General features: G+C 42.9%; 1 protein-coding gene across 1 annotated transcript; it reads right to left on the bottom strand.

Moving 5' to 3' along the window:
* Nucleotides 1–37,149: 37,149 nt before the first annotated feature.
* LOC134601884 (histidine N-acetyltransferase-like) lies at nucleotides 37,150–43,811 on the bottom strand. The gene is made up of 4 exons (XM_063446389.1): nucleotides 43,629–43,811; nucleotides 43,274–43,498; nucleotides 37,524–37,863; nucleotides 37,150–37,442 (listed from the first exon to the last, which is right to left on the bottom strand). Exons 1-4 carry the CDS (start codon nucleotides 43,809–43,811, stop codon nucleotides 37,150–37,152), a joined length of 1,041 nt encoding a protein of 346 aa, XP_063302459.1.
* Between the last annotated feature and the right edge of the window lie 28,278 nt (nucleotides 43,812–72,089).

Raw genomic sequence — 72,089 nt, 5'->3', positions numbered from 1 at the left:
CATCTTCTGTGATATTTTCTTTAAGATAATTATTAATGGTTGCCTGTATCTTAAGTTGTACCTCTGAGCATTCTAAAAGTGACTCACTCAATTATCATAGCATGATCTGACCATGCAGTGGGTAAAATAGTAGTATTTTCTAAAAGATGTAAATGTCTATGAGACATTAATAATAGATCTATCTATCCTCTGGTAAGATTGTCTAGCATATTAATAGAAAGTGTAATCCCTCGTAGTTGCGTGTTGTATATGCCAACAGTCAGTCAGTTGATGGTTGTGTAATAAGGTTCCTTATTATTTATATTTTAATAAAATATTTTAAAAGACAAAACTTTATTGCATTTATTGTATTATTATTATTGTTGTATAGAGGAACTTTTACTAACTATATAATATTATGGCTAAAATATCTGTACGGTTAGCCCTGCTAAAGGCTACGCTTTAAGAAGTAATCGGGGTAAATAGTGGGACCAGCTGTGGCTACAGTAATATTTTGGGAATTGTCCACTTTTTACTAATGAGAGGTCTTTTGCGCACACCCTTTTTGCAGTGGTTATCTGCTCTGATGAGAAACACACAATGATCCATCTTAGTCCAATAACTGTTTCTTCTGGGTCAATGCTCTGTTTCCCAGCCTTTTACGAGCCATCCTGCTCTGTTCCTTTTCCGTGTTCCAGGCAGTTCATGCACAGCTGGGACACGCAATGTGAGTTTTGTAACCGGCTTTGGAAGGAATTCCCAAACATACTTGCATTCCTAATGGATCTTTCATTACAAATACGCATTGTGGGGCACTAACATCATCCACACCTGGAAATGCTGCAAAGGTAAGTGGGGGCTTTACTCACCTCTGCAGCACTCCTCACCCCAATACATTTTTAGGTAGCATTTTTTGAGATGACTGAGAAAAAGTCACTTTGAGATGATTGACAGCTGTACCTTAAAGGTGGGAGTTTTTGAAGAACAGGCGGGATGTTTTACACGTTGGCTGGATAGTAGTGTTTTGTTTTTTACAACCTAAGTAAATAAATTATGGATTTTTTTTTTATTACAGTTTCCAAATTTCACTAATAGTAACTGTAATTGTCATGTGTGACAAGTTCACAGACATCTATACATTTATTTTATTGCTTTATAAGATAAGAGTGAGCAAATCATTATAAACATTTATTAACAGTCCAAAGTATAAAGTACAAATAACAAGACATAAAACAATCCTAGAAACTAACATTACTTAACCCCTTAAGGACTGAGCCAAATGTACACTTGTGAACAAAAGTTTGCATACCCTGTCGGAAAATATGACTGATCATGCCAAAAAAAACATTTTTTGAAGGACAGTGATCATATGAAGCCATTTATTATCAAATTCACCTCATCACACTGGACATGTTGCCTGGGAGCAGTTAACTATATTCTCTTAGACTTAGTACTACAGTCCTGCAAGCTGTTTTAATTCCCCCCCCCCCCCCCCCCCCGGTTGTTTTCATATAATATGGGTTATACTGAGAGCCTTAGACATTACAAGTAGGTCTCATTACAGTTATCTAGCCCTCATATGTGTGGGTATGTTTGCAGTTTTGAACTGTTGATTATTTGCAAGACTACTTTTTAATCCTGTTGGCTCTATTTAGATAATTCCACAGACGCTAGCTGTGGCCTATAGAGCTTTGCAACTAAGTCTGCTCCCAGCCTTAAGACCAGTGTTTCTATTCAATACTTTACTTAGCAACTTGGAGCTAAGCTTATCTGCTGTCTATAGCTATCAGAATTGACCTTCCATGATTAAAGTATAATATCTGTAGCTATCTTAAGACAAATCTAAAAAGTACTCCATTGACCAAGACAGTTTGAGGTGAGCCATTGTGGCGAGATTTTTTACCCAATTCGGGTATTTGACCACCTATTTTGTTATTTTTGCTAAAGACTCTTTACAGTCCTATCATTAATTGATTTGGTAATCCCATCTTTCCTACTCCAGTACTTACTATAGACCTCTGGATCTGGTATCCAGATGGTCTAAGTAAATTCTTTCACTATTATCAAATAGTTGTTTGTCTCCTTTTTAAATCATAATGATAATAGAAATCACCCAAATGGCACTGATCAAAAGTTTACATACCCTTGAATGTATGACCTTGTTACTGTCACAACTACTAAATGACCCAACAAGCAGAACTATGTAAACACAAATGACGTATACCGGGCCTTAGAATGGCCGGACTTAATGTAAGAGAATAGTCAATAAACAATCCGAAGTCAAGGGTACAGAAACAAACACTAAACGTAATACTAGCCAAAAGTCGGGATACTAGAGATAGGGAAAGTCGAATACAAGCCAAATTCAAATACCAGAAAGATCAATGAACAGGAATGCACTCTCAGACAACCAGCAAGTGGAAACCACGACAGGGCACTGATAAAAGGCTATTCAGGTTTTAAATATGCCTCTCTGTGCATTCATTGGTCTAACCCCTTCAGGACGGAGTCAATAGTGCACGTTCTGATCAAAACAAAACGTAAACAAAAACTGGCATTTGCACTATATGTCTGTTCAACCGTGTGACGGTACAATCCGTTACTCCATCAAGCATTCCCTTCTTCCCATAAAATAAAATCAGCAAGTAATCCACAGAGTAATAAATTGCTGGTATCGCCGAATAATCCACACATGAGCCAAAGCTTAATGCTGGAACAGGACTGATTTACTGGCACACAGAACTCACAATTTATGCAACACAAAACTCCTCCTCTGGGCCAGGCTAGATACTTGAGTTTTAGCAATATACATAGCTCAATTATCTGCTGGCCAGAACATTTACAGTTTAACATACTTTTTACCTAACATTCATAACTCTAAAACCATACATCACATTCACATAAAAATTACATATTCACAATCAATCCATTCAGGGGAACAACATATTAAAAAAATGGCATGAATCAGACCAGGGGTTCAAAAGTTAGTAAAAGTATATTTTGGTCCCTGGCTGGCAGCATGGCAACCTGGTTTAAGCAGGTTTTACAGAGGCCTCTATCCTGGAGACAAAGGGGAAAGTAATCCAATTATCCAGGGCTAGAGGCAGACTCCATTGAGCACATGTTTGCAAAAAGACATAAAACACTTTAAAATACATAAAGTCCCCTTTTACACATAACACACAGACATTTCACATATCCCCAGATAGCTGGGATCTGAACGCACAAAACTACCGAATAGCGCTCAGATCCTATTCACACAGTTCAATTGCCATGGAACTAAAGTCTTTCCCATAGTCTTTCATTATATGAATAGGCTCCATGGCATAGCTATCTGGGGGTATCACCACTCACACAGGGCAAGTACCGAATGGCCCCACTGTGTTTAAAGGGCCAGAATGAGTGACATGCACCCTGTTAGGGCCGAATACTGTTTTTAAAGGGCCCAATCTCCCAGGGCCATAGTCCAAAGGCAGGAGGCGGGCAGTTAGGCTTCTCCAATACAATGTGGCGAGATTGCTCTCGTCACAAACCGTAATTCACCTCTTTCATATTAAATGCACCCACACTTATTATATATCATTTTATTCAGGGGAAACACGGCTTTCATTTAATATCAAATATTTAGCTATGAAACATAATTTAATAGGAAAAAATGGGAGAAAATAAGACATTTTGTTATTTTTTTTTTTTGAATTCTTTATTTTTGTTGTGCAGGTGGTTACAGAGCATAGTCAACACGCCACAACAGCGTACATAGATTCATACAGGATAGACTGTGGCAGGAGTAAATGCACATTATTATTATTTTTGCTTAAAACAGGCCTAATATTGACTGTTGCGTTCGGTTAAGTGGTTTAATCTAAACATGAAGCCGTAGTGAAGTTCCTACTAGTGTCTCGTGTTTACCAGGCAGAGCCTGTGTCATTACCAGTGTATTATAAGCTTGTATCTTGCAGTAGTCAGGTTAAGGAGCTGTTAGTAATAAGTGAATAACTTGCGTCGTGTAGTAAGCTGGCTGGGTGCCTGTTATTGGAGAAGTATTACGTATTCATGATGTGTGAGCAACAGGCTCGGTAATCGTTAGTTTCCAGGAAAGGCCTTGTCATGGTTAAAACTGCACAGTTTAGGTAACCGTGGTAACATTCTGCGACATAACTAAAACTTTGCATGTGTGTGGATAAAAAGGAGAAGTTTTGTCGTGACTAAGACTTTGCCCATTTGTAATGAAATAAAAGTAAAAAGTAAATATTGGTGTAGCTACGGCCATGCATGTATGTTCCAGTTAGGGTATACATCTAACCTTGTAAACGTTGTAACTTGAGAGATAGTGCTTTACCAAATTGGGTGAAAATAAACAATTTTATATAGGTTAAGGTTAGTAGGGTTTCGCGTGCAGTGCTCGTCAGTCAAATCAGGAGGGTACCTGTCGTGTGTGTATAGGTTGAGAGCTCTAGAAGTGCAGGCTGGGGTGTTTTTAAGTTGTTACTGGCGGTGTGTTAAGCGGAAGTCGGGAAGTTATTGCGGGTACCACTGTATATTATTGCTTAGAAGTTGGAGTGTTACATGCCATGTAGGTCTGGGTTGTTACTAGCTTTGATTAGTCGTCTGGGTGGGCTTCCTCTTTTGAGGCAGCTGGGCAGGCGGTTAAGCTAAGTAGGTATTCAACTTTTGTCTGATCTGTTTGTCAGGGTACTTGTTGTAATTGTGGGCACCTATACTGTCGTGTCGAGACATTTTAAACATATCAGTAGCAAAACACAAGTAAAACAATACAACAGATAAGGGAACAAAAAGGAAAAATTAGGAAAAGCGCACGAGAGACAGTGTCAACGGACAGTTTTGATTATTCTCTCTGCGTATGAATGTTCTCAGCCGTTGGGGGGCGTGCTATGTTGTTGCCCGGGAAAAGGAGTGCGGGGAAGCGTCCCGGTAGGTCTCGCCCTAATTCAGGTTGCGGCGGCTGTATGCGGCCCTGCGGGCTGTTGACATGGCACAAAGATTGGTGCTCCTGCTGCAATCTTCCCCAGGCTGCTTGTGGTGCTGACCGGTGGAGTTGTGGCGGCCATTGCTCGCTGTGGCGGTCTCAGGTCCTCCAGTGTCCTTGTGGCCTCCTGCAGGTGCCGCACGACCAGAGGGCCGCTTGCGCTTTCTATATGTAGGGCGCGGCCTGGGCCCCATCGGTACCTGTTTTTTTGTTGCAACAAGAAGGTCGTGAGCTGCTTGAGAGATCTTCTCCAGTTCAGTGTGCCACTTGAAAGGTCAGCATAAAAGGACAGAGTCATGTCCTCAAACGGGTAAGTTGTTAGGCCCTTGGTGGCTTCAAGAACGGCCCTCTTGTCCCTCATGTTTTGAAAACGAAGGATTATGTCCCCTGTGGCTGCTGGAGGTGCTGTAGTTGGCCGCGGTAAACGGAAGATGCTGTCTAATGTTATGGATTTGGCCACTTTCGGGGTCAGGAGTGCGGTTAGCAACCGCCTGATATAGTATGGAAGTTCGGCCTCTGGTACAGAGTCAGCGACCCCCCTGAGCTTTAGATTACTTTGACGACGTTTGTCCTCTTGAGTAGCCAGTTGCTGTTCATGAAGTGAGGTTAGTTGTTTTAGGTCGTGGACTGCCGCTTTTAGCTCCTCTATCTGGTGTGTATGTCCGTTAGAGGTGCATTCCACCGTCCCGAGCCGTGCTGAGAGGCCTTTCAGGTCATCCCTTATCGTGGCCACTTCTGCAGAGATTTTGCTATGGTGGGCGGCCATGAGCTCTTTGATGGCCTCCATGGTCACCGGTGTGGTAGCTGGTGCGGGCACCCGCGGCCTGTCTGGCGGTGGTGGGGCTCTTGCCGGTATGTAGCCCCCGTCTCCCTCATCGAACGAGCCGTCTGTAAAGTCGGAACATCCCCCGTGCAGAGACGCCATTGTTGCTCCGGCTGTCTCATGGGCCTGCTTCCACATGTCCCCGATGTTCATGCCCAGATGGGGCTTGTCGGGTTTTTGTTTTTTCATTTTTCTGCCCATGTGAATCAGGTAAGTAGTGGGGCTCTCTGGAGAGCGTTTGGGTCGTAGTTGGGTACTGTGTGCCTCGGTTTACCACGCTTGGAGTCAGGAGCTCCGCGGCCATGCGACTGTCCTCGTCCGTTGCTAGACTGGAAGCCCAGAAATGTTGTTATTTTTTTAGTTCTACATGACGTTTTAACTGTCAATGTCATAATACTGTTTGCTTTTACTGCAATAAAATACACATATTTGTATTCAGCAAAGTCTTACATGTAAAACAGTACCCCCTATGTACAGGTTTTATGGTGTTTTGGGAAGTTACAGGGTCAAATATAGCACGTTACATTTGAAATTGAAATTCGCCCGATTGGTTACGTTGCCTTTGAGACTGTATAGTAGCCACCCATAATGGCATACCATTTGCAATAGTAGACAACCCAAGGTATTGCAAATGGGGTATGTCCAGTCTTTTTTAGTAGCCATTTGGTCACAAACACTGGCCAAAGTTAGCGTTAGTATTTGTTGAAAAATGCAAAAACCGCCAATTTTGGCCAGTGTTTGTGACTAAGTGGCTACTACAAAAGACTGGACATACCCCATTTGCAATACCTTGGGTTGTCTACTATTGCAAATGGTATGCCATCATAGGGGTAATTTTCATTATTGGGCTACCATAGGGTCTCAAAGGCAACGTAACCAATCTGGCGAATTTTAATATGAAAAAAATGAAACACAAGCCTTATATTTGACGCTGTAACTTTTGAAAACACCATAAAACTTGTACACGAGTGGTACTGTTGTACTCAGGAGACTTCGCTGAACACAAATATTTGTGTTTCAAAACAGTAAAAAGTATCACAGCAATAATATCGTCCGTGTAAGTGCTGTTTGTGCGCGAAATGTTCGTTGTAATACATTTGAAACACTAATATTTGTGTTCAGCGAAGTCTCCCGAGTAAAACAGTACCCCCCCCATGTACAGGTTTTATGGTGTCTTGGAAAGTTATAGGGTTAAATATAGTGCTAGCAAATTAAATTCCCTATACTTTCGGCATGGGTTGTCAGGCAGGTCCCGCTAAGTGTAATTAATTAAGATACCTAATTATGTAAAAATATTACATAAATATATATGTAGAATTAATATATGTATATATATATATATATATATATATATATATGTATATATATATATATATATATATATATATAATTTTTTATATTTTTATTATATATAGGTATATATATAGTGATATAAAGAAATTTTGAAAATCCCCCGCACTCACGCTTAATTCTGTGTCCAATTCGCCGGGTGCCTGGCATGAACTCCAATAGAAATATAATTGCCAAAAAACTGCCGCTCACCGGTCTTGTAAAAGTCCAAAATTTTATTGAAAAATAATTAAAAGAGAGACCAACGTTTCAGTCCCAGCTCGGGATTTTCCTCAGGGTAACAAAACAATAAGTACAATTGCAAAAAACCGACAATATATAGGTAAATCTAATTGGTAACACTCACCCAGGTGCAGTGAAAACGGATCAGCCGAGTGCAATAGCCCTTCCGGGTATGCGCGCGCACGCCCGCTAAGACTCCTCCCCCTTTACGTGCACGTGATACGTGCTATGACGTGTATTGTGTATACAGTTGCTAAGCAACGTATGTGTACGAAATCTGCAGGCTGAACCAGTACGCAGTGAGAGATCTTACACACTGTGATAATATAAAGATACATTATCGTATCGACAATGTGCCCGGGATATACAATTTAAACGAGCATGTAGTGAAAGGTCATAAACATGTGAAGTTATAAAATATTTACATAATGAAAATATTTACATAGTGAAAACAGTGTATGTTCCACTATATTGCAGAACTTAAATGTAAATGTGATAGATAGCCATGAAAATGTAGAGGTTTACTTATACCCCCAGTGAAGTGTCAATAGTGTATGTTCCTCAAAATGTAGAACATAATTAAATACATGGTCAATAGACATCTGAGTGTACCTATGCCCTTGGACCATAACAACCGTGCAATGGACACCTGTTGCAGTGTGGGATACCCAGCCACCTTATCTGCAAAACAAAAGTATATGCAAAATTCTAAATATAAATAATGACTATAATACTACCTTATAATTCATATCTCCCTATATGATAAAGGCAAATGCCCGAGTACACTATAAATCACAATATATAAAATAATACACTATAAAAATTGGTACAAGTTATAGGAGTTAAATAAATGCATAATATGGGATATTTTCATTTAACCCTTTCGGAGCCATTGTTCCCAACTGATAAATCCAAAACGCTTCTTTTTGGAGCAGCATCCGACCCCTGTTACCACCCCTTCTTGGGCAAGGTACATGGTCTATACCCACAAATTTGAGTGAGGATAATGGATGTGCTTTCTCCAAAAAATGTTTGGCCACCGGTTTGTCAGATTGGCCATCTCGATAGGCCAACCTGATACTTGACCGGTGGCCTCGTATACGTTCACAGATGGGGGTTTCCGTCTTACCCACATAATAAAGCCCACATGGGCACATGAGCTTATAGATGACATAGGGTGTCTTACAGGTAATAGTGTATCTAATGTCATACGTTCTATTAGTGTGAGGATGGCAGAACTTCTTAGACGGGATCATGTGCCCACAAGTAACGCAACCAAGGCACCGTACACAGCCACGTATGTTGGACTTCAGTTTCTTGGTGTAACTGTCCACAGGGTCTGTATGTACCAAAATATCACGTAAGATCTGCTACAGAAGAAATCGAAACTTACGTGATATTTTGGTACATACAGACCCTGTGGACAGGTATAAGTAAACCTCTACATTTTCATGGCTATCACATTTACATTTAAGTTCTGCAATATAGTGGAACATACACTGTTTTCACTATGTAAATATTTTCATTATGTATATATTTTATAACTTCACATGTTTATGACCTTTCACTACATGCTCGTTTAAATTGTATATCCCGGGCACATTGTCGATACGATAATGTATCTTTATATTATCACAGTGTGTAAGATCTCTCACTGCGTACTGGTTCAGCCTGCAGATTTCGTACACATACGTTGCTTAGCAACTGTATACACAATACACGTCATAGCACGTATCACGTGCACGTAAAGGGGGAGGAGTCTTAGCGGGCGTGCGCGCGCATACCCGGAAGGGCTATTGCACTCGGCTGATCCGTTTTCACTGCACCTGGGTGAGTGTTACCAATTAGATTTACCTATATATTGTCGGTTTTTTGCAATTGTACTTATTGTTTTGTTACCCTGAGGAAAGTCCCGAGCTGGGACTGAAACGTTGGTCTCTCTTTTAATTATTTTTCAATAAAATTTTGGACTTTTACAAGACCGGTGAGCGGCAGTTTTTTGGCAATTATATAGTGATATATACGTATATATTTATGTATATAGATATATATATATTATTTCGTTCTATGTGTATTTTGATATAAAATTTTTTTATATATATATATATATATTAATATCACAATACAGTTAGAACGAAATAACACACATCTATATATTTTTTAATTATTTATTTGTAATAATTTTTTTTATGTTATTTTTTAACGTATTTACATATTTTTTTATTATATATAAATATATATATATATATAACAATAATTATATATATATATATTTAATCAGTATCAGTCTACGTGTAATTTGATATTAATATATATATATATATAACTATATATATATTAATAGTAAAATACACCTAGACGGTGTATGTGTGTGTGTGTATATGTGTATATATATATATATATATATATATATATATACTTAGATCAGTATATATATACTTAGATCATATATATATGATCTAAGTATATATATATATTTTTTTTTTTCACTTATTTAACTTTTTTTAATTTTATTTCCAGCCAGCAGGGGGACTACCTGTTATCACAGACAGTCCCCCTGCTGGCAATGCCTGAGCCAGCTAACCCGGCCATGTGATTGTGGGGTCCTTGCAAAGACCTCACTCTCACATGGCCGGGGAGGCCCCCAGGACGTCGGATGTGCCGCGGGGGGCTCCCTGGGAGTCCCCCCAACCGCGATCGCCGGCGTGGGATCGCCGGCGACCAGGTAAGTACAAAGAAACCGGAGGGCGTACTATTACGCCCTGCGGCGTATAGAGCCGCTTAGAATAGGGTATAATAGTACGCCCTCCGGTTTTAAGGGGTTAAAAGGACACTATCGTCACCAAAACAAGTTTATGGCAGAGAATTGAGACTGTATGATCTAAGCACCAAAACTACTTCATTAAGCTAAAGTTGTTTCGGCACCTCTAGTATCCCTTTAATAAATAGTAATAATAGAATGTATATAACAAATCCCTCTGTAGTCGGCAAATTAGACATGAAAATTCTTCAGAAAATTCTTTAGAAAGTCCAGTAACATGCAAAGCATGGAAAGTCGGACTTTGTAGAATTCTCGGGTCACCCAGAGTGGGCTCCCAATACCACAGTCATTCATACATGTTAAGTAAGCAGTCTCCATCACTCATTCCCTTAACATATTGCTATGGCATTATTCAAGCAGTAGAGAGCACTCACGCAGACCCCAGCACTTTGCTTTTGGTAGGCGTTACTCAAGTATGATGTCTGCTGAGATCTTCCTATTATAAAAGGTCCAGGCTGCTGAGTCAGCCGTCTGCAGAGCAATAAGCATTGCTCAGTGTAAGGGTGCAACATTGAAGCCAGTTGAAGTTTAGAGATTCCACCTTATCACCCACTCCTGTCATAACTTTAAGGTTTTACTATAAAGTTCAGTAGAGACCTATGATGTGTAATGTAAAATGTGACCCTGGCCCTGCATATATGTAAATGAGAGAACGTTAATAAAGGGATACGAGCGCTATTAAAGATGCTTTGAAGTGGAACAAGATACTAACAGGGTGAGAATTCAAAGTCAATTCAAAGTCATTTTCAAATCCTAGGCCAAAGTAGCCAAATCTGGTCTAGAGAATGTTTCCAATTTGGCTATTTTGACCTCAAAGGGGCACTGGAGGCACTTCATCTTATTGAAGTTGTTATAGTACCTGCAGTCCTGCCACCCTGTCTACCCACCAAAATATAATATTAAGTTAATTAGAATTGAGCTTAAAGGGACATTCCAGAACCTTGAAGCACTTCAGCCTGCTGTTGTACTTTAGAGGTTAACTGGGTACGAGAGCTGGGAATCTTACTTCCCAACTCTCATACCATAACATACCGTGACATCACATGCACAGTGCAGTCAAAGTCGACCATAGAGAGTCATTGTATTCAACGATTCTCTATAGAGGAATCAGAGGCGCATGCACCTTTATTCCCCAGAAGTCGTCTATGAGGAGCATTGGATGGGACCCTCATCATGGAGGCAGAATGACGTAACCTGTGGAGGTCTTGGCAGCGCCAATGAAGACCCAACGCTGGAAAAAAGTAATCTGTTTATCATTTTATTTTTGGGTTTTTATTTTTATATAAATTTGAGGAGTTAAATGATAAGGGTCACCAGGACTGTATTGTTTGGAATACAGATATGTATTTCTAATGCTACAGTGTTACTTTAAATTTAAAATTCACGTTGAACTCTGAGAGTCTCCGAACTTATGAATCGGAGAGAGATATGTAGAAGAACCATTGTATTTTACATATCAACCAAACAAAAATTACTATTATGGATTATAATTTATTGAACTTGTTGAATTTCGGTGCTCAGAATAATTATGTAAAACCTGTAAAAGCAAAGACAAACATTGAGAGACAGAGAAATAGAATGAAATTACTGGAGGAGTCAGAATGAGGGCAAATTTAGGAGAAGCGTGTGTTAAGCAGCCAGGTCTAGACATTATAATAAAATGTGGTATGGTCCACAGTTTGTTTGAGGGTCTAGTTAGCGAATGTTGTGCCCATTCACAAGAAAGGTAATAGGGAGGAGTCGGGCAACTATAGGCCAGTAAGCCTTACTTCAGTAGTGGGGAAAGTGATGGAAACCATGTTAAAGGATAGGATTGTTGAACATCTAAAAACACATGGATTTCAAGACCAGAGACAACATGGGTTTACTTCAGGGAGATCATGCCAAACTAATCTTATTGATTTTTTTGATTGGGTAACTAAAATTATAGATCAGGGTGGTGCAGTAGACATTGCTTACCTAGATTTCAGTAAGGCTTTTGACACTGTTGCACATAGAAGGCTTATCAATAAACTACAATCTTTGAGTTTGGATTCCAATATTGTTGAATGGGTAAGGCAGTGGCTGAGTGACAGGCAACAGAGGGTTGTAGTCAATGGAGTATATTCGAAGCTTGGGCTTGTCACCAGTGGGGTACCTCAGGGATCTGTACTTGGACCCATTCTCTTTAATATTTTTATTAGTGATATTGCAGAAGGTCTTGATGGTAAGGTGTGTCTTTTTGCGGATGATACTAAGATATGTAACAGGGTTGATGTTCCAGGAGGGATAAGCCAAATGGAAAATGATTTAGGTAAACTAGAAAAATGGTCAGAGTTGTGGCAACTGACATGTAATGTGGATAAGTGCAAGATAATGATCTTGGACGTAAAAACCCAAGGGTAGAGTACACAATATTTGATAGAGTCCTAACCTCAACATCTGAGGAAAGGGATTTAGGGGTGATTATTTCTGATGACTTAAAGGTAGGCAGACAATGTAATAGAGCAGCAGGAAATGCGAGCAGAATGCTTGGTTGTATAGGGAGAGGTATTAGCAGTAGAAAGAGGGAAGTGCTCATGCCATTGTACAGAACACTGGTGAGACCTCACTTGGAGTACTGTACACAGTACTGGAGACCCTATCTTCAGAAGGATATTGATACCTTAGAGAGAGTTCAAAGAAGGGCTACTAAACTGGTTCATGGATTGCAGGATAAAACTTACCAGGAAAGGTTAAAGGATCTTAACATGTATAGCTTGGAGGAAAGACGAGACAGGGGGGATATGATAGAAACATTTAAATACATAAAGGGAATCAACACAGTAAAGGAGGAGACTATATTTAAAAGAAGAAAAACTACCACAACAAGAGGACATAGTCTTAAATTAGAGGGACAAAGGTTTAAAAATAATATCAGGAAGTATTACTTTACTGAGAGGGTAGTGGATGCATGGAATAGCCTTCCAGCTGAAGTGGTAGAGGTTAACACAGTAAAGGAGTTTAAGCATGCGTGGGATAGGCATAAGGCTATCCTAACTATAAGATAAGGCCAGGGACTAATGAAAGTATTTAGAAAACTGGGCAGACTAGATGGGCCGAATGGTTCTTATCTGCCGTCACATTCTATGTTTCTATGTTTCTATGTCTATTGGGTGACCGTTCCTGAGCCCTGCATCCTCCAACATTGGGGGTATTTCCCTTCTGTCTGTTATCTTGAACAGCTTCTCCCTGATGTCTGTTGATAGGGGCATCTCCTGTAACTACTGCACAGTGCGGCGATAACTACTGTCCACACCATGCTATGGAGGTGGAAGGAATTATGATATCTGGAGGAGGGTCCATGGAGTTTAAGTTTGAGCTATTGTTTCCATGGTTTTCCATATGGTCTTATGAGGTAAGAGAATGGTTTTAAGCTTACCACATACAGAACATTAGTACAATCTTGTCTACTATAACGGTAAAATAGATTTGAGGTGCTCTGCAGTTGCAACGGGGGAATTTGGGTGCTGAAGCCCCTGATGTAGGGCTCTTTAGCCCCTGATCTCTACAGTCAGTGCAGGGGTAGGAAGATATTAGTCTTTTTTATCTTTTATTTTATATCAGACAGGCGCTTCTCAAAGCACCATTCTGTTAGACAAAGATCAGTAGTTCAGTAGGCTACATATGGGAGATTGGAAGGTGCCACCCAGGTAACTGTTGGCAGGAGATGGGGAATAGAACCTTGCTGCACTCCCCTGTATTAGAGTGGTGATCGCATTGGATCCCTGGCTGTGCAGCATATACTTTCATCTGGCTTCATGTGCTTGCATTGAGATCCAGGAGAGCATCGTCAGCCGCTGGTCATGAGTAGGGGGGATGAGACATAACAGAGAAAGGTAGAGAAATGTTAGGACTTATCCTAACCTCTCTGTTAGTGTAGGGGAAATTGAGTTTTCCTTTGGACTCATATTGCAGGTGTTTCTAGGATCAAACAATGCCCCTGGTTCCTTGTGTGCACTTTGCATAAAAATATGCTTTCAAAATTCACTTCTAGACTCGGATCTGTTACCCCCATCCATCTGGGACTCTCTGCAGTACAAGGCTAAATAGGGCCCTTGGACGAGGCACCTGTGACAGGAAGGGGTGCAAAACCAAGGAGTTGGCTAGACTCCCAAATATATATATATGTATATAGGCAAAAATAATGGGAGTTTAGTTACATTATATGATCATACATTGCATAAGCCTGCCCACTACACCAATGTACCCCATCGTTGGCAGACATTAGGCTATAAGAATAGGACCTGCCAAAGATGGGGTACATTGACATTGTGGCAGGCTTAAGCAAGGTATGATCATATAATGCAACTAAACCCCCATCATTTTTGCCTAGATTAGGTGTTTTCAAAAAAACTAATAAAATCTGTCAACATTGAAGTTGCTGTTTAGTGGATAGGTGAGTGCGCTGGATCTTTTGTATTGTGTGTATCATCAGATGCTTCCTTTAATGCTGTTAGGGCATTATATGCCGTCCTACATAATGTGGGCTTTAAAGTCTGTAGGATGGCATATAATCCCTTACATATTGGGTGTGTCACACCAGGGAGCACCAGATATCAATGGATACCTGGGACTCTTGTACGTCAGCTGAGGCCATTTTTAGTGGCTCCAGACTGACAAATTAGCTATTTAACTCATTCATTAAAACCGCGCTCAGTCTTATTTTTTTGGAAGGGTGCAGGCAGCTTTGGGGAGACCCATCAGGGTCTGAATCGATCCTGACAGCAGTTACCAGTCTGTATACAGCTGTTTGGATGGGTACTGGGCTTAGCCATCCTCCAGCACCGATCTCTGTGTCATCGACTAGGAACCAGGCTCATAACATACCACCATCTACTGTGCCAAATACAGTAAAACCCATTTCTGATATAACTGATATTAGCAGTGGGTTAGGGTTGGGGTTAGAGTTGGGGCTAGGGTTAGATTTAGATTTAAGAGTGTAGTGTTGGGATAGGGTTATGGTTAGGATTAGCTTTAGGGTTAGTGTAAGGTTAGGATAAGGTAAAGGTTAAAATAACGTATGGATTAATGCAGCTTTAGGATTAGAGATTTTGTAGTGTTGAAGCTAAGCGTAAGATTAGTGTAGACATCCAGTTAGAGTTAGTGCAAGCATTGCATTTTATCTGGTTGGTATAGCATTAGTGTTAGGATTGGTATAAAGTTAGCATTAATTATCAAAAATGTATTCAGATCCAAAACATATTGAGAATTTAACAATCTGGACTGACATATAAATCTATTTTGAGTTCTTTTTAATTAGTTGCACTGGATGTGTAATAATTATTATAATCAAAAATGTGAATTGATTTATTTCCATTTTTTTTTTCATTCTTAACATTTTTATTCACACGTAATGTTGTTTTAGGTATACATACAGGGTTTGAAGATAGTCCTTTAAATTCCAGTGGAACAAAGCTATAGCTGAAATTCAAGGTTTTTGGTTCAGAACATGGACCATTTCCTCCATCCTGAAGGGGTTAAGGAACACTATAATACAATTATTATTTATTATTATAGTGTTCCATAAAGGAGGGCTGTGACGATATGGTTTTGTAGCCTCCAGTGTAGAGCTGCATGCCATCAGAGTACAGGTGAATGCGTTGACCTCTCTCTCTCTCTCTCGGTCTAGGTCTGGAGGGTCTTTAGAACAGATATTACACAGCGAATGTTGATAAAACATGATATACATGTAAGCTAAGGCAGTGGTTCCCAAACTTTTTAGGTTCAAGGCGCCCTTAATATTTTTATATTGTTCCAAGGCACCCCAAGTCAAAACAATTTTCTACATTGTATATATGTACAACGCTGCAGCACATACTCTTGGGAGTGGCACTGGTAGATTATTCAAAGAAACAATCTAGGCACAATAACCACTGCATTACGCTGTAGTGGTTATGGTGCCAGTAGTGCTGTAGTGACCTCCCAGGGTTAGTAGTCAAACTGTTTAGTAGTGCCATAGTGCCCTCCCTGGGGTCTGTAGAGTGTGTGTGTGTGTGTGAGGGGTGCAATATGTGTGTGGGTGAGTATTGCAGTGTGCGTGTGTGTGAGGGGTGCATGTGTGTGCATGTGTGTGCACAGTGTGCGTGTGAGGGGTGCAGTGTGTGTACAGGGGTGCATTGTGTTTGTGAAGAATGTAGTTTAAGTGTGTGTGTGTGTATGTATGTGTGAGAGGTGCAGTGTGTGTATGTGGGGCAGTTCAGTTTGTGCATGAAGGGTACAGTGTGTGTGTGGGGGGGCAGGTTGTGTGAGCGGTATAGTGTGTGTGTGTGTGTGTGTGTGTGTGTGGGTGGGTGTGCAGTGTGTGTGTGTGGGTGGGTGTGCAGTGTGTGTGGGGTACAGTGTGTATGAGAGGTAGATTGTGTATGGGGGGGCAGTGTGTATGGGGGGCAGTGTGTATGGGTAGGCAATGTGTGTGTATGGGGGGTGTAATTGTGTGGGTAGGGGGGGTAATTGTGTGTATGGGGTAGTGTGTATGGGGGTAGTGTGTGTGTATGGGGAATTGTGTGTGTATGGGGGGCAGTGTGTGTGTTTGGGGGATAGTTTGTGTATGGGGGTAGTGTGTGTGTATAGGGGGGCAGTTTGTGTGTATGGGGGATAGTGTGTGGGAGTAGGAGGGCAAATTAATAAATATATACTTTGTTTTTTTTAATTAAAAATAAAAATTATATCCCCCCTCCCTGCTTCCCTTTGCCTCGCAGGGGGGACATTCCTGTAATCCCTGGTGGTCCGTTGGGGAAGCCCTGGTGGTCCCAGTGGAGACAGTGAACTCTAGCAGCCTCGGGAGCTGCTAGAGTTCACTCACGCAAGATTTTCAAGAATTGACGTGGTAACCGCGGCAACGCTCCGCTCTCGCGAGAGGAAATCCCGGCGGAGCTGCAGGTTAGAGCTCCCCCGGATCCTCTCTCCCTGCCCTGCTGGCTGTCAGCAAAGTGCTAGTGGGACGGAGAGGTAGATCTCTGATCTCCCCTCCGGTACTGCAGAACCGGCAGGGAAGAGCACAGTTGATGATAGCACCGGGAAAATAACTTGTGGCCCCCCTGTGTGCCACAGTTTGGGAACCACTGAGCTAAGGACTTATCCTGCTATATTACCCAAATATGCTGCTAGGAAAGAGATGACTGGATGTCGGAGTTCTGCACTGCTATATCACGGTTGTTGTTTGCTGCAGAAATATAACAATAAAACTAAAATTCAGTTTTAATAAATTTACCTCCAGAATCTGGTGATATATTCTGCCTTTATTTTTTTCAAAAGTTTTTTTGGATCATTGCTCAGCACAACCATTTGGAAACCAGTCGGTAATTGCTAAATTGGCCAATGCCATTGTTGTGGATTATTGGCTGTTTCCAAGCTACAGTTTGTAACGTCTAATGACTGGTAATTAGCAGCTGACGAAGGTTTTAATGTCTTGTGTAGAAAATAATAGAAAATGCTAAGTAACACCTGGTTTCTTTGCTAGGCAGTATAAATTACCACCTGGTCCGTTCTGTTGAAAATTACACCTGCCCTATCTAGGTGTCAAGAGAAAAAGACAAGTTAACAACTGCAAAGTCTCAATGTACTTTGTATTAAAAATTACATTTACATGGTTATTCAGTAAGGATCAAACGCAGTCTGCATTAGTAAAAGTTTATCAATATGCCTGAATTTCAACAGAATTTGCAATTCTCATGTTTGTTTTTTTTAAAGGTGTTTTACACCTGAGTTATTTCAAATGAATAAGCTTTCCTCATTCGATGTTACCTTGCTATATAGTGCCTGCTCTCAGTACCGGCGCGTCCATAAGGCAGCACAGGCAGCCACCTTAGGGCGCACCGGCTGTGCAAGATTCTAGTGACCAGCAGGAGGGTAGCGCTCCCTCCTACCAGGCCATATTATGGACCCCCGGCGGGGCATGCAGCTGTGTTTGAATCCGAGGTGGTGAGGGAGCTCTGATCTCCCTACTCTGCTTCCTCGCACGCTGCTTGCTGATGCCACGGGAGCCAGAATATGACGTCATATTCCGGCTACCGGCATCAGTAGACAGCCCGCAAAGGCACGAGGGAGCAGAGCAGGGAGATCACAGCTCCCTCGCCACCTCGAATTCGAACACTGCCGCACGCCTCCCAAAAGCCCCAGGGACAGATCCACACCAGCTCTCCAGGTATGGAGGCTGGGTGGAAAAAAATGTATTATAAAAATATTAATAATTAGTAAGTGTATGAGTGTGTGTGAGTGTGTGCGTGTGTCTGTCAGTGTGTGTTTTAAGTGTCTTTTAAATCGGTGAGAGTATGTTTGTTATTGAGTCTGTGTTTGACTGTCATTGAGTGTCTGTCAATGAATGAGTGTGTGTCAGATCAGTGAGTTTGTGTCTGTCAGTGACGTCTGTGTATTTTGTCATTGAGTGTGTGTGACTGTCAGTGTGTATACACCACTGAGTGTAGCGTGGTGGAACAGAGCCCGATACAGGAGCTTCTGTCTCCTGAGAGAGCACTTCCTGTCAGTCTGGCTGGGTACAGAAAACTGAAGCTCCTGTACGGGGATCTGCTCAGCCATGCTACAAGCGAGGTAGGAGGCACACACCAGGGGAGGGGACCACTAAGGGGGTGGGTGGTGCACCAAGGGACAGGGAGGGGAGGGGAGAAAAACACTAAGGGACAGGGACAGGGAAAGGAGCAGGGAGGGGAGATGAACACTAAGGGACAGGGAAGGGAGGGGACCACTAATGGACGAGGAGGGGCTGCATGTGAAATAAACACACAACGGAGCTTGAGAAGGGGAAAAATACACACATAGGGGCTGGTTGGGGAGACAGATGGGCTGGGGGTAAAAGAGACACACACAAAGGAGTTGGGAAGAGCAAAAGACACAAAGGGGCTGGAAGAGGAGTTGCACAAAGGGGCTGGGAGGAGTAAGACACACAAAATGTGGGAGGATGTAAGAGTGATACAAAGAGGGGGATTAGCAGAGGCAGCTCTAGACTTTATGAGGCCTTAGGCGAAACTCAAACATGAGGCCCCACTAACAAAAAAGTGTAAAAAAATAGAGTTGCAATACATGCACACTGTCACATATACACATTGATGCACAGTTTACCTGTCTATGTGCCTGAGAGTGTGTTTGACAGAGAGTATCCTTGTGTGTGTGAATGTATGTCTCTGTGAGCATGTTTGCGTTTTTGTCTGGGACCCTATGTGTATGGGGTAACTGCTTGAAGTGTTTTGTGTGTATGGGGGGGGGTGATGGTGAGAGGGTAGGGGGTTGTTGGTGAGAGGGAGGGAGGTGATGGTGTGGGGGGGGGGTGATGGTGTGGGAGGGTGATGGTGAGAGGGAGTTGATGTCAGGGCCGGCGCGTCCATAAGGCAGCACAGGCTCCGGGGGCGCAAGATTTCAGTGACCGGCGCCTTAGGGCGCACCGGCTCCAGGGGCGCAAGATTTCAGTGACCGGCAGGAGGGAAAACTCTCCCTCCTGCCGGCCACCATCTCCGCCCCCAGTGCGGCAGTGCTGCGATCAGGCGCGGCGAGGGAGCTCTAACCTCTCTGCTCTGCTCCCTCGCGCGCTGACTAGTGATGCCGCGGGAGCCGGAATATGACGTCATATTCCGGCTCCCGCGGCATCAGCAGACAGCCCGCGAGGGAGCAGAGCAGAGAGGTTAGAGCTCCCTCGCCGCGCCTGATCGCAGCACTGCCGCACGCTGCCCAGCAGCCCCACTGGACCCCAGGGAATGATCCACACCAGCTCTCCAGGTAGGGAGGCTGGGTGGATATTATTTATTTATTAAAATAATTTGTGAATGTATGTGATGTGTCTGTGTGTGAGAGTGTGAGTGTCTGTGTGATAGTGTGTGAGTGTCTGTGTGAGAGTGTGTGAGTGTGTGTCTGTGTGATAGTGTGTGAGTGTCTGTGTGAGAGTGTGTGAGTGTCTGTGTGAGAGTGTGTGAGTGTCTGTGAGTGTGTGTGTGTGTGTGTGTGTGTGTGTGAGAGTGTGTGAGTGTGTGTGTCTGTGTGAGAGTGTGTGAGTGTGTGAGTGTCTGTGTGAGAGTGTGTGTCTGTGTGTGTGTGTCTGTGTGTGAGTGTCTGTGTGTGAGTGTGTGTGAGTGTCTGTGTGTGTGTGTCTGTGTGAGAGTGTGTGAGTGTGTGTGAGTGTCTGTCTGTGTGAGTGTCTGTCTGTGTGAGTGTCTGTCTGTGTGTGTGAGTGTCTGTCTGTGTGAGTGTCTGTCTGTGTGAGTGTGAGTGTGTGTGTGTGAGTGAGTGTCTGTGTGTATGTGTCTGTGAGTGAGTATGTGTCTCTGTGTGAGTGAGTGTCTGTGTGTCTGTGAGTGTGTGTGTGTGTGTGTGTGTGTCTTTGTGTGTGAGTGAGTGTGTGAGTGAGTGTCTGTGAGTGTGTGTGTGTGTGTGTGTCTGTGAGTGACTGTGTGTGAGTGTGTGTGTGAGTGAGTGTATGTGTGTCTGTGAGTGACTGTGTGTGAGTGAGTGTATGTGTGTCTGTGAGTGACTGTGAGTGTGTGCGTGAGTGAGTGTATGTGTGTCTGTGAGTGAGTGATTGTATGAGTGTCGCATGTGAGTGTATGAGTTTGTCAGTGTATGTGTGTGTCTGTCAGTGTGTGTTTGTGAGTGTCTGTCAAATCAGTGAGAGTATCTTTGTCATTGAGTCTGTGTGTGACTATCAGTGTGTCTGTCAATGAGTGTCAATCAGTGTGTGTGTCAGATCAGTGAGTCTCTGTGTTTGTCATTGAGTGTGTGTGACTGTCAGAAGAACACAAAGGGGCAGGGAAGGGAGGGGACCAATAATGGACGGGGAGAGGGGCTGGTTAAGAGGCACATAGGTGAAGATGTTATTTTTGAATGGGGGGGGGGGCGGAAAAATACATCTTCGCCTATGTACCCAAAAATCCTTGCACCGGCCCTGGTTGATGTTGAGGGAGGGGGGTTGATGGTGAGGGTGAGGGGGGTGATGTGAGAGGGAGGGGCGGATGTTAAGGGGAGGTGATGTTGAGGGAGGGGGGTTGATGGTGAGGGTGAGGGGGGTGATGTGAGAGGGAGGGGGCGGATGTTAGGGGGGTGATGTTGAGGGAGGTGGGTTGATGGTGAGGGAGGGGGGTTGATGGTGGGGGAGATGGTTGATGGTGGGGGAGGGGGTTGATGGTGAGGGATGATGCTGAGGGAGGGGGGTGATGTGAGGGGTGAAGCTCAGAGTGGTGAGGGGGGATGATTCCGTGGAAGGGGGGTGATGGTGAGGGGGTAATGCTGAGGGAGGGAGTGATGGTGAGGGGTAATGCTGAGGGAGGGGGTGATACTGAGAGTGGTGAGGGGGGTGATAGTGAGGGGGGTGATGCTGAGGAATGGGGTGATGGTGGTGAGGGGGTGATAGTGAGCTGGGGTGATGCTGAAGGTGGTGAGGGGGGTGATAGTGAGGGGGTGATGCTGAGGGGAGGTGATAGTGAGGGGGTGATGCTGAGGGTGGTGAGGGGGTAATGGTGAGGGGGGTGATGCTGAGGGTGGGGAGGGGGGGTGATAGTGAGGGTGGTGAGGCTGAGGGAGGGGGGTGATAGTGAGAAAGAGTGGAGTCTGATGGGGAGAGGGGGGAGACAACATACCCTTTCTTCCCTGGTGGTCCAGTGTGGGTTGCCTGGTGGTCCAGTGGGCTCCCTGGTGGTCCGGTGGCCATTGCTTCCGGTCTGCAGCTCCGCAGAGCTGCAGACCATGTAATCTCGCAAGACCATCAGAGCGTTGCTGTGGTAACCCACGGAAATGCTCTGATTGGCCAGTTCTCGCGAGACACATGGTCTGCCGCTCTGCTCACTGCGGAGCTGCAGACCGGTGTCTGCGGTTGCTGGCCAGGCAGCCAGGAGGGGCCTCGCACCCGGCGGCATACCAGGCAAGCCGCCGGGTCCCCTACTAGTGTTGGGTCCTCGGTCACTGACCGAGGACCCGACACAGTCTGCCCTCAGGCGGTTTAGGCGGCCACGAGGCCCCAGCCAGCGCAAGGCCTTAGGCGGCTGCCTAAACCGCCTAGTTAGAGTGCCGCCCCTGGGGATAAGAGACACACAAGGGGGGGTTGTAAGAGATAGACAAGGGAGTTGTAAGAAACACAAAAATAGGAGATAAGATACACTAAAGGGAGTAAGACATTTAAAAGAGGGGATAAGAAACACAAAAGGGAGGTTAAGAGGCACACAGGTTAAGATGTTATGGGGGGGAGGGGGATGCAGTGTCTGCATTGAAATTAGTAATTCACACATGTAAACCCTATAGAAAATATAGGACTAAAATACACCAAATTTGATTGTGTGGAGTAAGGACTAGAAGCTGCAGGGTGATTAGTAATCATATGAATAATTAACATGGTAATTAATAGACAATCAACTTCTGGATCTCCAAATCACGACTCATTACTCATTACCCATCCTTTGACGCTGTCTTTTCCAGTTCCAAAATATAAGATTCCATCTTTCCCACCCAAAAACGTGTTAACGAGAATATATAGACATGTTAGTCGCATTTACAAAACCTTTATAAAATAAGTAAGCGGAAGCAGATATTATGAAGGGGTCACTTTCAGTATTCTGATACATTACAATAAAATTGCAAATGAAAGCTATTATAATGCTCATTATTGTGAGATGTATTAAGAAATTAACAAAAGTAACAAATAATTACCACTATAACTACTTAACTTAATCATTTATCATACACAAAGTTTCTACCAGATAAACTCTGTTTAACCCCTTAAGGACCAAGCTTCTGGAATAAAAGGGAATCATGACGTGTCACACACGTCATGTGTCCTTAAGGGGTTAAATCTGATACAAGGCAAATTTGCTAAATAAATCCACCTGCTTTTACACCTTCAAAAACTCAGTCATAGCCTACTGACACTGACAGCACAACAGCCAGGAGGTAGATGACTACAATAGTAATTGGCAAAATATAATGAACTTATTTTATACCTTATAATACTTATAATAACTTAACATACATTTATACATCGAAATAACTCTGCTTTAATTATTGGGCAATATTAGACTCCTCGATGAAGTTAAAAGGTCACTCCACTGCAGAAATAAAAAAAATAAAAAAATAAAACACTGTTCAGTGTTTTACCACCCCATATGAAAACATACAAGAAATTTGATATGCATTTTTTTCATTGTGGGTATATATAAAAACTGTTTGAAAAACATCTCTTGTCTGTAGCCTTTGCAAGCTCTCTCCTTCTTCCCCAGTCCATACTTTTTGTGGCTGTCCAATCAGAAAGCAGCTTTGCAAGTCTTTGCAAGACAGTTGCTCTGGGCAAAACAACCAGGAAGTAACAGGAACAGTTTCTTGATGGACAGTCAGGGGGTGTAACCAGGTTAATTTATAAGAGTGACAATTTCTATTGAAATCTGCACTTTTTGTAAAAATAAATTAAAGGACACACTCTTCACACATAAAGCATTTATAGTAAGCTAAAGTGCTTTAGGGATGGGTCCAGAGTATTCCTTAAACTCTTTCTGAAATAATGTATCTATCAAACTAGTTCTAGACTGGGTGCCTCTGCCAATCGATGCTTCCTAGCAACGCCGAGTACTTCCAGCACTCCACCAGACTCCATCAGCACCGTAGTCCCCACTTCCAGCGTTATAGCTTGGCTTGACCCAAGACCAGGATCCAGCTTCCAGTGGGTGAACCTCTCCTACTCCAGAGAGTGTAGCAGATATAGCAGTAGCAGCAACAGCTCTTACAAGAGCTAATGATTATAGCACTCCCAGCAAACATGAGACAAGGCTCTATGCTGTGTGACAACTGGTTTTAATGGGGCCACACACAGCCTTTTATGACAATCCTCATGCAAGAGGCACTCCCCACTGGACCTGATGGAAGCCTGCAACAAAATTAAAGAAACCAATGACATTGGCCCCCAGGTCCAGGACACTCCCATACATAACAATGCAATACCTCCCCTATGTCTGGGAGAAAATTGAGTCAGATACTAACTCAATTATCTCCAGGCACAAAAAACTAAATTTTCCACAACACCCCAAAAGTACACCCAAAACCCATAGAAACCGCATAGTTACATCCCCTGATAGCCCCGATCTGGATGACCAACATATCCCAAAATCACCATGATCGGTTCAGGGGTTTAGGAATTTCCTGAAAGTCAAAGTTTGACCGACCGTATGCATGGTCCCAGACCCAAAATAGTTCCATAGAATCGCGGCTGGGGACCGAACAAGAACCGCAAAGTCTTCATGCTGGAAGTAGTTCCAGGGCATTTGTGGCTAAGCCCCCCTGAAGTCTATTCACAGTTTTGGTTCATGCGACTGTCCACCAGGGAGCTAGCGTTCGGTTCTATGCGCACGAATGGAAAGTGCCGAACTAGGGGGAATAAAATATGGGTCTTTACAGTCACTGACCTGGCCCATAGTCTTTTGGCAGGAGGCTGCCAAACAGTCCCCTCCAAAAGCCAGTGGCAAGGCTCTTTTCACCACATATCTCCCCTGCCAAGGTAAGACTAACCAGGTACCTGACCTGCTGCCGGTCGGTACCTGAGTTAGTCGGGCAGCCCACCCACAACCAAGTACTTGACCTGTAGATCTCTGGTGTCCGGCTTTGTCTTGTATGTCCCAGATCTCCCTTGTGCTCCCAGTCATGGAGTTGTAGGTTCTTGGTGGGCAGAGGCTAGCGGCTCCACCGCCGGGTCATAGAAAGCTAATAGTATGCACACTCCACGACAGAACTCCTCATCATTTAGCTAGCTTGCTCCATCTTGCAGAGCTCCTCCGCAGACAGGGGTGCTGCACGAATGCTAGCATTACCCTCCATTATAACTCCAAAGACGGTGTCTCCAGGGTGCTTCTCCTCTCGATAGGAAGCCATCCCACCGCTGCCAGATGTGGCGGACTGCCTGGTACCTCGACTGGGTGCCTTTGGTTCATGCGAATGGCCACCAGAGAGCTAACGTTCGGTTCTATGCACACGAATGGAAAGTGCTGAACCAGCGGATATAAAATATGGGTCTTCACAGTCGCTGACCTGGCCCATAGTCTTTTGGGCAAGCAGGCCCCTCCAAAAGCCTGTGGTGAGGTTCTGTTCGCCACATAGTCTACCTGAAAATTTAACCCAACTGAATTGTACAAATTATGGTGGGCCGAAGTTGCAGGCAGACAGCTGTCCGTTGTGTCTACTTATCACTGTATTTACACATTCGCCTACGTAATTCCATTATTCGGTTTTGTATATTACCCATTCAGTTCCACCTTTACATTAGTCTGTAGTCCATTCTGTTTTGCAAATTCCAGACATGGATGAAACTAGATGACCATAATTTTTGTATTTGCAAAGCACAAAAGTGTGTATCAAAAGTTGTCTATTCAAAATCAAATGAAGAATTGAAATGAAATACTGTACACTACAGCAAATACAAAAAGTGGAGTATTAAAAGCATATCTCGTATATTTTGTGCACTCCATTTTTTTATATTTAGAATGTACTTGGTTGGTCCTTGATCAATTTTGCTTATTCCCAGTGTGTGAATTCAGACTTCAGCGAATAACGATATTGCTTTTGTTTAAGCACAAAAGGCTAAGATGTACTGAATTTAGTTTTCTATAAATACCTGTGAAATCTGGCAAGTACTATGTATTGTAGTGAGATGATTACAGAGCAAGTTTGCATGCGCCGAGCAAATAGCTTGTAGCATCCTGGTGGAGTTGCTATGGCAATGAGTTAAAAAAGCGTAAGTGCTGATATTACAATGCCTAAAGGCTTGTTTGTTACTGACAAGTATGAAAACTAGTCCTTTGTATATTAGTTACAAATAACTGCTACAGAGCTCCACAGGAATAAAACTCACTGTAAAGTACAGTAAGTATGAGTGTGCAACAGAGCTCTACAGAAATAAGAATTGCAGAGAGATGTACAGATTGGATAGCTCCCCTTTAAAAGGAGGAAAAGGGGGAAGCTCCCAATCAACCTGGTGTTTGAAAAAGAACACTAATTGATGGGGGCGGGGCCTAACCATCATGGCGACAAGACGTGTCTCTCAGGAGCTCCCGCTCATCGACACCGAAACAAGCAACCTAAGGCAGTGTCTCAGAGCAAATACGACGACAAAATATACCCACAGGCTCCCTACCACTGAGGGCATGCAGGGTGAGGGTGAGAGACCCACTCGAGACCCGCCGACACGACGACTGACAGCGCGGCCTAGCACACACCGGGCGGGAGAGACGGCCGCTCTCCCGACCCAGAGACGCTCAGGCGACTGGATGAGCAAGCCTCGTTACTCCCCCCTCTGGACCGGCGGGGGGATCCCGGTCCACCCAGCGGAGACAAAGCAAACCAAACCTCGCAAGCGACAGGCGAGTGCAGAGCTTTGCCCAAGATGGCGGACACTGCAGGCACTGAGAGCCCCACAGACGCTGTATCTGATGTCCTGGCAAGGATCAACGGGCACTTTGAGCGGTTCTGGAAGCAGCTGGAGCGCAGGCTACACCAACCTGCCCAGCCACGCAGCACTGACCCGTTCACACAGAAACCGCGGCCGACCGGATGGCCGGTGACCCAGCGCCAGGACACCCGAGCAACACAGCGGAAGGCGAGTAAACCTCACTTGCAGCAGAGTCACCCACACACGAGCTTCAGGCCAACCATCCACACTAAACAAAGCAGAAGGGGTCCCTTGGTGCCAACGCCTAACCCCAGGAAGACAATACACATGTCACAGCACCCTGACCTTCATCTGCGGGGAAAATGGCTGCAACATAGAGGAGGCCCTGAGTGGAACCCATAAAGCAACCCACTGGACATCGGCACACACCAGCAACAAGGCGCGACCAACCAGCCCCACCAACCCACTTACCGATCCCGAACGGGCAGAGACACTACTTACAAGACGCCCAGCCAAGGCATCGGCTGAACGCCCTATTAAAAAGACTGGCAGCCCCACGGAAGCAGTACAGGCGACCCTCCTGCAGCTGATTCAAGCAGCATCAACCACACGGAACCTGCTGGGATACCTACTGCGACTCCCTTAAGGCTAAATGCTCACCAGATAAGACAGTCAATCAGTTTAGTATAAGCGATGTCTATGTCTTTATTTAGTTCGTGTTATACCCTGATTCCTGTGATAATCTCTCAGAGCCTAAGCATAATGTTTACAACGCACCGCACAGCATGGAGCAAACATGATGTTTATATGTTTTACTGCAACATAAACAGCTGCAATATTAGCGAGACATACTAACATATTATTTACACCAAAGCGAAGTCTTAACGAATATGACGGCTATGTTAATTTTGCTTATTAACCGTGTATCTACGCTAACGCATATTAAGCGATGTTCTTACCGTTACTTATTATACATTAAACATCACACCAAAGTAAATACTACACTTTTTAACTCGTTAGTTATAGTCGATGTTAATCTATGTTTAATGGCACTGTATTGAGAGGGTGTCAGTAAAATGCTATCGTGAGTGTTATACTCACCTCATAACTAGCCTATACTAAAAGTGGAGTTCCACTCTGATTCATGATTCCATTAAGCGACCCACAAAATGGAATCAACCACAATAGCTCGCTGGTATAGTTACCATTACGCTGGAGAGAGGATACAATGTGACAGTGTCCAAAAAATGCTTTAAGCCCTAAAAATCCTAAGTGGATATATCTCAATACCCAAATAACAATTGAGGCATATTAAATGCTAAAATATAGAAATGTATTTCTGTTGAGTAATCCACAAAGGAAATAAAAGTAAATGTAATACCTTTAAATCTTATAGAAGTTGGACAGATGGAGCAGTGGAGACAGTGTAGCATAGTATGGGAAAGGACACAAACTGTCCGTTATTTAAAGTTGCTTATTACATGCTTAGGAGTGATAGGATAGAGTATATGCAGTGGTATAAGTAATAAAATAAAGGACGGAATTCCTAGTAATCACCACTATTCTGAACTCCTATCAACTCCCCCCAACACCTTCATGGGTGTTCTAACCTTGGTAGATCGCTATGCTCTGTCCCCTTGAACTACCATCACTAAACTAGTCTTACGTTCTGAAACCTTTGGTAACCAAACTTCCATCATACCTGAGGGATACCAAGCAGACGCTATCAATCTTAACTCAGGTTCAACTACCGGCAAACTCCTTAATTTGTAGTTTGGACGTTGAGTCCTTATATAGCTCCATTCCACATCTTCTAGGCATAAAACACACAGAATATTTTCTGAGGAAGAGAGGGGCACATTTGAATAAGCACACAGATCTTGCATTGAATCTCCTTAAATTTGTGTTAACACACAATTTTTTTTCTATTTGATGGGTTGTTTTACCACCAGGTGCAGGGGACTGCTATGGGGACATTGTGTGCGCCCTCATATGCCAACCTGCACCTGGGTTGGTGGGAGGAACAAGTAGTCTTTTCATCTCCCCCCAAGAATCCCCTGACCCAGCACATTTACCTTTGGAAAAGGTACATTGACGATATCATAATCATTTGGACTGGGTCAGGGGATCAGTTCCTCCATTTCGTGCAAGACCTAAATATTAATGATCTTAATCTCAGATTTACTGCCGAAATTGGCACTCCCTCATTAAGCTTTTTGGATCTTGTTGTATCCCCAGATCAACAAGGCAGGATCAAAACAAATTTATTTAGGAAGAGCACAGCAACTAATAGCTTGCTGAATTGGAAAAGTCACCATCCGATTCAACAGAAAAGGGGGATCCCAATTGGCCAATACCTGCGCCTAAGACGTAATTGCTCTGATATAGATGATTTCAAGATAAAAGCAAAAGAATTGCGTCAGATGTTCAGGTCCAAGGGATACCCCAATAAGTGTCTAAAGAGGGCATACCATAGGGCTCTCCTAACAGAACAGGAAAGTCTCCTCAGAGAAAAAATAACCTCCTCCTCGACTTCAAAGGAAACAGAGCAGAAACAACTAAGATGCATTGCTACGTTCGATGCTGGTTGGGATCAGGTTAAGACAATTATGAATCGCTTCTGGCCCCTTTTAAAACAAGACGCACAGTTGAAAGACGCTCTTCCAGTACATGCCTCTCTAACAGCTAGAAGAGGTAGGAACCTAAAAGACATGTTAGTGCACAGCCATTTTCAACCAAAGAAACCACCAACACATTGGCTGTCAAACAAGATCAAGGGCACCTATAGATGTGGAAGGTGTAAAGCTTGCAGCTATATAAGCACAAGCTCAAAAAACTTCAGTGATAGCACTCACACAGAAAATGTCGAATCTTTATCATTTTTCAACTGTAATTCAAAAGGGGTGATTTACCTGATTACATGTCAATGTCAACTCATGTATGTAGGTAAAACCTTAGGTAGACCCCTTAAGAAAAGGATTCTTGAACATATTAATTCGGTTAAAACAGCAAGGAACATTGAAACCCCCGTCTCCAGACACGTCAAAATAGCCCATAATGGGGACCCCAATGTCCTCAAATTTTTGGGCATTGAATTAATTAAACCAGACCAAAGAAAAGGCAATTGGGACCAACGTCTGAGAAGACGTGAATGTTATTGGATATACCGCCTAAAAACATTGTCCCCTAGGGGACTTAACAAAGGTTTTTCATACTCTCCTTTTATTTAAAAAGTCTCTAAAATAACATCTTTTAGAACATTGAATAACAAAATTACCGCTATACCTTGACGAGTCCAATTACCTGCAAACACATTTTTTCTTTAACGTATAGGTTATTTAACTTTTGAATCACTAATAGCACATATCTTGATGGAATTTTGATTTCCCTTCCTCCCCTCCCTCCCCCCCACTCCCTTTTACTCCTCTTCTCTCTAGTTGCCTCTTTCACTTTAATATGAAAGATTAAATATTAATAAGTTTATATACTTATTGTCTCAACTTGAATATACTTCATCCAGTGATAAGAGACAACAGAAGACATTATTTCAGTGATTGAGATAACAAAAGAATTGGTGAGTCTATACCTTTAAAAGATAAGAGACAACAGAAGACACTCTTTTCCAATGATTGAGACAAAAGAATTGGTGGGTCTATACCTTTAATTTAAGACTTTACCTTGTATACACTCATAGCGATCGACAAGTACGCTACAAATTATGAGCAGACTTCCATATAAATTTATTTAATACTAACAGTAAGAGAGACTACTAATGCTCTCCTGTTAATTATGGAGCTCATATGTAATCTTTAAATTTCTTCCAGATCGCTGTTAGTCCGGGCACAGAGGGAGGCAAACTAGATGCCAATCATTCTGATGCGGCGGCTTATATTCCGCCCACAGTAATCCCACGTGGTCGCACAGCGACACGTCATCAATGACGGAACTTACCCTTACCTCTTTGATTGGCCAGTTCAAATTCAAATACCGTGGGGAGATCGGGCCACAATTTTCAGCCCCTGACAAAGGAGTCGTGTACTCTGAAACGCGCGTCGGGTTTCTCTTGTGGATTTCCCTCACTCACTGAGCACATCACGATGCACGAGGGAATCCTTCATGGACACTTGTTCATCTATTATTTTTTCTTTTTTTCGTTAGCTTAAATGATTATTTTTCTTTAGAAGCTGGACTAGTTTAGTGATGGTAGTTCAAGGGGACAGAGCATAGCGATCTACCAAGGTTAGAACACCCATGAAGGTGTTGGGGGGAGTTGATAGGAGTTCAGAATAGTGGTGATTACTAGGAATTCCGTCCTTTATTTTATTACTTATACCACTGCATATACTCTATCCTATCACTCCTAAGCATGTAATAAGCAACTTTAAATAACGGACAGTTTGTGTCCTTTCCCATACTACACTACATTGTCTCCACTGCTCCACCTGTCCAACTTCTATAAGATTTAAAGGTATTACATTTACTTTTTCTTTCCTTTGTGGATGACTCAACAGAAAAACATTTCTATATTTTAGCATTTAATATGCCTCAATTGTTATTTGGGTATTGAGATATATCCACTTAGGATTTTTAGGGCTTAAAGCATTTTTTTGGACACTGACACATTGTATCCTCTCTGCAGTTTGTTTAATAAAGTTACAGTGTATCACTGTTTATGTTAGGATACATGTCTATCTAGTGTCTCCAATATTAATATGCTTTCTCTATAGATACCTTTTTTTATCTTTGGACATATCTATAGGTATATATTTGCATCAATTAGTGTTCTTTTTCAAACACCAGGTTGATTGGGAGCTTCCCCCTTTTCCTCCTTTTAAAGGGGAGCTATCCAATCTGTACATCTCTCTGCAATTCTTATGTAAATATTGGGGTTCAAGCCCACATTTAGGTGGAACTGGTACCACCACCCTGACCCTTTACCCTAGTCTCTGATCCAACAGTCTGTGGATCAGGGACGACGGGATTCAATACATAGCTTCTCTACAGAAATAAAACTCACTGTCAGGTACAGTAAGTATGAGTGTACCACAAAGCTTCACAGGAATAATACTCACAGTAAGGTGGGGTTAGTATGAGTGTGCAACAGAGCTCCACAGAAATAAAACAATAATGTGCAGAATGGGAGAGTATCACAGAGCTCCACAGCAATAAAACAATAATGTGCAGAATGGGAGAGTATCACAGAGCTCCACAGCAATAAAACAATAATGTGCAGAATGGGAGAGTATCACAGAGCTTCACAGCAATAAAACAATAATGTGCAGAATGGGAGAGTATCACAGAGCTCCACAGCAATAAAACAATAATGTGCAGAATGGGAGAGTATCACAGAGCTCCACAGCAATAAAACAATAATGTGCAGAATGGGAGAGTATCACAGAGCTCCACATCAATAAAACAATAATGTGCAGAATGGGAGAGTATCACAGAGCTCCACAGCAATAAAACAATAATGTGCAGAATGGGAGAGTATCACAGAGCTCCACAGTCATAAAGCCAAAACCTCTCTGTGTATGAAAGGTTTGTTTTATTACACATTCTATCATTCCAAGCGGGACTGCAGTAAGATTTTAGGAGATACATGACATATACAGACAAAGCAAGACATCATGTATCGACATGCTTAGCGGAAATAATGGAATGCCGTTTTATGGAATAAAGCTCCAACAGCCATTTTTCTCAGATTTAGAATGTAGACAAAGAGTCAGATAATAAAATTGGCAAACATAACATGGAAGGCCTTGGAGGTTAAATAAACCCTAAATCAGTAGGCCTCCCATCACAGTGATATGTGAAAATGAAATTGAATATATAAGATATCACATATACTAAAAAGAGAAAAAGACTTGTCGAACAGTAACCTTGATTTAAAAAGAGAAGAAACCGGACTTTAAGTGGCAATTCCAGGAGAATGTCCCCAAGTGGCAAAAACTGCAAAGAACATGCAGCCAACTGTGTACAGACAGGTACAGGGGACAAGCCGGTCCGTGGCTCAGCCACAAATTTCCTCTTGACAACCGGTTTGATTGCCCCAACCATTGCACGTACATTCTGCCGATCAGCTGCTGGGGTATCGGAATACACAGAGTGCAGCTTTACCGACTGGAGACCCAGTGGATTGAAAAAAGGCCTCAGGATCAGCTGGAGGCGCCAAATAATTGGGCCACAAACTCTGCCCCCACTGTGTCGAAAAGTTTATATGATAATATAAGCTACTATTGATGGCTACAGCAAATATGTAATTGGCTACAACGTTTGAATTAAAATCAAAGTATTATTTAAACAAATGCAACTGTTTAAAGACTCATTCCTGTCATTTGTGCTTGACTGTCGTTACTGTGTGCTTGAATGCCGTGAAGCTCTGTGACATACACAGACGTAGCACATTTCAATATTTTATTGATTTATTGATGTGCAGTTCTAAAATTCACTCATACACATATTGTTTCATGTATAATGCCATTCACCTGTTTTAGACTCATACACCACACGTTTATGTAAATTGTGTTATCACAGAGCGTTTGTAGACTATATTCATACACAATCAACATCTTGAATTCCAGGAAAGACATGCACCGTGGAAAGAATGAGGGTCAGAATGACATTGTTTCAATGATGAGTGTTCATTCATAGCTTTATCACCGATACATCAGACACAACAACAGGGATAGATTTATGAGATCCTAATAGCTTTGAGGTCCATTTATAGAACCAGTTACTCCCTGCAGAATAAGAATGTAGTGACAAAGAAATCAGTGAGTCCACCACACAGACTCTCCTCCACATACAGAAAGCAGATAATGTTGCCCTCAGTGGGCAGTGCCTTATCAGCATCATGTATTTTGGCAAACGACTGGTCAGTTCCAAACATATCAATATCCAGGTGGTGCATCCCATCCGATAAGGGTACTGGAAACATAGGTGTCCCAAGTCTAAGGAACCCCAAAAATGTTGTGCAGGGTAGAAGAGTATTAGATGCAGTTAGAGGTTATTCGCAGAATGTTTTGGTTTTGTTCCACCATTACTGACATCACAACGACACGTGACATCATGAAATTCAGAGAAGCCAGTGACATCACCTAATGAAGGCCTGCAAAACCTGTGGCCCCTCAGATGTTTTAAACAACAGCTCCCATGATACCCTGGCTATCAGCCATGATTTCCTGGCTATTTGTTTCATTAAATGAATCATGGTTGTTGACTGTTTTATTCAAAGAATCTTGTGCGTTGTAGTTCAAAAACATCTAGGGGGCGCAGGTTGTGCAGGCCTGACCTAATGAGTCACACATGTTTGAGTAGAACCACTGGATCCTCCAGCACTGCATTAAATCAAGATTGGTTTTATTGGTGGTAATTAGCAGCCAGGCTTGCACGAGGAAGCCTCCAGGAAGAAGATCATATTCTTTAGGACATCCAGGAAATAAATTGTGCACCTCCGAATATTCAAGGAAGACAGGAGGAATGCAATTATCACATGTAGTGAATACTCGAGATTCCAAAATCTTGATTGCCTCCTCCAACTGCTCAGCAGAAATAAATGTGGAAATAAGGGCCCAGAGAAGACATAAATGAGAGTTCAGGGACAAAACATTCACCATGAAAATAGTAATTATTATTATTATTATTATTTTATTATTTATATAGCGCCAACAAATTCCGTAGCGCTGTACAATGGGTGGACTAACAGACACATAATTGAGATCAGACCACTGGACGTACAGGAACAGAGGGGGTTGAGGGCCCTGCTCGATGAGCTTACATGCTAGAGGGAGTCGGGTATAGTGACACAAAGGGATTAAATAGTTTGTTAGAGAAGGGTTTATTGAGTGCTTGGTAGGTCATTTTTGACAGTTGCAGGAAAGGAGTCATGGGGTGGGGGATGAGAAACCTGCTGACAGTGTAATTGATACGCTTTAATGAAGAAGTGAGCTTTCAAAGATTTTTTGAAGGAGTGGAGGCTGGGTGAAAGTCTGATTGAGGAGGGAAGGGAGTTCCACAGAAGAGGTGCAGCCCTGGAGAAGTCTTGAAGGCGAGCATCAGAGGTGAGGATCCGGGCAGAGGATATGCGTGGGTCTTGGGCTGAGCGCAGGGGTCTCGATGGGACATACTTGTGTATGAGGGAGGATAAGTAATAATGAGAAAAAGGAATACTCAGATTTACATCCCACTGGAAAAGAAACTTTATGGGCAATGTAAAAGAACTCTGTGTTACACTGCAAGATCTTAATCAGGGTCAGTCACAGCTTTCTAGGATTAACCCCTTAAGGACCAAACTTCTGGAAAAAAAGGGAATCATGACATGTCACACGTCATGTGTCCTTAAGGCGTTAAAGGAGCACTATAGGGTCAGGAACACAAACATGAATTCCTAACCCTATAGGGTTAAAACCACTATCTAGCCCTCCTGGTTCCCTCATGCCTCCCTAAATATAGTAAAATCTTACTTGTATTCAAGTCTGAAGCTGCAAACTCAGTTTTGACTCAATTATCTCTCAGACAATGGGTTGCCTGGGAGGGGCTTGTGTATATTTTGTATGGAGACCCCATGCTGAGGGTCTGTGCATAAAAGGCTGTGTTTGAGCTGAATAAACCAGTTGTACTCCCAGAACTGTGTGTCGTCCAGTTACTGGGGAGGGATAGAGCTATTCACATTCCAGTGCCTTGTTCCAGGGTTCCTGTCTTCATGGATCCAGCGGAGGAAAGTCCTAGTCAGGACTAGTGCTCTGCTACACTGTGTTGTGTGGTGCAGGATCTTTATTGAGTGTGGGGGGTGAGATGGGAGCATATATGTATTTTTGTTTGTCTAAAATAAAACAAAACTCTATGCCCCATCCCTTCTTGTTACCTGGGTGGGGGGAACTGCAAGCCCTGGTGGTTCAGAGGGAGTGAGTTCTTGGCACTATAGTGTTCCTTTAACTCACTGCAGATTACGTCACAGATCCTCACCTGCAGTGAGTGAAAATTGCATTCTTCTTACCTTTTCTACCATACAACGCTGGCCTCCTATAGGAAGCTCCGCCTTCTTGGGTGAGATCACTGAGATTCTCTGGAGGTATGCAGATTATGAACGCACCCACGGCAATAAATCCCACAGTGTGTAAATAAATCACAGAGTTCCAAAGTAATAAAACTCACCACGCATTACTGTATGTAGAAGTTTAATTTCTATCATATTGACGGTTAAAGCAAAAGTTTAATTTCTAAGCATGTTATTTGGACAAATACATCTGTTTAAAGATCTGTCACTGTGATTTGTACACACTCACAAAATACATTACTGTCATTATTATTGCATGTTTCTGTGTATCTCATTCACATGCAGCTATTAAATGCACTTTTTTGAGATTACTGTAAATTGTATTATTTTGAGCTTCACAAAAGAGGGACATTTTGGCATCATGGTGGGATGAATGACTTTGTTCCAATGAAAAATATCTATTCACAAAGAGAAGCAGGAGATATTGTTTATAAGGTATAAGTGTGTTATTGTCCTAGAATGGATACTTAGCAAGTCCCATCCTGCATAATCGATTACTTCAACAAGGATAGTGAAAAGTAAAGTAATAAATTGTGAGAAGGATATTGCTTTGATGCGGAGCGATTTAGATAGATTGGGGGACTGGGCACCAAAATGGCAAATCAAATTTAATGTAGAGAAATGCAAATTATGCACTTTGGGGTCAAGAATGCACAAGCAACTTACACCTTAAATGGTAGTGAATTAGGGATAACCACACACAAGAAGGATTTGGGAATTGTTATAGACAACAAATTAGGCAGCAATATGCAATGTCAATCTGCAGTTGCTAAGGCCAGTAAGGTTTTGTCATGTATAAATATGGGCATAAATTCTCGGAATGAAAATATAATTTTGCCTCTTTATAAATTGCTGGTAAGACCACACCTTGAATATGCTGTGCAATTTTGGGCACCTGTTCTAAAGAAGGATATCATGGCACTAGAAAAAGTGCAGAGACGAGCTACAAAATTGATAAAAGGAATGGAGCATTTAAGTTACGAAGAAAGGTTAAAAAATTTAAATCTCTTTAGTTTGCAAAACAGCACCTCAGAGGGGATGTGATAACATTATACAAATATATTCAGGGCCAGTACAAACCATTATATGGAAACCTATTCATAAACAGGGCTATACATAGGACACGAGGTCACACATTTAGGCTGGAAGAAAGGAGATTTCATCTAAGGCAAAGAAAAGGTTTTTTTAAGGTAAGAGCAATAAGGAAGGATATGGAATACTCTGCCTGAAGAGGTGGTTTTATCAGAGTCCATCCAGATGTTTAAACAGCAATTGGATAAATACTTGCAACAACATAACATACAGGGATATAATTTCTAATTAGTGGGGTATTAGCTGCTTGATCCAAGGAGACATCTGACAGCTATTTTGGGGTCAATAGGGAATTTGTTCCTAGTTTGTTGCAAAATTGGAAGCACTTCAGACTGGGTATTTTGCCTTCTTTTGGATCAACAGCAAAACCATATGTGATAAAGGCTGAACTTGATGGACGCAAGTCTCTTTTCAGCTATGTTGCTATGGAACTATTATAGATTCAGGAGATCTTAATAGGTTTGAGGTCCATTTCGAAGACCAGTTGCTGCCTGCAGAGTTTGAATGGAGTGAACCCTTTAAAGAAGTCATTGAGCCCCGCATGTAGACTTTCCTCTATGTACACAAAGCAGATAATACTGCCCCCAGTGGACAATTTCTTCACAGCCTCCTTTAACTGGTATAGTACATGTATTTTGGCAAATGACAGGTCAGTTCCAAATATATCTATATCCAGGCGGTGCTTCCCTTCCCCTAAGGGCACTGGAAACATAGGGGATCCAAGGCTAAGAAACCCTAAAAAACATTTGGATGATGCAGGAAAAGTAGAAGCAGTGATGTCATATTTACTTATAGTTTCATTTGTTTGTTTTAAACCATTATTGACATCAAATCTACATTTGACATCATGCAATTCGGAGGAGCCAGTCAAATCATCTAATTCATCACATGGGTATGAGCAGAGCCACTGGACCTCCCAGCGCTGCATTAAATCAAGATTGGCGTTATTGGTGGTAATTGGCAGCCAGGCTTGCATGAGGAAGCCTCCAGGAAGAAGATCCTCTTCTTTAAGACGTCCAGGAAACAAATTGTGCACATCAGAATATTCAAGGAAAACAGGAGGAATGCAATTATCACATGCAGAGGATACTCGAGATTCCAAAATCTTGATTTTCTCTTCCAACTGCTCAGCAGAAATGAATATAGAAATAACAGCCTGGAGGAGATAAATGAGAGATCAGGGCAAGAAGGACACCTTGAAAATAGCAATGATTCAAAATATAAGGCTTGTTAGATAGTGACTACGTGCAAATTCCTAGTAACACAGTATATCCTTAGGTATATCCAATTATTACATTTTAAATAGTGTGCTACTAAGCTTGCCCAAAGAATACTCGTGAAATTTGGTAAATGTATTTTGCATTTAACAAATTGCCTTGTAACCCAAACAACCTACACATGCTGTGTTGGATATTGCAGTACTCCATGCATTGCATAACACACAGGGAATGTAAAAAGGAAGCATGGATAGCAATAACACACAGGGAATGTAAAAAGGAAGCATAGCTAGGCATAACACACAGGGAATGTAAAAAGGAAGCATAGCTAGGCATAACACACAGGGAATGTAAAAAGGAAGCATGGATAGCAATAACACACAGGGAATGTAAAAAGGAAGCATGGATAGCAATAACACACAGGGAATGTAAAAAGGAAGCATGGATAGCAATAACACACAGGGAATGTAAAAAGGAAGCATAGCTAGGCATAACACACAGGGAATGTAAAAAGGAAGCATGGATAGGCATAACACACAGGAAGTGTAAAAAGGAAGCATAGCTAGGCATAACACACATGGAATGTAAAAAGGAAGCATAGCTAGGCATAACACACAGGGAATGTAAAAAGGAAGCATAGCTAGGCATAACACACAGGGAATGTAAAAAGGAAGCATGGATAGGCATAACACACAGGGAATGTAAAATGGAAGCATAGCTAGACATAACACACAGGGAATGTAAAATGGAAGCATAGCTAGGCATAACACACAGGGAATGTAAAAAGGAAGCATAGCTAGGCATAACACACAGGGAATGTAAAAAGGAAGCATAGCTAGGCATAACACACAGGGAATGTAAAATGGAAGCATAGCTAGACATAACACGCAGGGAATGTAAAAAGGAAGCATAGATAGCAATAACACACAGGTAATGTAAAAAGGAAGCATAGCTAGGCATAACACACGGAATGTAAAAAGGAAGCATAGATAGCAATAACACACAGGGAACGTATAAAGGAAGCATAGATAGCAATAACACACAGGGTATGTAAAAAGGAAGCATCGATTGGCATAACACACAGGAAATGTAAAAAGGAAGCATAGCTAGGCATAACACACAGGGAATGTAAAAAGGAAGCATGGCTAGACATAACACACAGGGAATGTAAAAAGGAAGCATAGCTAGGCATAACACACAGGGAATGTAAAAAGGAAGCATATATAGGCATAACACACAGGGAATGTAAAAAGGAAGCATAGATTAGCATAACACACAGGGAATGTAAAAAGGAAGCATGGATAGCAATAACACACAGGGAATGTAAAAAAGGAAGCATAGCTAGGCATAACACACAGGGAATGAAAAAAGGAAGCATAGCTAGGCATAACACACAGGGAATGTAAAAAGGAAGCATATATAGGCATAACACACAGGGAATGTAAAAAGGAAGCATAGATTAGCATAACACACAGGGAATGTAAAAAGGAAGCATAGATAGCAATAACACACAGAGAATGTAAAAAGGAAGCATAGCTAGGCATAACACACAGGGAATGTAAAAAGGAAGCATAGCTAGGCACAACACACAGGGAATGTAAAAATGAAGCATAGCTAGGTACCTAAAAAGCATTGCCCACATTGGCCCCTTCCTTATGGAAGATTCTACTAAAGAGCTTTTCATGTCCTTGTAATTTCTTGCAATGATTACTGTAAATGTGTCCTAATGGATACAACAGTCTACTGTCTATAATGAATGCTGCTGCCAGGCTGATTTTTCTCTCCCATCACTCCTCTCACACCTTGCCCCTCTGTCAATCATTTTATTGTCTCGTGTACCCTGTAGGATTCAATTCAAAATACTAACCCATACCAATAAAGCTCTAAACAACTCTATCCCCTATTACATAGTTGAACTTGCAAGACATTTTGTGGTCTGCTCCTCTCTTTTGAAACAGCATGCCTACTACCATCAGATTCTCCTCTAATCTTCCTTCATTTAAGAAGTCCTTCAAAACCCATCTCTTCATAGCAGCCTATGGTCTCCTGTAGTAACTTGTATTTCACAAACCTATCTCTTAACCTCTCTTGAAGGGCCAGACTCCACTTTCACCTTTCAATTCTGCTACTTCCCACCCTGTCACTTGGTTGCTATCCTCCATGCTGTCCTTCCTATTGTGTTTTGTATATGCTGCCTCTAGAATGTACGCTCTTTCAAGGTAGGGTCCTCATCAACCTATTGTTTCTGTAACATATTGCAATTGTCTCATTTATTGTTAAATTTCCCCATTCATGATATCTTAAAGCACAATGGACTACGTGCAATATAAATTATAATAATAATAATCCACAGGGAAGGGTAGAGAAAATAACACTCCAAATCAATCAATCCCTGAATGTGCTTTCGAAGACACGCGAGTGATAATAATCTAGACCAGGAGTGCCCAAAATGTAGATTCCCAGATGTTTTAAAACTACAGCTTCCATGATACTTTGTCCTTTTAAAGCATTCTAAAAGCATGCAAAGCATCATGGGATTTGTAGTTCTACAACATCTTGGATATACCTTTTGCCCCTGTTCTATCAAAAAACCCTACCCCGTGAAAATTCCCTACCCTCGTCACTTCCGGTGACGCAGCCGCACCGGAAGTGACCCTCATCCAATGGAGGAGGAGGGTGTGCGCCGCCGCGCAAGCCCACACCAACTAGGTAGGGATTTTTCACGGGGTAGGGGAAATGAATGCAACAGTGCGCACGCGCGGCAAAGTACTCCCGTCGGAGGTACAGCGCGCGTGCGCACGAGTTGCAAGGGAGCGCTTCACAAACCGCGCATGCGCAGTATAGGGGTAGGGAAATTTGATGGCTATTAGCCCTGTGAAATCTCCCTACCCCTATACTGCGCATGCGCGGACTCATCATCAGATTAAAGCCTCTCCCTGCTCCCAACACTCTCAGCCATCCAAGATTGAGGGTGAATTATGGTGGCACGGTGGGTGTTTATGTGCATTATATTGGGGGGTCTGTGCAGACCCCCAATTCTGCACAGACCCCCCAATTCTGCGCAGACCCCCCCAATATAATGCACATAAACACCCACCGTCCCACCATAATTCACCCTCAATCTTGGATGGCTGAGAGTGTTGCGCAGTATAGGGGTAGGGAGATCTCACAGGGCTAATAGCCATCAAAATTCCCTACCCCTATACTGCGCACGCGCGAACTCTGATCGTCGGATTAAAGCCTCTCTCCCTTGCCACTAGTGCGCACGCGCGCTGTACCTCCGACGGGAGTACTTTGCCGCGCGTGCGCACTGTGGCGTTAATTTCCCCTACCCCGTGAAAAATCCCTACCTAGCCTAGTTGTTGTGCGCATGCGCGGCGGCGCACACCCTCCTCCTCCATTGGATGAGGGTCACTTCCGGTGCGGCCGCGTCACCGGAAGTGACGAGGGTAGGGAATTTTCACGGGGTAGGGTTTTTTGATAGAACACCCCCCCTCTCCTGATCTAGACAATACTATTCCGTATGGGGCTCTGCTTGTCTACCTTTTTCACATAGGAATCCTACCGAGACTAGATTTTTGTTTTTTATTATGTTTGGTTTAACCCCTTAAGGACCAAACTCCAGGGGTTTAAACAATTTTTCATACTACGTTTTATCTTCAGCCTCCTTTAGGTTGCTTTTCTCTATTTCTCATTGCAGTTTAGTCTTTGGGTTACCCCGTTTTTGGCAGCTAGTAATTGCGCAGTGATCTAGCTCCCATTGTGGAAGCTACTTGCAAGGGTCAATAGTCAGGAGATAAAACGTGGACTGTAATCAACTGTTTTACTAAATGTAAGAAAATACTTGTAATTTATCTGTAATTTTGTGTACTAATTTTAATAAATACCCATTTCAGTGCTTGTAGCAGTTTACCCTTGCTCATAGGAATAGTAAGTCTTCCATTTACCACACAGGAAATAAAGAACCATGCACAAAACCGAGTATATATATATATAAAAAAGCAAAACACTTTGTCCTATTTTAAGTCATACATCACTCATAGAGATGTCCCGAATAGTTCGCCAGCGAACGCGAATTTCCGCAAATGTTCGCTAACCGGGCGAACCGCCATAGACTTCAAAAGGCAGGCGCATTTTAAAACCCACAGGGACTCTTTCTGGCCACAATAGTGATGGAAAAGTTGTTTCAAGGGGACTAACACCTGGACTGTGGCATGCCGGAGGGGGATCCATGGCAAAACTCCCATGGAAAATTACACAGTTGATGCAGAGTCTGGTTTTAATCCATAAAGGGCATAAATCACCTAACATTCCTAAATTGTTTGGAATAACATGCTTTAAAACATCAGGTATGATGTTGTATCGATCAGGTATTGTAAGGGTTACGCCCGCTTCACAGTGACAGACCAAACTCCCCGTTTAACGCACCGCAAACAACCACAAACAGTCCATTTGCACAACCGCAAACCCGGTTCGCCCGGTTCGCGGACATTTGCAGAAATTTGCGTTCGCCAGCGAACTATTTGGGACATCTCTAATCACTCATATAGGGATATTCTATCCGTAATGTCAAACAGTTACATAATGTCAAAAAGTAAATGCTTGTGTATATAAAGTCACTAACCCTAACAAGCTAATGCACTTCAGAAACCTTTTCAGATATATGGTATGGAAAAATGTATCCTGGTACTGTTACATCATGTTTGGTTGGAAGCCCAGTTTACCAGATTGGAGGCTATGGTCAGTTTATCCAGACATATCAAAGATGGATCCTGGCACTCATGACAGAAGTTGAAAGGGCTGAAATATTTCAATGCCTTTGGAATCATGATTTTAAATGTGTATTATCTTCAAAAAAGAGGTGTGCTGCCTTTTACATTTCTCCCTGGTTCCAGGATGCATTTGTGCCTTTTTGATCAATTGTCCATGATCTGCAGTCAGATAAGTGGACCTTTCAACCAAAGATGACTTATGGCCACCCCCAAGAGAAAGGTTAAACCAGTAGATATACTGAACAATAGGTATTTACTTACATGTGTACATTACAAAATAATACATAGATGGTATTTAAAAAAAAATGATGACAGTTCTTCTTTAAAATGTCTCTATTTGAATATCTTCTTTTGAAATGTAGATGCTTTTGTTTAGCAGCTTTGGTACAGTGACTGTTTTTACACTTACATGATCAGCATAGAAAATTATTACATTGTTTAGCTTTGAAAATTCAAAAGGAGTCATATATTGTAAATACACAAATCAAAGGATGAACACCTAAAAAGATGAAGCATATGAAATAAAAAGCTAGAAAAAGGTTGTAGAGAGATAATGGATTAGATGCAGTGATTTCACCTTGGAGTGTATAATTTGATACGTATTCGACATGGTGGCAGGTGGGTTTTCTACAGTAGTCAGACGAATTCTGGTGACATTGGGATGGTCTGAACGTAAGGTTTTAAAGCAAAACCTTTGAAGTACTCCAGCCACTCCACAACCTCTCATCCAATCGGCAACACGGAGACCCTGCACGACAGCTGTAACACCACCATCAACCAATAAGAAGGAGTCGAAACCCACCTAAAAATAGAGACCACAATCATGTCAAGAAAGAAAATGCATGTTATGTCACTAATTAATTATTTCCAGTGATTTGATATCCAGTAAGTTCAATCAGGTGTCTTTAATTAATGTAATCCCTCACACTCACCACTTTGCCCTCTGATTTGGCAACAAACATCCTCCTCTGAGGGTCCTTCAGCCATTTGTGATATCGGTATGGCAAGTAATCCACCCCCATGTAGATCCCTTCTGAGATTGCCATGACCCCTTCATAATCTCCAGCAGTGGCAGGAAAGATCTGTATATCAGGGGTTAAAGGAGAAGACATCATAAGAAGAGAACCTTTATCAGCTTGCTTTATACTGCTGAAAACACTGAAACGGTGTCTAAAATATAAAGACAGAGTTGAAAACAGCAAACCTCACCTTTGGCCTCAAACGTTCTACAAGCACCTCCTTCTCATACTCTGAACTCATCCAGGTACATACTTTTCAACTCCTAGTAGTAAAATAACAGTAAAACCCATAGATCACATGCCTCTTACTAATCCTAATACATATGTATCAGGACTCATAGCATACACAGACACAGCACACAAGTGCTGTCAAGGTAACCCACAGTAAGTATGTTCTGTGACACCAAGAGAGATTGAGGTGCAGGGCAAGGATAGACCTCCCAACTCACCTGCCTTCACCCAGTGGACAGGCAGCCTGCTGGCAACCAGGGATCTTAATGCCCCCATTCCTCTTTGCTAACCACCCTATTTTTATTTCATAGTTAGACATTTTTTCTCTGCAGATTTGACTATTATTAATAACTTTGCCTGTTGCCACGTCTGTATAGCTCAAACTTACACTAATTAGTCACAACTTTAAAAGCATCTGCCTAATATCATGTAGGTCCCCTGCCAAAACAGTTTTGCATTGAGGTATGGACTCCACAAGACCTCTGCATGTGTTCTGTGGTATCTGGCATCAAAACAGCAGATCATTTAAGTCCTGCACGTTGCGAGGTGGGGCCTCCATGGATCAGATTTGTTGTTTCAGCACATCCCACAGATCCTCAATCGGATTGAGATCTGGGGAATTTGGAGGCCAAGGCAACAGTTTGACCACCTTGTCATGTTCCTCAAAACATTCTGGAACTATTTTTTTTGCAGTGTAACAGGGTGCATTATCCGGCTGAAAAATGCCACTGCTTTCAGGGAACACTATTGCCATGAAGTGATGTATCTGGTCTTCAACAATCTCAAGAATTGTCAAACTAACACCCACATGAATGCTAGGACCCAAGGTTTTCCTAGCAGAATATTACCCAGAGCATAACACTGCCTCCGCCGGCCTGCCTTCTTCCCATAGTGCATTCCGCTGCCATCTCTTCCTCAGGTAAACAATGCACATGGACCTGACTTTTTCCCCAGTTAGATTAATATTTAATAATTAAGTTTCAAATTAATTAGTATTTAAATGAGCATAACACTTAGAAAAAAAATTGAGTTATACTCTCTGCAACATACAAGAAAACAAAAGTGTTAGTAAAGATATAGCACAATGGATAACAATATCATGAGCTATGGTCAGCAAAGTTGCACCTGTTAAAATGTTATCTCCACTAATTATAAGGATCCAATACCAATAAAGCTTATCTGGCAACCTCACTGAAGAAACTAGATGAATGTCAGCACAGAAGAAACTAGATGAATGTCACCAGACATGCAAGGTGGCTTGGCACTTGGTGGGGAACCAAGCTAGGGCAAATCTGTTTACCCAACTAACAGAGAACGGCTCAGGATACTTGTAATATACAAAAGTAAATGTTTTGGGTGATTCGAGTTTCATCCATGTGGGGCTTTGATTCAGAAGAATTTTGGCCACGCAATCATTCATGTAGAATTGATTTGAAAGAAACTAAATGGCACAAGAATTGGCAAATCACTGTACTGTATGCCATTCAAGTGTGAAGAAGTAACGCATATTCATAGATAATATATTTATTGCAGAAATTTTTCTCCTTTTTTTTTACCTTTTAGTGCTCACTTTTCACTTGATCTGTGAATAAAATCAACGTTTAGTGACTGTCATCTTACCATCAATCATATTTGTTTCCCTAAATCACTTTTTTTCCCACTATAGATGGAACTACAAATAATGAGAGAAAGAAAACAGTTGCTTGTAATTTTCATTTTGTTTGTTTTGTTATTTGTCCATATAGTTTTTCCGAGTTCGAGATTTCAGGTGAATCTCTCTGATCACTCAAAATTCGATGAATGACACAATAATTGAGAAGACAATTTAGAAACATACTCATGACAGTATTCATATGGAACATAATACATTAACGCCTTCCAGACTTTGGACGTATCAGGTATGTCCAACAAAAAAGGGTCCATAAGGACCGCGGATGTACCTGAGACAAGGCATCCTGCAACAACCCCCCTCACTGCCGGGCCGTCAGGTGATTTATCCCCCGCAGCAATCACTTTCTGGTTGCCTCACATGGTGCCTGGCAGTGAGGGGGCATCCCTACCCTCTCCTTCCATATGTACTTACCCGATCATCGCCGTTCCCCCCACCAGCGATCAGTGTTGTTCTATGGGGGGACTGTCTAACAGCCCAGACAGTCCCCCCTCTGCAAATTAGGACCTCCCCAGGGGCCATGGGAAACAGCGGACACATGGCCGCAATAGGTGTCCATAGTGCTGCCAGCAAGGGGACTGCCTGAACTGACAGGCAGTCCCCCTGCTGGTGAAAAAAGTTTTTAAAAAGTAAAATAAATAATCAAGTTAATAAAAAAAAAAATATATATATATATATATATATATATATATTTGTGTTAAGGGCTCATGATAGTACAGAAGATACAAACACTGTTAGGTGTGGGATGGTATTAAAAGAGCAAGTCGGTTGTGGTGTGCCGGAACCGACGATGAGGTAGGCCTGTAAATAAAGAGGGCCCACCAAGAAGAAATGTAAGAAAAAGGAGTTGATAAAGAGGAGTGGGTGGGAGGGTGATGCAGCGCTGACCTCGGACGTTATGGAGCCAGGTAAGGGGTGTCCCTTAAGTAGGTAGAAGGTGAGTCATACGCCCCTCCCACAATTACAGGCCAAAAGGCCTTAATACATATATATATATATGTGTGTATATATGCGATATATACATATATTATATCTATATATAATATGTATATCTTATATATAACATCATATTAAGTGTATGTTATTATTAATATATTTTAATTCTTTATTTTATTTGTGCACAAGGTACACAGGCAGATTTGCACCGCCACAATAGCTGGTGCAAACAGTGTTAAACATATGAGTACATTACAAAATTTAAAACAGAGAAAGGACACAAATGGCGCTAAATTGATAAGATCTGGTGCAGCAAAAATCACCAAAGTGTAATGTCACCACTTACACTAAAATGTGATATATTCTGAAAGACAAAGTGATTTGCGCACACAAATGGGACAAGTGTGAGTTTTACCTCTTACATAGGATATTCTTGTGTGTTCACACTACATACAGTATGTATCACCTATAGACAGGTAAATAAAATACACATAGTGTAAACTGTAAAAAACAAATAATGTTTTAAAAGGGATGTATAACATCAAACTCACACTTTTCAGAGCCCATTTAAAGTTGGCTCTAGACTTATAGCGCTTTTCATCTCACTCTTGAGATATCCAGTATGGAAAGGTGTGTGTATCCACAGGAACTTGGAACTGGTAACTTGAAATGATGTCCCAAAACGTCCAAGGTAGGTGTGTAGTTAAAAAATGTTTTATTCCAAAAGTTTTTTTAAAATACAAAATAAATATATATACACAGTGAAAGATATATATATTAGCAGCACAACGCGTTTCAACCTTTCAATAGGTCTTTTTCAAGTGCATCTGATTTTCCAATGGGCTCTAAAGCCCTAATATATGCCAAACAATCAGTTAATTACCTTAATATGTGGGTTAGTTCCCACCCATGTCCAAACATGGTCACAGCCGGAAGTGTTATGCCACACTCAATATGGCTACATTTCCGTCTGTGCACTCCTGTTTCCAGCCCCCCCCAACATGTCCGATATTGCATTTATCATTGTTAGTCCGTATTCCTTCAATTTGTTGTTTATTCTTTCGGCCTCCGTTTCGCCGCGTCACTTCCGTTGGTGACGTCGTGATGCAGTCCGATACGTCACTTCCGGTTGTAGTTTTTCCGGTCTTTCATGATCTTCCATACGGTTTTAGTGCACAATTGTCCATCATTGAAAAGGGCAAAAATGCCAGTAGTTCATATTATACATAGATGAAGAAACGTATAAAAGGAGAGAAAAAAACATATTAATGTTGGAAAAAAAGGGAAGGGATTCATGTCTGGACATTAGTGGAGCATCTTAAAATTATAGATAATACATAGCAGGATGGGAAGAACATATCCCAGAATAATTCGTTAGGAAATGCCACCATTACATGGACACTACCCCCTCCATCCAAAAGTGCAATTTTGAAGAAAGGAGACATGCAGGAAATGTATATAAAATATATATGTACATATATTCCCTATTATAAAATACTATTAATCTCAAAGTCAATGTTGAGACCCAAGGGAGATAAGGTGCGTATTTCGAAAATCCACTTTACTTCTTGAGTGCTTAATTTTTTAGGGAGATCCCCTCCTCTCCAGTGGGAATTGATTTTATCTATAGCAAAAAAGGTTAAAAAACTAGGGTCTGAGCTGTGTTTTTCTAAAAAGTGCTTCGATACACTGTGGTTTATAAAGCCATTTTTGATATTCCTCACATGTTCACTTATCCGTACTTTTAGTGGCCTCGATGTTTTACCCACATATTGAAGGCCACATGTGCAGTTTAGTAGGTATATCACATTTTTTGAGTGACATGTGATCATGGGTTTAATTTTAAATTCTTTTTTAGTGTTAAAAGATTTAAAAGCTGTTACGTGCTTTTCTTTTTTGTCTGTACTCTTACACGCATTGCACATCCCACAGTGATAAAAACCTTGTTGTGCTTTTGACCAATTATTTAAAAAATTATCATTTTGAGGTGTAGGTTCTAAAAAGCTTCTGGTTAAAATTTGCTTTAAATTTCGCGCTCCTCTAAAAATAAATTTTGGTTTTGAACCTAAAAACTCATGTATCTCCTCATCCTGGCATAGGATGTTCCAATTTTTGTTAATAATTTTTTTGATCATCCCAACATTGCTAGAGTAGTCGAAAATAAAAGGGATCTGTTCTTTCCTATCAGTTGGCACATCACTTTTCCTCTTATACTTCAGAAGGGGGGACCTATTTAGTGCGGATATTTCCTGAATCTGAGTATCAAGGGCAGTCTTGTCATATCCCTTTTGTATAAACTGTTTCTTTAACAGGCAGGCCTGGTTTGCAAAATCCTGTTGTTTTGTGCAATTTCTGCGTAGCCTGAGAAATTGTCCCCTAGGGATATTTGACAGCCAAGGCTTGTGGTGGCAGCTGTCAATCTCAATATAACTATTGATATCGACTTGTTTAAAAAAAGTGCGAGTGGCTAAAACACCGTCATTTAACACTAAAAAAGAATTTAAAATTACACCCATGATCACATGTCACTCAAAAAATGTGATATACCTACTAAACTGCACATGTGGCCTTCAATATGTGGGTAAAACATCGAGGCCACTAAAAGTACGGATAAGTGAACATGTGAGGAATATCAAAAATGGCTTTATAAACCACAGTGTATCGAAGCACTTTTTAGAAAAACACAGCTCAGACCCTAGTTTTTTAACCTTTTTTGCTATAGATAAAATCAATTCCCACTGGAGAGGAGGGGATCTCCCTAAAAAATTAAGCACTCAAGAAGTAAAGTGGATTTTCGAAATACGCACCTTATCTCCCTTGGGTCTCAACATTGACTTTGAGATTAATAGTATTTTATAATAGGGAATATATGTACATATATATTTTATATACATTTCCTGCATGTCTCCTTTCTTCAAAATTGCACTTTTGGATGGAGGGGGTAGTGTCCATGTAATGGTGGCATTTCCTAACGAATTATTCTGGGATATGTTCTTCCCATCCTGCTATGTATTATCTATAATTTTAAGATGCTCCACTAATGTCCAGACATGAATCCCTTCCCTTTTTTTCCAACATTAATATGTTTTTTTCTCTCCTTTTATACGTTTCTTCATCTATGTATAATATGAACTACTGGCATTTTTGCCCTTTTCAATGATGGACAATTGTGCACTAAAACCGTATGGAAGATCATGAAAGACCGGAAAAACTACAACCGGAAGTGACGTATCGGACTGCATCACGACGTCACCAACGGAAGTGACGCGGCGAAACGGAGGCCGAAAGAATAAACAACAAATTGAAGGAATACGGACTAACAATGATAAATGCAATATCGGACATGTTGGGGGGGGCTGGAAACAGGAGTGCACAGACGGAAATGTAGCCATATTGAGTGTGGCATAACACTTCCGGCTGTGACCATGTTTGGACATGGGTGGGAACTAACCCACATATTAAGGTAATTAACTGATTGTTTGGCATATATTAGGGCTTTAGAGCCCATTGGAAAATCAGATGCACTTGAAAAAGACCTATTGAAAGGTTGAAACGCGTTGTGCTGCTAATATATATATCTTTCACTGTGTATATATATTTATTTTGTATTTTAAAAAAACTTTTGGAATAAAACATTTTTTAACTACACACCTACCTTGGACGTTTTGGGACATCATTTCAAGTTACCAGTTCCAAGTTCCTGTGGATACACACACCTTTCCATACTGGATATCTCAAGAGTGAGATGAAAAGCGCTATAAGTCTAGAGCCAACTTTAAATGGGCTCTGAAAAGTGTGAGTTTGATGTTATACATCCCTTTTAAAACATTATTTGTTTTTTACAGTTTACACTATGTGTATTTTATTTACCTGTCTATAGGTGATACATACTGTATGTAGTGTGAACACACAAGAATATCCTATGTAAGAGGTAAAACTCACACTTGTCCCATTTGTGTGCGCAAATCACTTTGTCTTTCAGAATATGAGTACATTAGTGTGGCATCAAGAACTTTGCAAATTTTTTATAAAAAAGGTTAGTAAATAGAATGTATCAGAGACCGGCTAGGTATGCTTCTCTGACTATGTGATCAAAATTAAAGCTTTTCTATTGGTAGTGTATGTCAGACAAGAGAAGTTTGTTATAAACCTCTAGCTAGGTTCATGCATCATCATTAGGAGATGAATACATTATTATTAATATATTGATATATTAATATGAAATACACTTAGAGTAAAATTGCACACGTATATATATATAATATATATATATAATAAAAAATAAGTAACAATTAATTAAAAATAAATACAATTTATTTTTATTTTTAAATTAAATAAATATGTAATTTTATTCTAACTGTATTTTGATATTAATATATATATATATATATATATATATATATGTATTTAAAAATACACTTAGAATGAAATTATAAATATATATATTATATCTATGTATATATAAATAAATAAAAATAATATGATGTCCATATACATAATTACATAAATAATTTCATAAATATACACGTAGACTTCAAATATATAAATATATATATATATATATATATATATATATACATATATATATATATATTTAAATTCTACGTGCATATTTATGTAATATTCTTACATAATTAAGTAATTTTATTGATTGCAATTTGGGGGACCTGCCTGCCAACCCAGGCCGAAAGTCCAGAAAATTTAATTTGCTAGCGCTTTATTTAACCCTTTAACTTTCCAAGACACCCTAAAACCTGTACATTGGGGGTACTGTTTTACTCGGAATAACTTTGCTAAACACAAATATTAGTGTTTCAAAACAGTAAAACATATCACACTGATGATTTTGTCAGTGAAAGTGATTTTTTTTTGCATTTCTCACACACAAACAGCACTTTCACTGACGATATCCTTGTTGTAATAAGTTTTACTGTTTTGAAACACTAATATTTGTGTTCAGCGAAGTCTCCCGAATATAACAGTAGCCCCCATGTACACAGAGTCAAATATAAGGTGTTTTTTCACATTGAAATTTGCCAGGTTGGTTATGTTGCCTTTGAGAGCGTATGGTAGCCCAGGAATGAGAATTACCCCCATGATGGCATACCATTTGCAAAAGAAGACAACCTAAATAATGGTATATTTAGAAAGACCATTTAATGCCGAGAAAAAGAGTATATAATATGTGTGGGTACAGTAAATGAGTAAGAGGAAAATTAGAGCTAAACACAAACACTGCAGAAATGTAAAAACAGCCCTGGTCCAAAACGGTAAGAAAATGGAAAAACAGCCCTGGTCATTAAGGGGTTAAAGGACCACTCCAGGCCCCACAACAATCAAATCTAAATGAAGTTGTTATAGTTTCTGCAGGTAATGGATTCCGACTTACTTTATGGGATTAAACCATTTTGAAACCGTTTAATCTTAAAATTCTCTTCAAAATGCCACTCTGCTCACCCATTTGGGCCCAGGCACTAATTTTAAAGCTTGAATCTATACAAGTGATAAGCTCAATTGAGCCTCTCAGCATATTCCTGGCTGCCAATTAAGAGAACTACTTTAGAAAATGATATATTGTTTAATCATTTTTTATGTATTGTGCTTGATGTGGAATTATTAAAAATTACTATTGTACTTGTATTGAATTATTGTACTAACTCCATTTTAACCTTATACTGTGAGTTCCTCCTCCATTTTGTCCCCCTAACCTGACTTCTTCAAATCCTCCATTTTGTCCTCATGACTTAACTTGTTCATTTTAAAACTACATTACGTGACTGAACTTCTCAACCCAATTAGTACAGTAGACAAAGACTGTGTTTTCCTGCAAGGACAAATACCAGGAGGTGCTGGTTACTCCTTAAGACTTGCCGGCTACTCCTTAGAATTTGTAAGATAGTATAGTTTGAAGGCCACAGAACACAGTAGTAATGAAATGTTCTATTCATAAGAGACCTTGCACCTGGACATAAAGCCTGATATCATTGACCGTGTAAAATGACGCTTAGGACCCCCCTTATCCCCACCCGTGTCCAGAATAATCCCACCTCTGATGGGTGGGCACGGGACTAACCTTTCTTATTTTTGAACCAATAGGTAAGACACTAACACCGACACTTAACAATTAATCCAATTGATGGTGTTTATTTGCTGATATTCTAATAATCAATGATGACGCAAAATGCCTCTTAAAAGGGCCTGCGCGCCCGCTTTTTCTTCACTTGCCAATAAACTTTCTCGAAGTTATTTTAACCTGAACCTTGCGTGTCAGACTTAATTACTTCAGCGTATATACGCAATTTAATTTTATTGATTTGGACAGGAACAGATAGACATTTGAACATTTTGGTTTACTTTCAAAAAGTACCATAACAACTTGGCGCCCAACGTGGGGCATCGGGCTATGTCCGGCCGGTGAGCCGTCCTAAGGAAGACAAGGGTGGACGGAGGAATCCGGGGGGAAGGAAAGGAGATTGATCACCTCCAGGTACACGGTAGAGACTTCTGCAGAGCCACCGGTATGTTCCGGCCCCTTTGATTGACCCGTCCACGTGTCTGTGACTGCTTCCCGGGAGGACATCAAAGACAGGTAATATCTTGCCCGGTGCCTCGTTACTCACTTGTTTACCTGCATTTTAGTCTATCTGTTGCCTGGGTGTGTTTGAATTGTTTGCCTGTTTCCCCATTTTGAGATAAAGGGGGGGTGGACCTGCAGGGGATTTGCCTGGGGTTCTGTCTTGCTTGTTTTCCCCTTTTTGGGATAAAGGGGGGTGGACCTGAGGGGACTTGCCTGGGTCTTCAGTGTGTGTGTCTATCTGTTTGTATTTTACCTCTTTTGGGATAAAGGGGGGTGGACCTACGGATTCGTTCCTGGGGGTCTTCTGTTGCCTGTTTTACCTCTTTTAGGAACCACGGTGTTGTGGTTGTAAGGAAAAAGGGGGGGTGACCTGCGGATGCGTTCCTGGGGGTCTTCTTTGCCTGTTTACCTCTTTTAGGAGCCTCGTGGCTGTGGCTGTAAGGAAAAAGGGGGGTGACCTGCGGATGCGTTCCTGGGGGTCTCTGTTGCCTGTTTACCTCTTTTAGGAACCACGGTGTTGTGGTTGTAAGGAAAAGGAGGGGTTGACCTGCGGATGCGTTCCTGGGGGTCTTCTTTACCTGTTTACCTCTTTTAGGAGCCTCGTGGCTGTGGCTGTAAGGAAAAAGGGGGGGGTGTTGGAACTGTGGATTTTGTGTAGACTCATAATTTCCTGTGATCCTTCTTGTGTCACTTTGAGAGCCTAGCTAGCTTCTTTGTGCACATGGTATTTCTGTTTATTTGTGAGGGGGCTTAGTCTTGTGGCAGAGGACTCTGTTTCCTGGGGGGATTCAAGTAGGCATTGCTTGTTTTCCGCATCACGAGGTAGTGAGACTTATAAGTGGGTTTTATAGGGGCACTACGGGAGTGAGGATAGAGGTGGCCACATTCTTGTGGACTGCTGTGTAGAGGGAGGCTGACGGAACTCGGACCGGTGTCAGTTGTTTTCCGTGGCCGCTGGTAGTGAGACTTACGAAAGTCGTTCTCCGAGCAGAGACACTACGGGGTTGAGGGAGGTGACTTTGGAGTAAGCACACGAGTAAAGGAAAGGGATTATTGTTGATTTCATTTGAACTGTGATGCATGCACTGTATTTCAATTGTATTGTTGTCTTGTTTGTCTAACTAGGAGTCTCATGAACTCCTGTGTCTGTCTCTAAGGATTTTCCTTGCCTTTCATCTTTTCTATACTTCCTATATTATTATACTATCCACTCCCATTCCTCTTAAAAGAGAAGTGATTGGTCACACACTTCTCACCTCGCTCCAATCCGTGTCTACCACCCCGGGTAGGCGGATTCAGTGACTAGTCTACGTTTTGGGAAGACGCACCTGAGAAAGTCCCACGGTTCTCGGGTGGCAGTCGAGCATTGTAGACGTTCTTGTTCAGTCTTCTCTCTCTCTCTCTATATCCAGGACGCTGGTATAGGGGTAAAGGGATTATGGGACAGGATTTAAGCAAGCCCAGTAAGGGCTGGTTAGCATGTGATTTGGTAGAAAACAGAGAGGGTGAGGAGATGGTTAAAGGTGTTGAAAAGATTGCAAAAGTATGTAAAATTATTATACCAACGGGTGGAAGATTGCAACCAGAAAGTTGGCGCAAGTTACTGGCAGAAATGAAAGGCAAGCTTACAGATAATGGTTTATTAAAGACTGCTGAAGCATGGTACAGAGTAGCGAAGGCTATTCAGCTAGAAGGTTGGGTTGAGGAAGAGATAAATCACAAAGGTGTGAAATTGTTTGTGTATCATAATAACTGTGTTGCTGGGGTTCACCCTCAGCCAGCGCCCCAAAGTGGCGCCCAGGGGACGTCTATCCCCAAGGTTCAGTCAGCAGTAGGTGATAGCCAGCTGACTATGTTCCCCACTCCCAATCCTCCTAACACCCATCCCGTCACCTCCCCTGTCTGCCCGGTCCTGAATTCTGATGGATCTTTCTTTTCCCCCTCCCCGTCTCTAACATTCCCAACATCCTCATCCATCCCTACGCTACCTGCTGTACCTCCCCCTAAAATTTCACCTGCCATTCCTTCCCTACACTCTCTCTCCGTTAATGATCCCCTCCCCTCTTCCTCCGCCCAACTAACCACCTCCTCCACCCTTGCCCCGGCTCCTCCCTCTACACCCACCCCTACCAATCCCTCTCCGTTCCCTCCCATCTCCACCCCAGTTCAATACCCCACCTCCTTCCCCTCCCCAGCCTGGCCCTACCCCTTCCCATATCCCATGGCCCTGCCCTATCCCGGATATCCACTACCCATTCCCCAAGCCACTCCCCAGGTTCCGGTCATGCCCAGTCCGGCACAGTCTGCTTCGGATGTGCCCACATCCAACATGGCCGCCACTTCTTCCCTTAACCCTATTACAGTACCCTTTCCAGCCACCAGTATGGCGGCCCCCAGTACAGCCCTGATGCCGGTAATTCCCGGTGACTACCTATCCCCCGGTTATGACTCGCTAGCCACCCCCGCATCTGGGACCCCCGCTCATCCTCCGGTCCTGTCACCTTACCCAGGCCCTGCACGAAAGAAAGCTCAGATCATAGAATTAGATGAGAGAGATGAGGATAGTTCATCCCAGGACTCGTCGGAGGCTGCAGGAGCCGCTGCAGGAGCCTCAACTCATCGTTCCATCGATGATCCCTTTGGACACAAGGGCCGGGGTGAACGGACCCCTCCCAAATATGTTGCCTTTAACCCCACTCAAGCTAGCGCATTAATGAAATCACTCCCTGACCCAGAAAAACAGCCTATGCCTTTTTACCGAGGGATAGTTCAAATTCAAAAGACTTATTCCGCCGCATGGCGTGACTTACTGAGCATTTGTGCTATTAAAGCGGGGGATGCATATTGGCCGAGCATGGCCCGTCACCTCAGTACAGATCTGCTTTCCAGTGATGTTGATTACCCTTCCGGGGTAACCTTTTGCACCCAATTAAGAGAATGGGCTAAGGATAAACTTGCAGATCAGGCTGCTGGCCTTACTGATGTTATTCAAGATAAAGGAGAATCAGTGGAAAGGTTTCATGCAAGACTGTATCAAATGTTCACAGACTTGGGATTTGATCTTACTGACAAAATTCATTCACAAATGCTGTCAGGTGCGTTTGTCCAAGGCGTTAAAGACTCTATACGCAAGGGAATCATTGCCGCACGCCCTGAATATAAGGTTGTTCCCCTAGATACCCTGCTTTTAGTTGCTAGAGGTTTGGAATCTGTTCAGACCCCAAGAAGACCTACTTCAGCTCCTCTCATGGTATCCCGCTCCGCTCCAGCCCCAAGAGGTCCCAGACCGGAGGAGGGAGGACATTGCTTTAATTGTGGAGCAAAGGGACACTTTAGAAATGACTGTCCAGAACCTAAAAGGGAGCAAAGGGAACCCAGAAAACCACCCAAGCCTGCCCCGGCTCCCAAAGCCACCAAACAGGTTCCAATAGTTGAGGAGCCCGATGAATAGGAAATTGGCAAGCCTGTGTCTGTGACCCCTGTCATGGCAGTGTCTACAGGGGACAAAGGGGGGCCACTTGCCACAGTGACTTTACCCATTGAAGGCCACCCCACCACATTTCTAGTTGACACAGGTGCAGCCCGTAGTGTTCTGCGAGAACAAGACCTGCCAGACCCATCCTTCCTGTCCAATATTGATGTCTCTTGCGTTGGAGTGGATGGTCAGCCAAGACATAGCCCTTTAACAACTCCACTACGAGTTGGCTCTAGCCTGCTTGCTCGCTTTGTGGTATCCTCCTCATGCCCAATTAACCTATTAGGTGCTGATGTCCTCTCACGCCTGCAAGCATCCATCACCTTCACCCCAGACGGGCAAGTAGAAATGTTCACACCTCTATCTGTATCAGATACCTCAGCCCTGTGCTCCTTGCCTCTGATGCTGCATTTAGAAAAGCCCCGTGAGGAAGCAGCAGAATTAAGGTCCAATTTCTCAGAGGAATTAAAAACACAGGTGCCCGCCAAGTTATGGTCCTCAGGCCCAGAGGACATAGGTCACCTAAATGTTCCCCCTGTGGTGGTAAAGCTTATTCCGGGAGCTAAGTTACCAAGAAAACCACAATATCCGTTAAAACCAGCCCAGTCTGCTGCTATTTCTGTCCACATCAAGGCACTCTTGGAGAAGGGTGCCCTGGTGAAATGTAAATCTGAATGCAACACCCCATTATTTCCTGTGAAAAAGAAGACTCCAAAGGGTGAGCCAGAGAAGTACAGGATGGTTCAGGATCTCCGTGCTGTTAATGAAGCTACCGTCCTGGACACCCCTCTTGTACCAAATCCCCATACTCTGCTCTCTGGAGTCCCACCATCTGCAAAATTCTTCACAGTTATTGACCTGGCCAATGCCTTTTTTAGTGTCCCACTGGACCCATCCTGTCAATACCTGTTTGCTTTCACTCATGAGATGCAACAGTATACCTGGACTGTCATGCCCCAAGGGGCACAAAATTCTCCAAGTCAATTTGCAAAGGCCATGGGTACCATCCTTGACCCATGGCAAGCTGAGCACCCAGAAGTTGTCCTGCTTCAGTATGTGGATGATCTACTGCTGTGTGGAGATGATATTCCCACTACTGAAAGGTGTTCAATCAGTCTTCTTTCCTATTTGGCAGAACAGGGATGCAAAGCTTCACTTATCAAGCTACAATTCTGTCAATCTTCAGTGATCTTCCTTGGACAGTGCCTATCTCAAGGTACCAGACATCTTACTCGGGACCGGGTAAGAGCTGTTCTGGACATTCCACCTCCAAGGACTTCAAAGTCTCTTCATGCCTTCCTAGGCCTCATTTCCTACTGCAGAGCATGGATCCCAGAAGCCTCTCTGCTTATGCAACCTCTCTATGACGCTCTTAAGTCTGACCCGTTTTGTCTGACCAATGAAGCCCTGGACAATTTTGATGCCTTAAGACGTGCCATTGCTTCAGCTCCTGCCTTGGGCCTACCTGACTACTCCAAACCTTTCAAATTATTTGTCTCTGAAAGACAAGGCCATGCAACAGGAGTTCTCACCCAAACTAATGACTTAAGAGGCCGTCAGAGGCCTATTGGATATTTCTCATGTCAACTGGACATTGTGGCCAGAGGGACCCCTTCCTGTCTCAGGGCTGTTTTTGCTGCTAGAGAGCTCATAGAAAGAACCTCGGACCTGGTCCTTGGCCACCCTCTGGTTGTTCTAGCCCCTCATGACATTTCTGCTATTATCAACCAAGTCCAGCTCAAGCACGTGTCTCCGGCCAGACACCTGCGCCTCCAGTGTCATCTTCTTTTGCCTGACAACATTTCCATCCAAAGATGTCAAGTGCTTAATCCATCCACTCTTCTTCCACTCCCTGAGGGGGGTATCTATTATGGATTTATCACAGATGAAACCTACATTTATCTGCTCTGTGGATGTATCAAGAAAGTCATGCATCCACATTTGACATTTTATGAAGATGAGACACCTCTTTGTGAAGGCCCGGATTACGCCTTCTGTACCATGTGGTACAAGCCAAACATTACTCCCGAACCTTGCTATGAAGATGAGCTTTACCACTGGACCGATGTAAAGCTCACTGCACAAGATTTCTATTGTGACTCTGAAGGTAATAGCATGGTCTTAGTCCAGCTACCTCAACAACTCAACTACCTCTACCGCCATTGGGATACTGCTATCCCACATATTCCTGTTACCAAGTTGAAGACAAGGTCATGGAATGATCTTGGGCCCATGGCAAAACTATGGGCCACCATGAATGAAGAACAGCTACAGGAAAATGGTATTGCCAAATACCCAACAACTGACCTTCTAGAAGCATGGCCACGCCATTTCCTGGAAAAGGAATTTCAAGACCTGGTCATAAAGAATGATTATGACCCAGAAACACCTCATGACTGTTTTGAACAGATGAAAATGGAAACAGTGCACTTACCAACTGTGCATGAGAATCCATTACCAGATCCGGATTTTACCCTGTTTGTGGACGGATCAAGATATGCCGATGAAGGAGGAACATATCACACAGGATATGCCGTAACCACAACAGACGAAGTCATCAAATCATCATCCTTACCGCCAGCAATGTCTGCGCAAGAAGCTGAATTACAGGCTCTGACCTCAGCATGCAAAATTTCCGAAGGAAAACGTGCCAACATTTATACAGATTCAAGATATGCTCTGGGAGTGGCACATGACTTCGGCCTAATTTGGAAGACAAGAGGATTTCTTACCACCGCCGGTACACCAGTCAAACACAGCACTGCAATCAAGGAGCTAATGGATGCCCTCCTACTTCCCAAGGAAGTGGCCGTTTTGAAAGTCAAGGCCCATGGGAAATTGGATACAGATGAAGCAAAAGGCAACCATCTAGCTGATCAGGCTGCCAAGCTAGCAGCCAGGGATCTGCAGGAAGTGGATGAAGAAGTGTCCGGACAAGAAGAAGAAGAAGTTCCTATTTTTGCTCTGCAAACTCTTCCTACTGATTTACGAATTTTACAAGAACAGCAAGCTGCAGTCACTCCTGAAGAAATCCAGAAATGGAAAAAGAAAGGAGCTGTCCAAAAGGACGGAATATATTACAACAACTTCAAATTTTGTCTCCCCAGAAATTTGTATCCAGCAGTTGTCCAATGGGCACATGGGCCTGCACACCTGTCAAAAGAATTGATGGCCGCCCTCATACAGAAGTATTATGAAGCACCTGGAATCACAACATTGATCAATAGCTTCTGCAAGGCCTGTGTCATTTGTGCAAAATGCAATCCAGGTAGACCAATTAAGGTACCTACGAAACACCTGGCAAAGCCCATGTACCCCTTCCAGCGAATTCAAATTGACCACATCCAAATGCCCAAGAGTGGGCCCCATGAATATGCACTAGTAATAGTGGATATGTTCTCAGGCTGGCCAGAAGCCTACCCAGTGGCCAATATCACTGCAAAAACAACCGCAAAGCGCCTACTTACAGATATTGTATGTAGATTCGGACTCCCAGAAGTCATTGAGAGTGATCAAGGCCCAGCCTTTACAGCAACTGTGACTAAAGAAATTTGGACTGCTCTAGGGGTGACTCTAGCCTTCCATACCCCTTACCACCCACAAAGTAGTGGTAAAGTGGAGCGCATGAATGGCACTCTAAAAACCAGAATGTTAAAAATGTCACAAGAAACAAAGATGCCCTGGCCAGAAAGCCTACCAATAGCTTTATTTAGTGTTAGGCACACACCTAGAGGGAAGCATTCACTGTCCCCATATGAGGTTCTATTTGGGACAGCACCCAGGCTAGGTTGTTATTATCCGCAGCAGTTACAACTCCAATCAGATGTTTTAATAGACTATGTAACTGAACTTGCAAGTGTCCTAAACAAAACACACTAAGGTTAAGCGTGACGCCCCAGTGAAAGGAAGTTTTGATCCTCATGTGTATATTGATGCCATTGGAGTGCCTAGGGGGGTGCCCAATGAGTTTAAAGCAAGGGATGAAGTTGCCGCAGGATTTGAATCAATTTTTACCATAGTTACCGCAAACAAGAATTTAAATTGGATAAATTACATTTATTATAATCAACAGCGTTTTGTTAATTACACCAGAGACGCCCTCCAGGGGTTGGCCGAACAGCTGCAGGCCACATCCCAAATGGCTTTCCAGAATAGAATGGCCCTAGATATGATCTTAGCCGAAAAAGGAGGGGTTTGTAAAATTTTGCCCGACACCATGACATGTTGTACATATATCCCAGAAAACACAGGCCCTAATGGTAAAGTTACATTAGCCATAGAAAAATTAAATGACCTGTCTGAAGAGTTAAAAAGGAATTCTGGGATAAAAGATCCCTGGGAAAGATGGTTTGGTTGGATGACAGGATGGCAAAAGGCTTTAATGCAGATTGGTATGGCTATACTAATTTTTCTTTTTATCTTCGCTCTTCTCTTTTGTTGTATCCTCCCATGTCTGAGAAAATCCCTCATGAAGACTGTTGACCAAGCGGCACCCACTTTCACCCATCTCGAAGTTGATGACCAAGAATCCCAAGACATCAATTCACCCTGTCTGCCGCTGCAAACATTCCCCTTTGTTGATAAAGTGCAGGAATTCTAGGAAGGGACTAGCTTAGGGACAGCATCTGTCAGTGAATGGTAAAGGCCCCGTGTTGGAGAAGTGGTGGATTAGCTGCCATGGGATACCCATGGGTGTGAAGTGTTCGAGAGCCATACTGACGGATGAGTTAGCCTATCAGGGTCAGATCTAGGGACAGACTTGCACTTTGCATTAACACCTAGCTAGCGGCCACGGGGTTTCTGTGCCTTTGGGTTAACACATCTTCTGATACTAACATAATAAAGTTTTTATCTCTTAGAATCTAACATTTCATAGGGGGGACTGATGTGGAATTATTAAAAATTACTATTGTACTTGTATTGAATTATTGTACTAACTCCATTTTAACCTTATACTGTGAGTTCCTCCTCCATTTTGTCCCCCTAACCTGACTTCTTCAAATCCTCCATTTTGTCCTCATGACTTAACTTGTTCATTTTAAAACTACATTACGTGACTGAACTTCTCAACCCAATTAGTACAGTAGACAAAGACTGTGTTTTCCTGCAAGGACAAATACCAGGAGGTGCTGGTTACTCCTTAAGACTTGCCGGCTACTCCTTAGAATTTGTAAGATAGTATAGTTTGAAGGCCACAGAACACAGTAGTAATGAAATGTTCTATTCATAAGAGACCTTGCACCTGGACATAAAGCCTGATATCATTGACCGTGTAAAATGACGCTTAGGACCCCCCTTATCCCCACCCGTGTCCAGAATAATCCCACCTCTGATGGGTGGGCACGGGACTAACCTTTCTTATTTTTGAACCAATAGGTAAGACACTAACACCGACACTTAACAATTAATCCAATTGATGGTGTTTATTTGCTGATATTCTAATAATCAATGATGACGCAAAATGCCTCTTAAAAGGGCCTGCGCGCCCGCTTTTTCTTCACTTGCCAATAAACTTTCTCGAAGTTATTTTAACCTGAACCTTGCGTGTCAGACTTAATTACTTCAGCGTATATACGCAATTTAATTTTATTGATTTGGACAGGAACAGATAGACATTTGAACATTTTGGTTTACTTTCAAAAAGTACCATAACATGCTCAATAACCTTATCATGAAAAAAAAAAGTTGGTGGGCAAATTGCCAGAAACATCCTTCAAGCCTCCTACCTCTTGTAAGACCCTCACATTAACTTTTATCTGGCAACCTCTCTTATTTAGGTCAACTATCTGCAATTCTAAATTAACTATCACCACGGAATGCATAGTTACTGAGTGGGCTGTGGAAGACAACACGCACGCCTCTGACTCTGCTGACATCACAGCTTTTAATATAATATAATATAATATACATTTGAATACAAAAGGTCACAGTCAAACAAACACTATGACACAGTATATAACTAACCCCCCCACAACATTACAATGACAATGACTCCAATATAATAGCATCATGAAACATAATAAAGTGCAAAAATGTGCCTGAATGATCCAATGTAGGGGTATATCAAGATACCCCTAGTCCCCCAGGCTCTGAGCCACAGGCCAGCTCGAAACCTACCATACCAACTTGCCCGAATGAGCAAATGTAGGGTGTAGTGGACCCAGGGTAACCCGACTGGTTACCTCCACTAATTCCCTTCCTTCAGCCGGTCGGGAACCAGTTAGAGAATAAAGAGACCCATTTCCCCCCAGTAACTGGACAACACACAGTCCTGGAGGTACAACAAGAATGAATTAGTTTAATTTGTTACACATGGTTTTACAGACACAGACCCCTACATGGGGTCTCCAACACAAAACAACATTTCAATCCCAAGAAGCTGAAGGGGGAGGGAGGAAGGACAAAGCATCTAGGTTAAACTGGGCTGGCAGTGTCTCTGTGGCAACGTCCTGCTGTGACAGGAAAAGGGAGGGGGAAGGGGGGAGTGGTACAGGCAGACACTACATTCACAAAAGTAAGGGGGAGTGGGAGAGGCGCTGAGAAATACTTTTCACCCCCCTTTGTTGACCAAAGCTGCATGTACAGACACAATACACAAAAGACATAGAAATACAAATGGGAACACATAATACAAGGGAAAAAACACACAAATAAGTAGTGGGCATGGTACTCAGTGACGGCGGTCCTGAGCCACAGGCCAGTTCGACACCTACCATACCAACTTTAAAACTATATACCAACTGTATTTCCAAATTGAAACGGTTAAGGCTAATATCCAAAAGATGCACCCCATCCATGCAAAAATAACCTGGCAACATTGATTCCAGCCCCAGGTGCCTACTCACCTGTTATCAATTTATTGACCTTAAATATGCCTCCAGTGAAAACCGGGGAATCATTTCCAACCAAATAACCACTACCCATGCCACAATTTGTCCACATCCATTTTAATTTATTTAACCAGCCCCAGGTCATAACCTTCTGCATAAAATAATGCAAAATCTGGGGATCCCTACCTCATCCATCCTGCTAAACATCTACTGACACACCTCTCTCCACCTGAAACCACAAAACCGGAACCACACCAATATAACCTGGTCCACTGAAAAGTCATGCTGCTAACTTTGGAACCCAACTGCAGCTCTCTTCTGTGCCCAGTGTACATACAAATGGCCCACCAACCATACAACCAACCCAAGTAAATAACAATATTTTATACTGAGAATGTTTTTTTTTTTTGGGGGGGTGGACCTTTATTTATTAATTAATTTATTTATTTATTTATTTATTTTTAAAGAAAATGTTTGTTTTTTTCATTTTTTTCATTTTTTTTGTATGCCCATGTCCATGCACCACCAGAATCGATTAAACAAACAGGTGATTAACCGCAAGAACATACCGACATATTGTAAGGGAAGAATATAACTTTTCTATGCCTCAACTGCTAAACCCACAATGAAACTTTCACCAAAGAAAACAACCCGAAGAATGCTAGTTTGCAGATGAGTGTGCTTATTTTCTACTCTGCAGGCCTCTACACACCACTGACCTTCTTAATAAGTCTCAAAGCCTAGGCTCCCTGAAACCTTAATAAAGAGCTTAAGCTGCTCAGGAGAAACCACCACTTTTCTGAAAACACCGTCCCGATAAAGAAATGTTTCCCATACTTCCACATCTGCCTCCTTAGCTGCAGTGACCTTAGCCAAAAACCTGTTAAGATCTTGCCCTTTAGGGATAACCCAAAGTTAAGACGGCCGATCAAAGATTGTAGTTGCCTCAATGTCACCTTCCTGGCCTCTTTTTCTGCCACAACCACAATGCAATCACTTTGTCCATAGGAAGCCTAAACCCACCCCTCTCCGAGTCGATCTTCAACCCTGCCCACCAATACACACACACTGCCCCAATACACACACCCTCCCTGAATACACACACAGCCCCCCAAAATACACACACACTGCCCCCAATACACACACACACACTGCCCTCAGAGAGGTTCTGTATCCGCCCCTGACCCCATCCACTAAAGTGCAAAATATTTAAACACATGAGATGAAACATCCCATCAATAGATACAAAGCCACAAAGAACTTGCCTTTGAAAAAGCATCCTAATAAGTGATGGCAATAAGGATGTATGGGTAAAAGCCATCTCTATATCTGCCTTAGTCAACAGAGCATTTTTGCCAGACCTCTTAAAGCGGCACTGTCATGCTGAATTTACCTTTCTTTAATCAATTCCTCTTCTTTCACTCTGTCAGGATCTGTTCTTCATTTCTTCCTGTCTACTTTAGTTTTCTTTAAAACATACGGCAAAGTAGGGACTACTTGTCTTATGGAGGTTTCCTACGCCTGACCATCTCTGACCAGCGGAGGAGCAAATTGTGCTTAATTTCAGATGGTCAGAGAAATTTTTCCACAATGCTCACCCATCCTCTGTGTTTCCATGAAGCCTCCTTTCACTTTTCCAGAACGTCCTGTCACTTAGACAGAATGCTGGCGAAAACTACCAAATTGCATCCTAACAGAATGAGAACAGTTTCTCCATTCATGTTAGGACACAATTCGGGACTTTGTACGTATCGGAATTTAATTTGAATGAATAAAACTCTGATCATATTCGTGCAGTAGCTGCATCTTGCAGCCGCTTAGTAGATAGCTCCCTAATTCACACGGTATTAGGGAACTATTTACCAAAAGGCTGAAAGACCTAAATTGGTCTTGTAACGGCACCCCGGTTATAGAAAAGATTAACGCCGCCAAAGATGTTCCCTTTCCCGAATGAGAAGTCAGCTACCGAACAGGAAACACACGAATAATCCGCCCAAGTACGAGACAATGCTCTGTATTGAGGGTCAAGCAGGATATGTTTAATGTGGGCTACATGCCCGTCTTTTATGCAGGTCTTCCAGCAAGGGACACTCCTATAGCGACCTTGTGGAAGACTGAGACAAGTTTGTACAATAACCAATCAAATACATGTACAGTAATAAACACTCCCACATGAACATTCCAACTCCTCCTCTCTATCCTGGAGATAATTGGGTTAAGTGCTAGAAGTAACTCAATTACCTCCAGGGATAAAGAATATCCTCCATTTTATTTCAACAGTAAAATACATAAAAATATATATTTCCCAAACTACCAAACAGAATCCCCAAATTCATCCCCAGATAGCTTAAATCTAAGCGCCCAATATAACCGAAAAGCGCTCAGATCCCATACACACAGTTCAATCGCCATGGAGCAAAAGTTCTGTACTGGATTCTTTCGACAAAACGTATGGGATGGCTATCTGAGGCAGTTCTGTTCGTATATAGTCAATGTACCAAACGGCACGGTGTTCATATGAACCTGGAACATAACGAGGAAGGGTCGTGACTTCAGCGGTGTTCGTGGGAATTAGTGTCTGATATTAGTTCCACAAGTTTGTCGACGAACACTGCTGGGCGTTTGACTGTCCAAGATGGCCGCCGCCACGTGTTCGTTCATACGAACGACGGCCACGTGTTCGTTCATACGAGCGACAACCACCCAGCCGACCATTAGGGAGTTGGAAGTGTCTGCGGTTAACCACAATGTTAATGAGGGCAGAAAGGTTAACGAGCAGCACACTTCCCTTCTGGGTGGCCAGCCGTTCGGTAGTTTATTCTTATTTAGACGAATCAAAGCAGGGCCACGCGAACAAAGGGCAAACACCGAACAAACAGACGAATCATGGTTACATGGTAATAATCCAAAGACAGAGAGGTCTGTCACAGGTCTTTCAGACAAATTTACTAATACTAAGTAAAGATTACTTAGTATTAGTACATTCTGCCCCTACTAGCTAAATTGCGAGTAGGGGCATGTCTATTAACCCCTTAAAGACACATGACGGATCTATTCCGTCATGATTCCTTTTTATTTCAGAAGTTGTGTCCTTAAGGGGTTAAACAGCAGCCTGCTCACTGTTAAAAAAACAACCTAGTATCCCCCCTCCCGAACCGTGCCACATGAGTGGTGGCTATTAAACTGAAGGTGGGACCTAGCTTCCCCCCAGCCCTTCACCCTTGAGCAGTGGTCGGGGGCCATAAATGAGAATGGGGGGAGACTTATTGTTGTCGTCCCCCGGTCCCCACCCCTGAGCAGCAGGTGGGTACCCCTCATTGCTATTTAGGGCTCCCACCTGCCACTCAGGGGTGGGGGCCAGGGGAAGGACAATACGTCCCCCCCTCATTGTTTTTTAAGGCCCCTAAGGCTCAGGGGTGGTTGCCGGGGGGAGGACAGTAGGTCCCGCCTCCCCCCACATTCTCATTTAGGGCTCCCACCCACCACTCAGGGGTGAGGGGGGTAGGACAATAGGTCCCCCATCCTTATTGTTATATAGGGCCCCCACCCGGCGCTCAGGGGTGGGGGCCGGGGGGAGGACAATAGGTGCCTCCCACATTGTCATTTAGGGCCCCCACCCGCCGCTCAGGGGTGGGGGCCAGGGGGTGACACGCTAGGTCCCCCTTCAGTTTAATAGCCCCCACTCATGTGGCACGGGTGGGGGAATACTAGTTTTTTTTTGTTTTTGTTTTTTACAGTGAGTGTAGGGGCAGAATTTACTAATGCTAAGTAATCTTTCCAAATCAGATCGGAGTTTCATTCATTCAAATTAAATTCCGATACGGACAAAGTCCAGAATTGCGCCAGTGGTGGAACTGGTCTTACCCCACTTGAAGAACCTGCTGAGTCTGTGGGCCTTCCTAAAGCCGGTGCACTTGTGCTTGAACTTACAGCCAGTGCCCCACTTGCATTGGCTATCCTTGAGTAGCCAGAAAACACGTAAGTCTAGATAACAGAACAACGCAAGGATGCAAAGAAGCCCGTAACCAATTACCAAAAGACTTCGTTATCTTCTGATACCGCCGCCTTTTCTCATTCCCCACTTGCTTTGCATCATTCTTATCCTCTTCATTAAAGTAAATTTATTCCTCTCAGGTCAAGAGTGAATATTTCCAAAACTCCCCCTTCCAAATCTTTTCTTACATCTTTTGTTTTAAATGGACCGCCGGAACCCCCTGAAAAGGATACATAAGCATTCTCTCTGGCCGCACCAGGAATGCAACCAGACAGTTCCGTTTGCTCATTACCCACCCCAGAAGTGACCTATGCACTCGATGCTGCCACCACATCACCCCGAACACTCCCTTCAATCTCCAGAACTACAGTAGCATTGCCCCCAAACTTGTGACCCTGCGTGTGGCACCCAAACTTGCCCAAAGCCTGACTTGTTTCCTGTCATTGTACCCCACAAATGTAGAAAATATTTTAAACCTTATAGTAAATTCCTACGATGTATTGCAATATTTAACTCACCACCTGAACCCCCTGTTGCCGAAAACTGCCTCTCATCATCTTTCAGTTTCAGAAACTGCTGCTGCAGCTGCTGGTATGGATCCTGAAGCCTGGTTCTTAAAGGAAACCACTGGCGATCAACTCCAAGGCCTGCAAGGAGAAGAATTCCTAGGTAGTCTGTTCCTACTGACACTGTCCCTTCCTAAGCTGGGGTAAGTAACCTGCCATCACATTCCCAAGTGCGGCCCACCTGCCCAACTTGGGGATCTTGTTTCCCAGAAAAGAGTGTGGCTCCTATAACCCACTCTGTCCTCAGCCACCATTCTCAACCCCTCAACAACAACAAGGTGTGAGCAGGGCCAGATTAAGAGCCCAGTGGGCCTGATGCTGACCATTATGATGGGCCTAATTACAGAATCTTATCGACCAAAAACACTAAAACATTCCCAAGCATCATGTATCTGATGGAGGTGGTGCTGGAGGGAAAGAAAACAGCAACTATAAGAAAACACATTCTCTATGTTAATCTCTCTCTAATTTATGTTTTCATCTTTCAAGTAAATCCATAACCCCTTAACAGCAGTGTCCAGTGAAGCAGGAAGTCAATGGGCGCGGTAAAAAGGTGTGCCACTGACGTAAATCACGTAACCTGCCAAAAGGGGCGAACATGCTCAAAAAAGGGCCATGTTTGGCCAAAGAATTGGAAGGCCAGCCTGGCCTGAATGCATGTCAGGCTGCCTGCCAATCATGCAAGCTGGCCAACTAAGGGCATACTACGCAGACAGCACCCTGAGCGTGGAATAAATGCGTCTAATGATGCGCCCACTCAACACTTTCTAATGACTGTCTGATAGCACTCGCTGTTTCATTTGTCTCCTTACTTTCTTACTAGGCAGAAGTTCCTGGTATATAGTCTGGGACAGAGAAAAGCTGTATGTAGTGAGTGTAAAAGAAAGGTAACATGCCACAGTGTTAGAGACCATGTATGGACATAGCAGGGAATGTGGTGCCTCTATGAATAAAGAACTTACCCCCATTTTTCCCCAATAACAACAGACAACAAATGTTGGATGAAACAGGCCACAGCATTTAACGTACAACCGTAGGAATCATCCGAAGTTTATTAATTTCCTTCAATTCAAATATAAATAAGCACATAAATATATATACATAAACCATAACTTAACATATAAATTAACACCTATTGCCCTACAGCCTTTAGCCTAAATAACCATTCTTGCCAATGAACTTAACCAGGTGCCTATGCACCAAAGCTTGCCCACTGGGCTCTCATCTCCCCCCTCGTCCAAACCAAAATTCCCTTTTCCTTTAAATGCTCACCACCAGACGGCTTTTAGCTCGGTGGGCACGTCCAAGTCGATAACTGAAAAGTTTACCCTACAGAGCAGGGGAGGTTGAGACCCACCTTGTCCATCTCCTTACATTCCATCGGATACTCCCCAACCCTATTGGCAAGGACACGCTCCCCGCCACAACCTCACTGTTTTAAACCTAAAATCAGCGGGGAGCCCCACCCAAACCAACCAAGGCCTGTTCCACCACTTCCTGGATAGAAAGATTGAAGAGGTTGAGCCCGGCCTCCGTGAGGTGCACGCCATCACTCCTGAACAAATTAGCTGCCTCCTGCTCAAACACCCTGTGGCGAACCGGGATCCCTTTAACCCCTAACATGAACTTAGAGACCCTCTGATTCAATTTAACCCGACAGCGTTCCATGGCTCTTTGATTATGGGCCCGCTGCCAGTAGTTGCGAAAAATGGCCTCCGACCAGATAAGCCGAACATCCGGGAACAAAACCAAGACTCGCGATAAATCCCTCTTAATAGCGTTCCTAAAACCGCAAATAGGCATCGTTCCCAGATCATTACCCCCCAGGTGAATCACAAGAACACTAGGTGGACCCAAAAGCCAGGAAAGCTGAACTAGCTCTGGGAGGAGCCAAACCCACTTAATACCTCTATTCCCAAACCAGTGAACCTCCACATCAGAAGGCGTGAAACCCAGCAGCTCATCTCCGCCCGCCGCCTGGCCCAGAAGACATACGAGTGCCCGATCACGCAGACCCTGGGGGGACTCCCACCTAAGGAGAAAAAAATAAATTTAGGAGGCTGGAAGGATGAACATATGAGACAAAACGCCCAGATGCCCACCTCCCAATGCTCTGAACCGCTTGCGCCGACATACCCACCCTGGAAGCTTCAGTGGCAGCGCCAATCCGAAATGAACTCCCAATACCTCCAGCCCAGAGCGAAAAACTTGAATAAATTGAAAATGCGAAAGAAAACTCCCATCTTCATGAACCAAAAGAAGGCCCGAGATCACCCAATGCTAGGAACGCCCCAGCAACTTCAGGCGCTGCGGCACCCAACGCCATAGCAGGGATGCCAGCATGGCCACCCACACCAGGAGAGGGGAATCCCGGGACCCCAGAAACAGCCATATCCCCCTGTGGCTGCAGCGCCGAGGACCACACTGACCGAAGCTGACCATCTAACGGGGGCACACCCCACTCCCACTGATCGAGAAAACCCCTAAGCCCTGACAGAAACTCCCCTAGCGAGGAACCCCTGGACTGAAAGGAAGAGGAACCGAAGGCAATCCAGGCAGGACAGAGGTAATTTCATTTTCAGCACTGTTCAGCCTTGCAGTAGTTCCAGGTGCCACCTGCTGGACAGTGCCAGGAAAGACAGCCAGATCCTGAGAGAAGAGCAGTGGAGATCAGGTAAGCTCACACCCCGCCGAGAAGGGCAGCTGAGGTAAGTACCAAGGGGAGAGAGGGACCAGAGACAGACACAGGGGGGGGCAGGAGGGAAGAGGGGAGGATGGAGACAGAGAGAGGGCCAGAAAAGGGGACATAGAGAGGGAGGGGACCCAGGGCAGAAGGGACAAGGGAGCAAGAGGGGACCACAGAGGGGGGGGGCAATAAAGGATGACACCATGGGGGGGGGAGGAAGGGGGAAACTATGGGCAGAACCCAGGGGAGGAGAGGGGACCCACCTCCACCCTCCAACGGTGGCACATTTCTTCTTCTAGTGCCCCTGGCCCGCTGTCCAATGCCGGGGGGTGCGTGGGAGACTTCAGATGGAGCTGACACGCGGTCCTGACGGCACCTCTGTCTCGGGCTCCTATACAAGGCTCGAGGTGAGGCATCTGGGCTCAAACAAGCAACGGGCAGGAGCGCCGGCGTGTGCTCCTGCGGCCTACAGGGGCTGTAGCCACGAGGGAGGGCCCCAGCAGAGGCCTGAGCTCGGGGGGGGGGGGGGGCACCGACACCGGCGGCCACATCAAAGTTCTCACTAAGGTGCCAACCGCCATCCAGGGCAGCTGCAGCTCTAAGGACAGAGAGGATGCCTTCTATATCCATCCCTCACGCAGGAAAAGTCACCAGGCCCAGGAGAAACAGGAGCTCAGAGGCAGGGAAGTTGTTTGCTGGCCAGAATCCCAAAATGCACTGAGGTAAGATGATCCCTGCCCCACTCCAAACCCATAACCACTCTCCTACACACATGCAGCCAATAAGCAGCACCATCCCCACACTCATACATGTCCCCTTGTCAATTTAGCTGTGCTAACTCCCCAGGGCCTAAGTCAGCATTATATACAAGAAAAGTGGAAACCACCCAGAATACGTAAATATATATATATATATATATATATATATTTATATATATATATATATATATATGTATAGAAAAGAATAACCTGTATTCAGGTAGAATATCCGAGGATATGCTCTGTGTGGAAAAATCAAATAGCTAACATAGCGTAAAATAGTATAGCAATAAAATGTGAATAAGTGGAAATATGGATGCACTCACAAACGAATGAGAAATCAGGCCTTTCACCCACTCAGGGGTACTGTACTGGATATGAGTTGAAGTATCTTCCAACCAAGTATGTAAAATAAAGGAAATCAAATATGGTGAAGATTGTTATAAAATTATATAAGACACATTTATTGGTCGCACTTACACATAGAAGATATTAAAACAGCGTGTCTCCAAATAATCATGGGACTCCTGGATGATGTTGTCAAAATATCCACAGTAGGAGTCCAGGATCAACAATATAGATACAGCAAAAAATCAAAATAAACAAATATAAGTATAAGTATAAGTACACAAGGAATAAATCCAAAGCGTTT

Source organism: Pelobates fuscus, chromosome 3 (genome assembly GCF_036172605.1).
Source record: "Pelobates fuscus isolate aPelFus1 chromosome 3, aPelFus1.pri, whole genome shotgun sequence".
Classification (NCBI taxonomy): Eukaryota; Metazoa; Chordata; class Amphibia; order Anura; family Pelobatidae; genus Pelobates; species Pelobates fuscus.
Note: the sequence above shows the minus strand (reverse complement) of the source record. Positions and strands in the feature narration are given on the sequence as shown.

Coding starts and splice junctions, on each gene's coding strand:
- LOC134601884 (XM_063446389.1), bottom strand. CDS start 43,811: ATGATGTCTTCTCCTTTAACCCCTGATATACAGATCTTTCCTGCCACT. Junction 43,499..43,628: donor CCAAATCAGAGGGCAAAGTG/GTGAGTGTGAGG, acceptor CTCTATTTTTAG/GTGGGTTTCGACTCCTTCTT. Junction 37,443..37,523: donor TAGATTTGATGTCAATAATG/GTTTAAAACAAA, acceptor AATGTTTTTTAG/GGTTTCTTAGCCTTGGATCC.